This window comes from Trachurus japonicus, chromosome 18 (assembly GCF_045865225.1).
Source record: "Trachurus japonicus isolate A0001 chromosome 18, Traja_1.0".
Lineage (NCBI taxonomy): Eukaryota > Metazoa > Chordata > Actinopteri > Carangiformes > Carangidae > Trachurus > Trachurus japonicus.
In genome coordinates, this window is record NC_140924.1 from 6,030,379 (window position 1) to 6,102,467 (window position 72,089).

The following is a 72,089-nucleotide window of genomic DNA, read 5'->3' on the forward strand; positions in this document are numbered from 1 at the left end:
ATGCTTAGCCTGGCGGGGGGGCAAGTAAGGCCTGGCGGCCCGCCAGGCTTATAATACACTGGGGGAAACCCTGGAAACAGGCCTAAGGTTTATTCTGAAAAGGCAAGTTTATGCATTCTCCTAGTTTTATCAGTCTCCCGGTCCGACTTAAGATGAGCCGTGGCACCGCACATGAAATAACAACGCTGTGAGCAAAACAAAAACTTATGCCCCTTTCCCCCTGGCCAAAAAACACGTTTAAACCTGCTAACAATCGGCTTTCGGTGGCAGTGGGAAAGGCGCACCGACCCACGTTGACCCGCGTCAAACGGCTCAGCTCGGCTCCTATCGGCATGCAGTGGGAACGCCAGACCCGGGTCAACCCGCTAATTTACATGACGACGTTGAGGTCTCGTCTCATATCACGTACCAAAACAAAGCTCTGCTCTGCTCTCAATGGCAACTTGAATATTCCAGTTGCCATTGCTCATCAAAAAAGCACAACAAGTTATATAAAGTTTTTCATTTAGGCCTATATCGGCCCATTGTGAGTGCTGAAAGATCTATGCAAGTACAAATAAAATATTTTATATAAAATATTTTTTTAAACTTAATTTTCAAAGAAAGTAAATGTCTATTGACTATTCTGACAGTTTTTGAATATTCCAGTTGCCATTGCTCATCAAAAAAGCACAACAAGTTATGTAAAGTTTTTCATTTAGGCCTATATCAGCCCATTGTGAGTGCTGAAAGATCTATGCAAGTACAAATAAAATATTTTATATAAAATATCAAATATTTTTTTTAACTTAATTTTCAAAGAAAGTAAATGTCTATTGACTATTCTGACAGTTTTTGAATATTCCAGTTGCCATTGCTCATCAAAAAAGCACAACAAGTTATATAAAGTTTTTCATTTACATGTTTCTTGTATGCCATTCCGCATGTCTTTGTCAATTTATTCTGCTAATTCTGCTAATAATAGTCACAGGTCACAAAAAAGTCCTCTTCTTACTTGGTGTGGCTAATTTATACTCATTTCTTTTTATTTTAAGCATCATTGAAAAATCTCACATTCATCAAAGTCTCAACCTCTCCTATCCACAACTCTACTCTAGTGTAGTGGTTAGGGTGGCTGCTTGCCAACCCCAAGGTCACTGGTTCAAATCCAGGTTGAGCACACTTGTTACATTATGTTGAATTCTGCTCCCCTCCATCACCCTCAATTGGTTACAGGTGGTCGTTAAGAGACGCATTAATTGCTAATGCCACAGTTTGCAGCACATCATCACATTACAATCAATGACAACATGCTTATGTGTGTGCTCTCTGTAGTAACTTTCCTTACTTTTTCTTTAAAGCAGAAGCCAGTGATCCTCTTATTAAAGGTTTTCTTTGCCCCTCACATACTGTCTCTGTCTGTAGCCTAGTGGTTAGCTTGCTGGTCAGAAGACCTGAAGGTTGCTAGTTCAAATCTTGCCTCAACAACAATTATAGTGAATTATTTTCCCAGTCGTCCTCTGTTGACTTCTGATAACTTGCTTCATGTTGAAACTGCTGCTCTCAGCCTGAAATTCACAGAAATTTTCATTGTAAGTCATTCAAGCTTGACTCTCAAGCTTTCTTGGTGTTGACACAGTGTGTTTCCAACAGGTGCAGCTTTGGGCTCTGTGGCGAAGTGGCAGAGTAAAGGTTTATTGATCATGAGGTCATGGGTTCGATTCCTGCCTCCAGTCCAGCTCCAGTCTCCCTGAAACTGCCAGTTTGCGTCTGCCATTGGTTCACAGCAATTTGAAGGCAGAAAAACTCAGCGTGTCATACTTTCTGCTAGAGACTTCATTCAAATTCTGATCTGTAGACAAACTTCTAACTTTATACTCTTTTCTTTCTTTTTTTTTAAGCATCATTGAAAAATCTCACATTCATCAAAGTCTCAACCTCTCTTCAGAAGTCAGTGAGCCTCTTATACAGGGATTTCTTTTACTCTTCTCTCATTGAATGTAACTATGGTGAAGTGGTTAGATCAGTGGGCTGATGTACTGAAGGTTGTGGGTTCATTTCCTTCCTTGGACATGTTTCTTGTATGCCATTCCGCATGTCTTTGTCAATTTATTCTGCTAATTCAGCATGGTTCAGCAATGGCTTTCAGCATTCACACCATTTCCATTTTTGGAAATGCTTTTTCCAGTTTGTTCATTAATGTGCATTGTCCTCAACAAATAAACAATAAATGAAATGAAATGAAATAGTGACATATTGAGTGATTTTTAATGATTATTTGCTGTACATTTCTTACACAGTTCCTTTAAATCAATGAACCTCAAAGTTGTGGTTTGTAGAGAAAGAGGAGCAGCAGATTTTATGATTGGAGTTTTGCAGATTAGTTTCTAGTTCAGGATTAAACCACCATGTAATAACAGGACTCAGCAAGTTCTACAATGAATAACAATCGTATAATGATAGTAGTACTCTTTTTTTTTTCTCATTCTGTACATTTTCTATCTCAATGAAAGCTTTGATGGGGCTCAGCGTTGTCAGGCCATTGGTAAGATTCTAATAGTCTACAATACTTTATTACTACTAGTTATTATTGGAGGTGTACTTTGATGGTGGTAACTGGAGGGTTCTGTTTGATCAGGGCGACTTTATGGATTACTGGTTGATGAATGGATGCACATGGCTGCAGGAGATGCTGTTGGTGTCCACTGAGAAGATAATTTTGGTTCATAGACCAGTTATATGAGTGGCAGTATGAAGACACTGTTGTTTATGATGTGTTTCATTGTTTCTGCAGGTGATCAGAACCTGTTGATGGTTAAAGTAGAGGATCCTCCTGAGTTGACCACTAGTCTGGACCAGGAGAACCCAGAGAGTCTACATGTTAAAGAAGAAGAGGAAGAACTATTGACCACTCCAGAGTTCCCCATCACTTCTGTTCATGTGAAGAGTGAGGATGAGGAGGAGGAACCTCAGTCCCTACAACCTCATCAAAGACAAACTGAGGCAGAGCCTCCATCCAGCAGCTCAGCTGAACAGATGGAGGCTGATGGAGACGACTGTGGAGGATCTGAACCAGCCAGGAACTCAGATCAACCTGAAGATCTTCAACCAGATATAGATGATGAGGTCTCAGAGTCGTTACCTGAAGCTGAAGACAGTGATGATGACTGGAGACCACCAGAGTCACATTTGAACAGTGAAGCTGTTCATGTGAGTAATGAAAAATGTAAGACTGGTAAGAAGTCTCACCGCTGCTCAGAGTGTGGGAAAACATTTAGCCTCAAGGGGAATTTGAACGAACACATGAGAATCCATACAGGAGAGAAACCATTTGAATGTACAATCTGTGGTAAAAAATTTATAAGACGACAGCAACTTAATGTACATATGAGAATCCATACAGGAGAGAAACCATTTCAATGTGCAATCTGTGGTAAAAAATTTACACAACGAAGTAGTCTTACTGACCATATGAGAGTCCATACAGGAGAGAGACCATTTGACTGTGCTATCTGTGGTAAAATATTTAGAAAACGATGGAATCTTAATGAACATATGAGAACCCATACAGGAGAGAAACCATTTGAATGTGGTAAAACATTTAGCCATGCAAAGAGTCTTGGCATCCATATGAGAGTCCATACAGGGGAGAAACCATTTGGTTGTGCTATTTGTGGCGAAACATTTACCCAGCAGATACATTGTTTAAATCACACACTGGCCCATTTAAAAGCGAAACCATTGAATTGTAGTGTGTGTGGGAGTACATATGCAACAGTATCGAATCTCACGAGACACATGAAATCCCATACAGGAGAGAAACCACATGTATGCAGTATCTGCGGGAAAAGATTCCTTCGAAAAGAATATCTTAAGTGTCACTCAAGAAACCATACAGGAGAGAAACCATTTGACTGTGCTACATGTGGTAAAAAATTTAGTCGACGTGGGAGGCTTAGAGAACACATCAGAATCCATTCAGGAGAAAAAAACATTTAGTTGTAGTTTTTGTAGCCATCAGTTCTCAGATTTGTCCAGCAAGAAGAGACATATGAGTGTATGTAAATTCAGGAATGTTACTGAAGCCAGCAGCAGTGTGTGAGGCTGCAGTTATTGAACTGTAACAGTTCATCACAATGTAGTGATAATGAATTTCACATGTCAAATATTTAAAGTTCGTATGAGTTATGAAATTGTTTCTATAAAACGCCTTGTTCATGAAATGACTACCTCAAATTCATTGATGGTGTGTTCCAGGTGTTCTCGGGGGCAGGAATTCCTAACATCCTATGTCATAAGTATATTAACGTTGGACTTTTGTTTCATTTAGTTTTCTTTTTTGTTTTGTTTTGTAACTACATTTGCATCATGAGTTGGTATATTGAAATTGCCATGTGTTCTTACTGATATGTTTGATCTATTATGATGTATTTAAATGGATGTGTGCAAGGTAGCGGCTTGGCGCCCAACACAAGTTTCCCTTCACGGGACAATAAAGCATACTTTACTTTTACCTTCATTTTATGAATCATCCATTTTTCTGACAACTGGAAAGCGCTCAACGTTGTTCCAAGCTCCAAGTTTCAACACCATTACATACCGCGATACTGTGATCGACATGTTCGATTGCTCATGCCTGTGTTATGGCTGTGGCCAACATGTTGATATTGACTCAAAAATGTTATTTTAGGGGCGGTGCGTGGCGCAGTGGGTAGAGCGGCCGCCCCATGTAGAGGCTACAGTCCTCGCCGCAGGCGTCCCCGGTTCGAATCCCGCGTCGGGCAGACCTTTCCTGCGTGTCATTCCCCCTCTCTCTGCCTCCCCATTTCCTGTCTATCTCTACTGTCATCACTATCAAATAAAAAGGCAAAAAGCCGAAAAATATACTTTAAAAAAAAAAAAAAATGTTATTTTATTCTAAGAAACCAAATGAACTATATACATAGTACTACCACACCACCAGCCATAGTGGCAGTGTATCTCAGCAGCAGCAGCAGTTGTGAGGTGATCTTCAGAGTCTACAGAAGTGAGATAGAAGCTGGGTGTTGGTATTTTACAATGTTGTTAATCGTAGTAGTGCTGCATTGTGCAGAAAATTGGGGAACACGCCTTAGAATGGGCCCTAAAATAATAAAATAGTCAAGTTTTATTTTGAAGTTTGGTTTAGTCCTTTCTGGAGAAAGCTACACCAGTCACCACTGGGCTGCAGAGATGTTGATTTAACTAAACTTTTAACAGGTTATAACAACATGATAAATATGGACTGCACAACGTGTTACATTTTTATTGTTTTTTATAAAAGTATAACAATTTCTGGTATACTTGTACTTGGTGGAAACATCTTTTTGAGGTTTTATTCATTTTAAATTGGAAAATCTTTTTCTATGAACTTTTGGGCTTAATGATTAAAATGTGTTAGATAGAAAATTACATTTTAAAAGGTCTTTGTCTCTTTGTTTTTGAATCCTCCACTGCTGCTTCTTTATCAAATTAAAGCTTCAAATCTACCAAGAATCATCACAGAGACTTTCATTATAGTTTCCAATGATATCAGAGTTTTTCTTCTTAGCATTTTTGTTGTTCTTCCAAGATATTACCCTACCGCCATGTTGTGTGTCTGAATCATTCCTTCAATTACTGTAAGTCTTTGTAAAAGGGGAACTATGCAAGTCCAGTCGCTTTTCCGCTGTTTTGCAAACCCACCTCCTGGCCATGTGCATTTGTTTTCAGTGAAGCTGGTGAGAGATCAATCCATGGAGCGGTGGATAACGTTACATTTCATATACGATGTTATGACGCGTATAGTTGTGTAGTCTTATCTGTCATTAACATTATGAGTTACAGGTTGCGTTTGTGTTGCTGTGCCGCCAAGACCCGATCAGGGACACCAGAGGCGTTGACCTTTATCAACCAAGAGAGGCTAGGTGGAAGGCAGAGAGCCTCCATTCTCCCTTAGTCAAGTCAGTGACTTGAAGTTATTTATTTGTATGATTATTTAAGTTAATATAGAGGACTTTAGGTGATACAATCCAAATGAAATTAATTTATAAACTTGGGATTGTTCCATCACAACACGTCTTGTTGGAAATGACAATCTGTCACATTTAAATATATATATCATGCTGTATTGGCATGATGATCTCAGCCATAAAGCCAACATTAAATGTACACGAAATACACAACATTTAGCTTGATTTTCTCTAGTTTAAATTGCTTCCAGGGAACCAACTCTGCTCTCCAGCCATGTGCTCTCCTAACAATGACTATTACCATAATTACAAGTAGCCTTTAAAAAACATCCCTAAATTTACGTTTTGTGGTGTGTGGTGGTGGAAATGACTGAGACCCTAAGAGACAGTGTTCTTTTTATCAAAAAGACATAAAACACAATATATCTTACAACACATGATACATTTCATTAAAATAGGGATGTATGTACCACTTGTCTATAAAGTTACTATTAGATCACAATTTAATTCAATATTAAGAGGGATTGAATGTCACAAATCTGGCCCAGGGACAAAGGAAATAGCCTACAACAAAAATCATACATGAAAAAAAAAACAAAAAAACAATCACAGATCTATACTTTAATTTTTCAAAGTTCCTCTTGATGTCAAGTCAGTGTGCCAAAAATAAAAAACAAGAAATGTGTTTTCATTTTTATTACATCTGCCAGGAACACAAATTCTACATAGTTGAAGAATCACCCATATGCAAATGTGCCTTCCACCAGCAAAACTCAGCCAAGTGTGGAGAAATGGGACAGGGCCAATCACACTAACCTGAGTCTGTGGTTGACTAGACACTGGAATAAGAGAGTAACGACACTTCCATTGACTCCCGTGGTAAGCAGTTGCAAAAGAGCCCAGAAAACCCATTCACTCCAATGTATGTGTATTGCCCACTTGCTTGTAAATTGATGAAAACAGCCGTGTTTTTGTTTTTAGGTGTCTTGGTCATATCAAATTACACTCATAATTTGTTTATTATAAAATGTAGATTGAAACATTCATGTAGAAAACTGTTTTGTTTTGTTTTTTTACTTGCCTAGAAATGAAATGTCCTTAAATTATTGAAAATACCACACTTGCTCATTCACCAACAATGCAGAGTTGTCAGTTCTTGGGCACTTTTGCAAAACCCATATTCCGCCATTAGGAGGCGCTTCATTGGACCATGCGTGTCGTTACTCTCTTATTCCAGTGCGCTAGTTTCTACCCGGATGATATTTGTGCACGTACCCAAAACCGGAAGAGAGAGTCCTGGTTGGGGGAAACAATAGAGTCGTTCGGCGGGATCAACCGAGAGTTTGAGTAACATGTCTCCGGTGGAGTTTCTGAGAGGATTCGTCACCGAGAGACTCACCGCCGCCTCCCAGGAAATCTTCGCGGCCGTGGACAGAGTCGTAGCCGGCTACGAGGCGGAGGCTTCGGGCTTCAGACAGGAGATCGAGCGGCAGAGGAACCTGCTGGATGTTCTCCTGCAGCCTCGAGTCGCTCTCAGCAAAACAGGTTGGTGATTCAGTTTTAAAGGAGCTGTAAAACTGTGGCCAAAAACTGTTGCGGTCAAAGTCAAAACATCCCAGACACGAGGTTGCCAGACTCTGCTCACTCACAGTAGTCCAGGCAAAATAGCGTTTTCCGACAGACTAATTGTAACAGAATGTTTTTCACCATACATCATTTTCTTTGAGGTGTCCAAAAAAACATACTAAAAGTCCTAAGAAATCCTAGTTGGGGAAATATGTTTAATTCTCATCAATCCAAGATTGATTATGGTGCCAATAAGGCCAGACAGCCATACACCCCCAATGGGGCTATTTTTTCTTCCTTTACTGCTATCACAATGAAACTTTACACAATGAAAGTATTCATGAAATGTAACATTTTTTGTATTACAAGTTTCTTTGAAAATAAATTTGAATATGCAAATGAGCCATACACTAATCAAATATGCCCAAAATACACCGGAATAGGCTTGTTTTTTTCCCCCTTACTCCTACCACAATGAAACTTTACACAATGAAAGTATAGGCCTACATGAAAAGTAAAATTTCTGTATTTCAAGTTTCCCAGAAAATGTATTTCAAATATGCTAATGAGCTCAACACTAATTGACTTATGGTCAAGAAGCCATAAAGCCGCAAGCAGCAAAAACAGGGGCCAAATAACTAACACATTCATGTCCATTCAGTAAGTTAACCTATGCATACAATCTGAAGTCACTTGCCACACTTGACCTATGCATACACACAATTTGATGTCACTTGCCACACTTACCTGGGTCACTGGTTGCCACAAAAAGACTTATATTGACCTTAAGAATTGATTGCACAGTCTTGTCTCCAGTTGTTTTCTAAATCCACTTTTTATAAGCGAACAACCCTTACCTAATGACTTTCCCCCCAATTTGCAGAGAACATCAGAAGAAAGTCAGAATACATTAAAGTCGTTTCAACGACTGTGTGTGATGTTATGTTAAATATGCTGTTATGTTCAACAACATATGAGCGGGACTAAGAACTTAGTTATTTGGCCCCTGTTTTTGCTGCTTGCGGCTTTATGGCTTCTTGACCATAACTCAATTAATGTTGAGCTCATTTGCATATTCAAATTAATTTTCCAAGAAACTTGTAATACAAAAAATGTTACTTTTCATGTATACTTCCATTGTGTGAAGTTTAATTGTGGTAGGAGTAAAGGGGGGAAAAAACAAGCCTATTCGGGTGTATTTTGGGCATATTCCATTACTGTATGGCTCATTTGCATATTCAAATTTATTTTCAAAGAAACTTGTAATACAAAAAATGTTACATTTTATGAATACTTTCATTGTGTAAAGTTTCATTGTGATAGCAGTAAAGGAAAAAAATAGCCCCATTGGGGTGTATGGCTGTCTGGCCTTATTGGCACCATAGACTTTATAGTAAATCAATCTTTAATTGATGAGAATTAAACATATTTCCCCAACTAGGATTTCTTAGGACTTTTAGTATGTTGTTCTGGACACCTCAAAGAAATGATGTATGGTGAAAAACATTCTGTTACAATTAGTTCTATTTTTGGGTCCAAAATTAGCTAGATTGCCTGGACTACAGTGTCAGTCTCAAAGTAAAGATGCTCATGCCTCTCTAATACGTGTTAAACTGCATTAGTTGCAGTAGAAAGATGATAAAAGCGCCGTTAAAAGTAATTAAGGCATCAGCATCTGATAAAGCATTGTGGACGTCAGCCTATCATAGTGATTCTGTGTCATCTTGCCATTCACATGTGCACAAGCGAGGTGTTTTTGATTTATATCTAAACTCACCATCTTAGGCTACATAGACACGATTGGGGTCCCCAGAGGTGTGCTGATGAATACAAGTTAGTAAACCAAGTTGCAGCAGGATCCCGGACAGTAAAATTAAATTGAATCAACGTTGAAGTATGGTCAGGCAGATCCATTGAATCAGCATTGATTCCCGGCATTTATTCAACATTGAAAGCGCTCGTTATGATACTGATACTGAATCAACACTGATTCAATGTTCACCTAAAAGCAGTCTGCTGCTATAATTTTAGTTGATTTCACATTTTAAAAAAATGTTACTGAATCAATACTAAATCGGCTGTTATCTAAATGGAAGTCTCCGTGTTAATTGTAGGCAGATATAAATGTTATTTTAGTCCAAAATTCATTCTGCATGCTGCTTAAAAAATATGGAATCATACTCAAACATATTTGAATAACTGAAAAGAGTGACAGAAACACAGGGTTTCCCCCAGAAAACTTGTTAAGCCCGGTGGTAGGGTGGCACCGGCGGCCCATCCGCGGCCCATCGCCGGGCCACCGGTGCCCAAGCATGTTTTTTTGTGACGGGCCTGACCCTGACCATTGACTGATGGCAGGGCCCTGTAGGTAACAGATTCATTAATGGAGCAGTAGCATTTATAAGGTGTGATTCCATAAGGCCTTATGATCAATGTTAAAAGTTGACTGGAAATTTGAAAATATTATCATAAACATCTGTTATTATAAGACATTTATGTAACATATTAAACACCAGCTATAGCAGAGTCTTACAGAAAGGCACTCTTGAAATGCTGTTCAATAACCACAAAAATAAATTAATAATAATAATTATAATTATAAAATAATATTTAAATAAATAGCATCAACTGTTTGCATTAAAAACTAAAAAGAACAACTGCCTGGTGTCTCCTTTAGCTTTATTTCTCAGATTTTATTTTTTTTATTCTCCGAGATTTTTTACATCTGGAGCATAGACTGTAAAAATTTGGAGTCACGTAATGACGTACCACGCTCTTTTTCCAGTCAGTCGTCATGGAAACGTGGCACTCGCGGATTTACTGTTTGGACCAGAGAAAACAAACGTGTGTGATCGCGAACTTTACGAGCTGAAAAATGAAACAATGGATCATTTTCATCAGGTCAGAGCCCCGCGGCTCACAGGAGTCCGGAGCTCTGACGCTGCAGGGGACGACGTGCTAACAGCTAACAACTACCAGCTAACAGCTACAGCAGCTGACTGCCTCTTGGAGCCGTGGCTCGGCTCACGTTAACGTGGACTCGGTGCGTTCCTCTCGGTCAGCTGGTGAAGCAGCAGGCTGATCATAGATGCGGTCTGATGAGCATGATGTCCGTGACGTGTCCCGTTATGCGCGACAAAGTTGTGACGTTGTCAGGTGATGAAAAAGACACCTGATCACGTGTTTATGGAGTATAAATAAAACTGATTAAAAATTTTTTATAAACGATGCTTAGCCTGGCGGGGGGGCAAGTAAGGCCTGGTGGCCCGCCAGGCTTATAATACACTGGGGGAAACCCTGGAAACAGGCCTAAGGTTTATTCTGAAAAGGCAAGTTTATGCATTCTCCTAGTTTTATCAGTGTCCCGGTCCGACTTAAGATGAGCCGTGGCACCGCACATGAAATAACAACGCTGTGAGCAAAACAAAAACTTATGCCCCTTTCCCCCTGGCCAAAAAACACGTTTAAACCTGCTAACAATCGGCTTTCGGTGGCAGTGGGAAAGGCGCACCGACCCACGTTGACCCGTGTCAAACGGCTCGGCTCGGCTCCTATCGGCATGCAGTGGGAACGCCAGACCCGGGTCAACCCGCTAATTTACATGACGACGTTGAGGTCTCGTCTCATATCACGTACCAAAACAAAGCTCTGCTCTCGTTCGAGACTGGGATCAAAAGATCGAACAACACTGACCAAAAACGATTGAAAAAAAAAAGAAGCGACAGTCTGTTTAACTGATGTGTTGTGCCGCGGACGTCCGTCATACCGTTCAGCTGCATCGTCATCTGCTTTCTTTTCTTCCATTATTATTATTAGGGGTGCACCGAATGGCACTTTTTGGCCGAAGCCGAATACCGAATAAAATCAAAACGCTTGGCCGAATAACCGAATAATACAGAATACCGAAAGTGGTTTTAAAGTTTTTAAATAAAATATTTTTTTAAACTTAATTTTCAAAGAAAGTAAATGTCTATTGACTATTCTGACAGTTTTTGAATATTCCAGTTGCCATTGCTCATCAAAAAAGCACAAGAAGTTATATAAAGTTTTTCATTTAGGCCAAATCGGCCCATTGTGAGTGCTGAAAGATCTATGCAAGTACATTCCAAAAAAACCCAAGTGTCTTGTGGTTCCTAACCTTTCTTGGTCAGATTTTCTTTAATTCATCAATTAGGCTACTAGACATTTCAGGTGACCTCATTTGAATTTCAGGCGACCCCACGTGGGGTCCTGACCCCAAGGTTGGGAAACACTGTTTTAAAAGCTGTCGGTCACGGACGGAGTGGGCGACATGCTGGGACGAGGAACTTTCGTTTTAACTGCTGCAGCCGTCTCTCCCTCTCGTAGCCTACAGCATGCTGTTCAGGGTGTTTGGTTGTTAAATGATTCATTAAAAGGCGCGTTGCTACGGGAACGGTCCCCTCACTCAGTCCTCTCAGTGGCCGTGTCTCCGCTGCAGACAGGACGCACCGGGCTCTTGGAGCGACGTGCAACGGTGCGCGCGGTCGCTGTGCAGCTTCCCCCCCACTGCTCTTGTTGCTGTTGTTTTTCCAGCAGTAGTCACTTACTAATAAAGCTGGGGTTTAAGCTGCCGTTTCGATCGTCGCGCAATCGCATATTTATCAGACTTTAAAAAGTTTTTTTAAATTCGGCCTTGCTTTTCGCTCATTCCACCGAAGGCCGAATGTTGCTTTTTTTGAAATATTCGGCCGAATATATTCGGTTACCGAATATTCGGTGCATCCCTAATTATTATATTACCTGTGCTCTGTGGTATGTCTTGTCTGTTTTTTAATGTGAGGACTGCAGATGGAAACTAGCTCTGAGCCAAATCCGGCACACTTACATGACGCCACGGCGTTAGTTTGTTCATTAATGTGCATTGTCCTCAACAAATAAACAATAAATGAAATGAAATGAAATAGTGACATATTGAGTGATTTTTAATGATTATTTGCTGTACATTTCTTACACAGTTCCTTTAAATCAATGAACCTCAAAGTTGTGGTTTGTAGAGAAAGAGGAGCAGCAGATTTTATGATTGGAGTTTTGCAGATTAGTTTCTAGTTCAGGATTAAACCACCATGTAATAACAGGACATTTTGGACGCACTCAGCAAGTTCTACAATGAATAACAATCGTATAATGATAGTAGTACTCTTTTTTTTTTTTCTCATTCTGTACATTTTCTATCTCAATGAAAGCTTTGATGGGGCTCAGCGTTGTCAGGCCATTGGTTAGATTCTAATAGTCTACAATACTTTATTACTACTAGTTATTATTGGAGGTGTACTTTGATGGTGGTAACTGGAGGGTTCTGTTTGATCAGGGCGACTTTATGGATTACTGGTTGATGAATGGATGCACATGGCTGCAGGAGATGCTGTTGGTGTCCACTGAGAAGATAATTTTGGTTCATAGACCAGTTATATGAGTGGCAGTATGAAGACACTGTTGTTTATGATGTGTTTCATTGTTTCTGCAGGTGATCAGAACCTGTTGATGGTTAAAGTAGAGGATCCTCCTGAGTTGACCACTAGTCTGGATCAGGAGAACCCAGAGAGTCTACATGTTAAAGAAGAAGAGGAAGAACTACTGACCACTCCAGAGTTCCCCATCACTTCTGTTCATGTGAAGAGTGAGGATGAGGAGGAGGAACCTCAGTCCCTACAACCTCATCAAAGACAAACTGAGGCAGAGCCTCCATCCAGCAGCTCAGCTGAACAGATGGAGGCTGATGGAGACGACTGTGGAGGATCTGAACCAGCCAGGAACTCAGATCAACCTGAAGATCTTCAACCAGATATAGATGATGAGGTCTCAGAGTCGTTACCTGAAGCTGAAGACAGTGATGATGACTGGAGACCACCAGAGTCACATTTGAACAGTGAAGCTGTTCATGTGAGTAATGAAAAATGTAAGACTGGTAAGAAGTCTCACCGCTGCTCAGAGTGTGGGAAAACATTTAGCCTCAAGGGGAATTTGAACAAACACATGAGAATCCATACAGGAGAGAAACCATTTGAATGTACAATCTGTGGTAAAAAATTTATAAGACGACAGCATCTTAATGGACATATGAGAATCCATACAGGAGAGAAACCATTTCTATGTGCAATCTGTGGTAAAAAATTTACACAACAAAGTAGTCTTACTGACCATATGAGAGTCCATACAGGAGAGAGACCATTTGACTGTGCTATCTGTGGTAAAATATTTAGAAAACGATGGAATCTTAATGAACATATGAGAACCCATACAGGAGAGAAACCATTTGAATGTGGTAAAACATTTAGCCATGCAAAGAGTCTTGGCATCCATATGAGAGTCCATACAGGAGAGAAACCATTTGGTTGTGCTATTTGTGGCGAAACATTTACCCAGCAGATACATTGTTTAAATCACACACTGGCCCATTTAAAAGCGAAACCATTGAATTGTAGTGTGTGTGGGAGTACATATGCAACAGTATCGAATCTCACGAGACACATGAAATCCCATACAGGAGAGAAACCACATGTATGCAGTATCTGCGGGAAAAGATTCCTTCGAAAAGAATATCTTAAGTGTCACTCAAGAAACCATACAGGAGAGAAACCATTTGACTGTGCTACATGTGGTAAAAAATTTAGTCGACGTGGGAGGCTTAGAGAACACATCAGAATCCATTCAGGAGAAAAAAACATTTAGTTGTAGTTTTTGTAGCCATCAGTTCTCAGATTTGTCCAGCAAGAAGAGACATATGAGTGTATGTAAATTCAGGAATGTTACTGAAGCCAGCAGCAGTGTGTGAGGCTGCAGTTATTGAACTGTAACAGTTCATCACAATGTAGTGATAATGAATTTCACATGTAAAATATTTAAAGTTCGTATGAGTTATGAAATTGTTTCTATAAAACGCCTTGTTCATTAAATGACTACCTCAAATTCATTGATGGTGTGTTCCAGGTGTTCTCGGGGGCAGGAATTCCTAACATCCTATGTCATAAGTATATTAACGTTGGACTTTTGTTTCATTTAGTTTTCTTTTTTGTTTTGTTTTGTAACTACATTTGCATCATGAGTTGGTATATTGAAATTGCCATGTGTTCTTACTGATATGTTTGATCTATTATGATGTATTTAAATGGATGTGTGCAATGTAGCGGCTTGGCGCCCAAGACAAGTTTCCCTTCACGGGACAATAAAGCATACTTTACTTTTACCTTCATTTTATGAATCATCCATTTTTCTGACAACTGGAAAGCGCTCAACGTTGTTCCAAGCTCCAAGTTTCAACACCATTACATACCGCGATACTGTGATCGACATGTTCGATTGCTCATGCCTGTGTTATGGCTGTGGCCAACATGTTGATATTGACTCAAAAATGTTATTTTATTCTAAGAAACCAAATGAACTATACACATAGTACTACCACACCACCAGCCATAGTGGCAGTGTATCTCAGCAGCAGCAGCAGCAGCAGCTGTGAGGGCCCAGGTGATCTTCAGAGTCTTCAGAAGTGAGATAGAAGATGGGTGTTGGTATTTTACAATGTTGTTAGTAGTTCGTAGTAGTGCTGCAGTGTGCAGAAAATTGGGGAACACGCCTTAGAATGGGCCCTAAAATAATAAAATAGTCAAGTTTTATTTCGAAGTTTGGTTTAGTCCTTTCTGGAGAAAGCTACACCAGTCACCACTGGGCTGCAGAGATGTTGCTTTAACTAAACTTTAACAGGTTATAACAACATGATAAATATGGACTGCACAACGTGTTACATTTTTATTGTATTTTTTATAAAAGTATAACAATTACTGGTATACTTGTACTTGGTGGAAACATCTTTTTGAGGTTTTATTCATTTTAAATTGGAAAATCTTTTTCTATGAACTTTTGGGCTTAATGATTAAAATTTGTTAGATAGAAAATTACATTTTAAAAGGTCTTTGTCTCTTTGTTTTTGAATCCTCCACTGCTGCTTCTTTATCAAGTTAAAGCTTCAAATCTACCAAGAATCATCACAGAGTAAACAAACTTTCATTATAGTTTCCAATGATATCAGAGTTTTTCTCATATTACTCTACCGCCATGTTGTGTGTCTGAATCATTCCTTCAATTACTGTAAGCCTTTGTAAAAGGGGAACTATGCAAGTCCAGTCGCTTTTCCGCTGTTTTGCTAACCCACCTCCTGGCCATGTGCATTTGTTTTCAGTGAAGCTGGTGAGAGATCAATCCATGGAGTGGTGGATAACGTTACATTTCATATACGATGTTATGACATGTATTTGTGTAGTATTATCTGTCATAAACAAAACATTATGAGTTACGGGTTTGTGTTGCTGTGGCGCCAAGACCCGATCAGGGACACCAGAGGCGTTGACCTTTATCAACCAAGAGAGGCTAGGTGGAAGGCAGAGAGCCTCCATTCTCCCTTTAGTAAGTTACAAGTCAGTGACTTGAAGTCATTTATTTGTATGATTATTTAAGTTAATATAGAGGACTTTAGGTGATACAATCCAAATGAAATTCATTTATAAACTTGGGATTGTTCCATTACAACACGTCTTGTTGGAAATGACAATCTGTCACATTTAAAAACATATATATCATGCTGTATTGGCATGATGATCTCAGCCATAAAGCTAACATTAAATGTACACTAAATACACAATATATATATATATATTGCAGCCATGTGCTCTCCTAACAATGACTATTACCATAATTACAAGTAGCCTTTAAAAAACATTCCTAAATTTACGTTTTGTGGTGTGGTGGAAATGACTGAGACCCCAAGAGACAGTGTTCTTTTTATCAAAAAGACATAAAACACAATATATCTTCAGGGGTGCAAACTTGTCACCTTTCGGCGAAATTCGCCGTTTTGGATCCCAAATTGGTCATTTGTGTGATTCGTGTAAATCCGCAATAAAAAAAAAATTGAGAGAGGGGGGGGGGGGGGTCCGGCGAGGCGAGGCGAGCCGAGCCGAGCCAATGCACCTGTCTCTTTAAGGCGCATGCACCTTATCTGGATGACAACGAGTGGTGGCAGCGCTCCTCTTCTGTCCAGCAATACACACCTGAAGCTTCACTTTTAATACAGACTAACTAACGCGACTTTTTGAGCATGGCGAGTGAAAGAGTCGGAGCTAGAAGATGCGCCAGCAGTGTTGTATAGGTGCTGTATGGGACCGCGTGTGTGTGATGATCGCGATCGCGGCCAATTAGCGATTAGCGCGTTTAGCATAATTAGCTCCAGTGTCTCCTTCTCTGGAGGAGGGTCTGGCGAGCGAGACTAGCTCCAGCGACCTGTGCATGGATGTATTATATTAACGGACCTGTGCAGCAGCAGCAGGAGGAAGAGGAGGAGGAGGTGGACTGACTGTGGCAGGACACCTCTGCCTCTGTTTAACTTTATGTTGCTGGTAAATAATGTGGTTGTAAGAGTAGTAGGCTAAAGTTAAATTATTTTGTATGCACTAATTAAAGGGGCAGAGCTTTAAGAGACATTTTAGCTTTTATATTTTATAAGATAGCCTATATTTTTTGTAAGAAGTTCCACAATTAATAAATATAGGTTATATATTTCAATGAATATCTAATTGTTCTTAGCATTTGTTAGATAACTTTCTTTGCCCAATAAATTAAAACATGTTGGAACTATCAATGTCTCCTCTCTTGCAGCCATTATCTCACTACTTTGAACCTCAGACTGTCACAATGATGTATCAGATGTCAGACTGCCTCATTCTTTAAGTTTTAACCTGAATATACGAGACATGATTGATTTTCCCAAGGATCAAAGTATACGAAACCGAACCGAAAACCATGACCACAAAACCGTGAACCGAACTGTTTGCTTGAACATCTTTTAAATACATATTGCCGCTTAATATGTTTTACGTAGCCTATGGCATTTTTAAGCTTCATGTGTGTTATTGGACAGAAAGAGCAGCGCTGCCTCGGAGCATAGCCTACGTACAGAAAACACATTTACATCAATAAATAAATGTTTCACAATGAACCAATCCGTCTGTATGAAATTGTATTTAGTTTGAAGGCAAGGTTTGCAAGGTTCATCTGATGGACATCGAGGGACAGATTCTCTAAGTTTTGCACAGCTTTTGCTCATGCTAAACCTGCATAGGCTGAAGACCCCCTTCACATGTTTCAAAACCAAACACAGAGAGACAGATTGTGCAGGTTTAACAGGAGCAAAAGCTGTGCAAACCTGAGTAAATCTGGACCCTAGTCTCATGCTAAAATTGACTGTAAATTCACCTTTAAAGTTGGTTTTTAAAAAAAATTGCCCGGGGGAGCATGCCCCCGGACCCCCCTAGGGGGTCGGTATCTTGTCACCTTTTTTACCCCTGATGAGTTTGCACCCCTGTATCTTACAACACGTGATACATTTCATTAAAATAGGGATGTATGTACCACTTGTCTATAAAGTTACTATTAGATCACAATTTAATTCAATATTAAGAGGGATTGAATGTCACAAATCTGGCCCAGGGACAAAGGAAATAGCCTACAACAAAAGTCATACATGAAAATCAGTGTTTATATAGCAAAAAAAAACAAAAACAAAACAATCACAGTTCTATACTTTAATTTTTCAAAGTTCCTCTTGATGTCAAGTCAGTGTGCCAAAAATAAAAAACAAGAAATGTGTTTTCATTTTTATTACATCTGCCAGGAACACAAATTCTACATACAGTAGTTGAAAAATCACCCATGCAAATGTGCCTTCCACCAGCAAAACTCAGCCAAGTGTGGAGAAATGGGACAGGGCCAATCACACTAACCTGAGTCTGTGGTTGACTAGACACTGGAATAAGAGAGTAACGACACTTCCATTGACTCCCGTGGTAAGCAGTTGCAAAAGAGCCCAGAAAACCCATTCACTCCAGTGTATGTGTGTTGCCCACTTGCTTGTAAATTGATTAAAACTGCCGTGTTTTTGTTTTTAGGTGTCTTGGTCATATCCGATTACACTCATAATTTGTTATTTGTCTTGTTTTTTTTACTTGCCTAGAAATGTCCTTAAACTATTGAAAATACCACACTTGCTCATTCACCAACAATGCAGAGTTGTCAGTTCTTGGGCACTTTTGCAATACCCATATTCCTCCATCAGGAGGCGCTTCATTGGACCATGCGTGTCGTTACTCTCTTATTCCAGTGCGCTAGTTTCTACCCGGATGATATTTGTGCACGTACCCAAAACCGGAAGAGAGAGTCCTGGTTGGGGGAAACAATAGAGTCGTTCGGCGGGATCAACCGAGAGTTTGAGTAAAATGTCTCAGGTGGAGTTTCTGAGAGGATTCGTTACCGAGAGACTCACCGCCGCCTCCCAGGAAATCTTAGCGGCCGTGGACAAAGTCGTAGCCGGCTACGAGGCGGAGGCTTCGGGCTTCAGACAGGAGATCGAGCGGCAGAGGAACCTGCTGGATGTTCTCCTGCAGCCTCGAGTCGCTCTCAACAAAACAGGTTAGTGATTCAGTTTTAAAGGAGCTGTAAAACTGTGGCCAAAAACTGTTGCGGTCAAAGTCAAAACATCCCAGACACGAGGTTGCCAGACTCTGCTCACTCACAGTAGTCCAGGCAAAATAGCGTTTTCCGACAGACTAATTGTAACAGAATGTTTTTCACCATACATAATTTCTTTGAGGTGTCCAGAAAAACATACTAAAAGTCCTAAGAAATCCTAGTTGGGGAAATATATTTAATTCTCATCAATCCAAGATTGATTATAAAGTCTATGGTGCCAATAAGGCCAGACAGCCATACACCCCAATGGGGCTATTTTTTCTTCCTTTACTGCTATCACAATGAAACTTTACACAATGAAAGTATTCATGAAATGTAACATTTTTTGTATTACAAGTTTCTTTGAAAATAAATTTGAATATGCAAATGAGCCATACACTAATCAAATATGCCCAAAATGCACCCGAATAGGCTTGTTTTTTCCCCCCTTACTCCTACCACAATGAAACTTTACATAATGAAAGTGTACATGAAAAGTAAATTTTCTGTATTTCAAGTTTCTCGGAAAATTTATTTTAAATATGCTAATGAGCTCAACACTAATTGAGTTATGGTCAAGAAGCCATAAAGCCGCACAATTTGATGTCACTTGCCACACTTACCTGGGTCACTGGTTGCCACAAAAAGACTATTGACCTTAAGAATACATAATACAGAATACATTAAAGTCGTTTCAACGACTGTGTGTGATGTTATGTTAAATATGCTGTTATGTTCAACAACATATGAGCGGGACTAAGAACATAGTGATTTGGCCCCTGTTTTTGCTGCTTGCGGCTTTATGGCTTCTTGACCATAACTCAATTAATGTTGAGCTCATTTGCATATTCAAATACATTTTCCAAGAAACTTGTAATACAAAAAATGTTACTTTTCATGTATACTTTTATTGTGTGAAGTTTAATTGTGGTAGGAGTAAAGGGGGAAAAAAACAAGCCTATTCGGGTGTATTTTGAGCATATTCCATTAGTATATTGCTAATTTGCATATTCAAATTCATTTTTCAAAGAAACTTCTAGTACAAAAAATGTTACATTTCATGAATACTTTCATTGTGTAAAGTTTCATTGTGATAGCAGTAAAGGAAAAAAATAGCCCCATTGGGGTGTATGGCTGTCTGGCCTTATTGGCACCATATAGACTTTATATACAGTAAATCAATCTTGGATTGATGAGAATTAAACATATTTCCCCAACTAGGATTTCTTAGGACTTTTAGTATGTTTTTTTGGACACCTCAAAGAAATGATGTATGGTGAAAAACATTCTGTTACAATTAGTTCTATTTTTGGGTCAAAATGAGCTAGATTGCCTGGACTACAGTGTCAGTCTCAAAGTAAAGATGCTCATGCCTCTCTAATACATGTTAAACTGCATTAGTTGCAGTAGAAAGATGATAAAAGCGCCGTTAAGGGGCGGCGTTTAGCTCACTGGGTAGAGCTGCCGCCCCATGTTGAGGCTCAGTCCTCAGTGCAGGCGGCCCCGGTTCGAGTCCCGCGTCGGACGGCCCTTTCCTGCGTGTCATTCCCCCACTCTTTGCCTCCCATTTCCTGTCTCTGTCTCGACTGCACTATCAATTAAAGGCAATAAAAGCCCAAAAAATATATTAAAAAAAAAAAAAATCTTATAAAAAAAAAAAAAAAAAGCCCCGTTAAAAGTAATTAAGGCATCAGCATCTGAAATAGCATTGTGGCCGTCAGCCTATCATAGTGATTCCGTGTCATCTTCCCATTCACATGTGCACAAGCGAGGTGTTTTTGATTTAGGCCTATATCTAAACTCACCATCTTAGGCTACATAGACACGATTGGGGTCCCCAGAGGTGTGCCTGATGAATACAACTTAGTAAACCAAGTTGCAGCAGGATCCCGGATAGCAAAATTAAATTGAATCAACGTTGAAGTATGGTCAGGCAGATCCATTGAATCAGCATTGATTCCCGACATTTATTCAACATTGAAAGCGCTCGTTATGATACTGATACTGAATCAACACTGATTCAATGTTCACCTAAAAGCAGTCTGCTGCTATAATTTTAGTTGATTTCACTTTTTTTTTTTAAATGTTACTGAATCAATACTAAATCGGCTGTTATCTAAATGGAAGTCTCCATGTTAATTGTAGGCAGATATAAATGTTATTTTAGTCCAAAATTCATCCTGCATGCTGCATCAAAAATATGGAATCATACTCAATCATATTTGAATAACTGAAAAGAGTGACAGAAACAGGCCTGTAACCTAATATTCAAGGTTTATTCTGAAAAGGCAAGTTTATGCATTCTCCTAGTTTTATCAGTCTCCCGGTCGGACTTAAGATGAGCCGTGGCACCGCACATGAAATAACAACGCTGTGAGCAAAACAAAAACTTATGCCCCTTTCCCCCTGGCCAAAAAACACGTTTAAACCCGCTAACAATCGGCTTTCGGTGGCAGTGGGAAAGGCGCACCGACCCACGTTGACCCGCGTCAAACGGCTCGGCTCGGCGCAGATCGGCATGCAGTGGGAACGCCAGACCCGGGTCAACCCGCTAATTTACATGACGACGTTGAGGTCTCGTCTCATATCACGTACCAAAACAAAGCTCTGCTCTCGTTCGAGACTGGGATCAAAAGATCGAACAACACTGACCAAAAACGATTGAAAAAAAAAAGAAGCGACAGTCTGTTTAACTGACGTGTTGTGCCGTGGACGCCGTCATACCGTTCAGCTGCATCGTCATCTGCTTTCTTTTCTTCCATTATTATTATATTACCTGTGCTCTGTGGTATGTCTGTCTGTTTTTTAATGTGAGGACTGCGGATGGAAACTAGCTCTGAGCCAAATCCGGCACACTTACATGATGCCACGGCGTTAATTTGTTCATTAATATGCATTGTCCTCACCAAATAAACAATAAATGAAATGAAATGAAATAGTGACATATTGAGTGATTTTTAATGATTATTTGCTGTACATTTCTTACACAGCTCCTTTAAATAAATGAACCTCAAAGTTGTGGTTTGTAGACAAAGAGGAGCAGCAGATTTTATGATTGGAGTTTTGCAGATTAGTTCACACTCAGCAAGTTCTACAATGAATAACAATCATATAATGATAGTACTCATAGTTTTTTTTCTCATTCTGTACATTTTCTATCTCAATGAAAGCTTTGATGGGGCTCAGCGTTGTCAGGCCATTGGTTAGATTCTAATAGTCTACAATACTTTATTACTACTAGTTATTATTGGAGGTGTACTTTGATGGTGGTAACTGGAGGGTTCTGTTTGATCAGTTTGACTTTATGGATTACTGATTGATGAATGGATGCACATGGCTGCAGGAGATGCTGTTGGTGTCCACTGAGAAGATAATTTTGGTTCACAGCAGTTATATGAGTGACATTATGAAGACACTGTTGTTCATGATGTGTTTCATTGTTTCTGCAGGTGATCAGAACCTGTTGATGGTTAAAGTAGAGGATCCTCCTGAGTTGACCACTAGTCTGGACCAGGAGAACCCAGAGAGTCTACATATTAAAGAAGAAGAGGAAGAACTATTGACCACTCCAGAGTTCCCCATCACTTCTGTTCATGTGAAGAGTGAGGATGAGGAGGAGGAACCTCAGTCCCTACAACCTCATCAAAGACAAACTGAGGCAGAGCCTCCATCCAGCAGCTCAGCTGAACAGATGGAGGCTGATGGAGACGACTGTGGAGGATCTGAACCAGCCAGGAACTCAGATCAACCTGAAGATCTTCAACTAGATATAGATGATGAGGTCTCAGAGTCGTTACCTGAAGCTGAAGACAGTGATGATGACTGGAGACCACCAGAGTCACGTTTGAACAGTGAAGCTGTTCATGTAAGTGATGAAAAATGTAAGACTGGTAAGAAGTCTCACCGCTGCTCAGAGTGTGGGAGAACATTTAGCCTCAAGGCGAATTTGAACAAACACATGAGAATCCATACAGGAGAGAAACCATTTGACTGTGCCACCTGTGGTAAAAAATATAGAAAACAACACCTGCTTAATGGACATATGAGAACCCATACAGGAGAGAAACCCTTTGAATGTGCAATCTGTGGTAAAAGATTTGCACAACGAAGTAGTCTTACTGAACATATGAGAACCCATACAGATGAGAGACCATTTGACTGTGCTACATGTGGTAAAAAATTTAGAAAACGACACCATCTTAATGATCATATGAGAATCCATACAGGAGAGAAACCATTTGAATGTACTATCTGTGGTAGAAGATTTACACAACGAAGTAGTCTTCCTCAACATATGAGAACCCATACAGGAGAGAAACGGTTTGAATGTGCTACATGTGGTCAAAAATTTCGCTATGCGAAGAGTCTTGACGTCCATATGGAAGGCCATACAGGGGAGAAACCATTTGGTTGTGGTATTTGTGGAGAAACATTTACCCAGCAGATACATTGTTTAAATCACACAATGGCCCATTCGAAAGCGATTGATTGATTGTAGTGTGGGTGGGAGTACATATGCAACAGTATCGAATCTCACGAGACACATGAAATCCCATAAATGGTAAATGGTCTTGTATTTATATAGCGCTTTTCCATCTCAACGATACCCAAAGTGCTTTACAGTACATCACATTCACCCATTCACACACATTCACACACTGATGGCGGAAGCTGCCATGCAAGGTGCTAACCACGACCCATCAGGAGCAAGGTGGGTAAGGTGTCTTGCCCAAGGACACTACGGCAGCAACCGGGACAGAGCGGGATTCGAACCGCCAACCCTCTGATCATTGGACGAGCCACTCTACCACCTGAGCCACTGCCGCCATACAGGAGAGAAACCACATGTATGCAGTGTCTGCGGAAAAAGATTCATTCGAAAGGAATATCTTAAGTTACACTCAAGAAACCACACAGGAGGGAAACCATTTGACTGTGCTACCTGTGGTAAAAAAAATTAGTCGAAGTGGGGGCCTAAGAGAACACATCAGAATTCATTTAGGAGAAAAAAACATTTAGTCGTAGTTTTTGTAGCCATCAGTTCTCAGATTTGTCCAGCAAGAAGAGACATATAAGTGTATGTAAACTCAGGAGGGGGGCAGGCAATCATAGCGGAAATAATGAAAGTAATGGCAAACAAACACTGCATATCAGTTCTTACTGATATGTTTTATCTATTATGATGTATTCTTTCAATGGATGTGTGCAATGCAGCGGCTTGGCGCCCAAGACAAGTTTCCCTTCACGGGACAATAAAGCATACTTTACTTTTACCTTCATTTTATGAATCGTCCATTTTTCTGACAACTGGAAAGCGCTCAACGTTGTTCCAAGCTCCAAGTTCCAACACCATTACATACCGCAATACTGTGATCGACATGTTCGATTGCTCATGCCTGTGTTATCTCTTCACCTGACAAAGTTAGGTTGTGGCCAACATGTTGATATTGACTCAAATGTTATTTTATTCTAAGAAACCAAATTAGCTATACACATAGTACTACCACACCACCAGCCATAGTGGCAGTATATCGCAGCAGCAGCAGCAGCAGCAGTTGTGAGGGCCCAGGTGATCTTCAGAGTGTACAGAAGTGAGATAGAATAGATATGTGACTGACTGGAAATTTCGTTGTATATGTTTTTTATGCAATGACAACAATAAACTTAAACTTCCCCTTTCTTCTTCTTAGTATTTTTTGTTGTTCTTCCAAGATATTACTCTACCGCCATGTTGTGTGCCTCCTGAATCATTCCTTCAGTGTCTTTAAGCCGTTGGTAAAGGGGAACTATGCAAGTCTGGTCGCTTTTCCTCCTCTCACCCATGTGTGTTTTGTTTTCAATAGTCTGACCTGACGAAAGTGTGTTGCTGCGATTAGCCTCTGATTTTCCGGAACGAGCCACTTAGCGGAAGTCCTGCCTCCGTGCATCCAGTTTTCAACCGCCAATATTTTGCAAGCACACCTTTGCTATGGCATTGACCACAACGATTGAATTCCAAATGGCCGGAGTGTTTTTTCTCCCAACGCAGAATCATAGGCTTGTGTTCTTCTCTGGAGGAGGGTCAGGCAAGCGAGACTAGTTTTCAATGAAGCTGGTGAGAAAGCAATCCATGGAGCGGTGGATGATGTTATATCATATACGATGTTACGACGTGTATTTGTGTAATGTTATCTGTCATGAAGAGATTACCGGTTATGGGTTGCGTTTGTGTTGCTATGCCACCAAGACCAGATCAGGGTCACCAGGTCAGAAGAGCGGATCTTTTTCGGCCAAGAGAGGCTAGGTGGAAGGCAGAGAGCCTCCGCTCTCCCGGTAACAAGTTACAAGTAATTCTTTTAACCATTACAATTACTTTGAAGCTTTTTAATCAATGTAGGCTAGAAATGGAGGGAGGCAACCGCCATTCCGACAGGTCTTTAATTGTCTAAATGGCAACACTTAATTTTCTATCAAGTGTCCCATCATTCCGACAATTCTTGCCTCCTATGGTCGGAATGACGGTATTTTTTTCTCTTTTTAAACATCCTGCCTTTCTGACAATTCCTTTAATAGAGTATTGTTTCCCCCAAAAGATTTTTCACTGGTTGGGCTTAGGTAATGATGAAAGGAGTTGGTTAAGTTTAGTAAAAAGACCAGGTAGAAGCTAGACAGGACAGATAGATAGTCCAGAAGTAGAGAGTCCAGATAAGTAGGAGGGAGTCACCTGTTGAGTAACGCATATTTCCCTATATTGAAAGCCTTGTCGGAATGACAGCATGTTACCAAAATGGAGCAGAGTTAATCTAAAGATCTTGCATTGTTCCTCTTTAAACCTCACAGAAGAGTAAAGAAAGCCCTGTAGAACTGCCCAGTAGAGGGCAGTAACACGCCTGGACGCGTAGACCTACACTCCGGAAACATAAAGAAGAAGCAGAAGGAGGAAGAGGAGGAGCGATAAGCGGGGGTCTCGTTGGAGGAGATGAGAGATACCATGGCGTCCTGAACAGAGAAGTTGTGGTTGAAGTTCTCGCGGTTTCTACCCGGATGATATTCGTGCACGTATCTAAACCAGAAGAGGGAGAAACAATAGAGTCATTTGGCGGGAACAACCGAGAGTTTGAGTAAAATGTCTCCGGTGGAGGATCTGAGAGGATTCGTTACCGAGAGACTCGCCGCCGCCTCCCAGGAAATCTTAGCGGCCGTGGACAGAGTCGTAGCCGGCTACGAGGCGGAGGCTTCGGGCTTCAGACAGGAGATCGAGCGGCAGAGGAACCTGCTGGATGTTTTCATGCAGACTCAGTCCGTTCACAACAAAACAGGTTGGTGATTCAGTTTTTCAACCCATGAACCTCAAAGTCCTTGTTTATAGAGGAAGAGGACATGTTGGGCTACATCTTTTAATCACGTGTGTGTTCTATTATTATCAAGGCGATAATTAGCTTAGTGTTATAATCGACCAGCGAGTTAATAATTCATCATTTTCTTTTGAATCGATATGTCTGTTCAGGTTTTCTGAGATTGAAACAGGTTGTGGATTATTCACCAAAACCTACAGATTAATGGATTAATGGTTATTTTTCCCAACATGGCTTTCTGCTCTGTGGTTCATATCAAGGCCAAATTTACAGTCAGACAGTTTTAGGTTTTGATGTTAAATTGTGTCTTCATTACACACAGACTTAAAGTTAATAAAAGGGACTGGGAGCTTTGCAGATATGTTTCTAGGTCAGGTTTTTAACCACTAGTTGCATCATAGCAGGACATGTTGAACACAATCAACAAGTTATACTAAAGCGTAACAATGGTATTAATAGTGCTTGTACATTTTCTATCAAAGTCTGAACACTTGTAGCGTGTAGCTCAGGGCTCTCGGGGCATTGGTTAGAGTCCAATAGTCGACTCGACAATACTTTATAGATTCAGATTCAGCTTTAATTGTCCCTTGCAGGAAACTTGTTTTTCACCAACAACTCAATGATCTGTTTAGCTCTGTTATAGCTGAGGGGACGAAGCTCCTGCTGAATTTGACCCTTTCCAGGTCAGTGACCAGATAGGAGCAGCACAAGTATGGGTTTAGGGGGTGACTGGGGTCCTGAGTCATGGTGAGTGCTGTTGAGGTCTGAGAGGATGGGGGTGGGGAGGCCAATGATTTTGGCAGCCCTGTGTGTGATCTGTATCAGTCTTTTCATGTTGGGGGATGACAGCATATTAAAACCCTCCTGTTGTCCTCCTGGGTCATGGAAGGAAGGAAGGGGAAAACGAAGGAAAGATAGAAGGAGGGAAGGAACAGATTGGGTCAGATGGGTCAAAAAGGAAGGAAGAAGGGAAAGAAGGAAGGACAAAGGGAAAGATGGGAGGAAAGAAGGAAGGGGAAAAGGAAGGAAAGATAGAAGGAGAGAGGGAACAGATTGGGTTAATTGGGTCAAAAAGGATGGAAGGGAGGGAACAGATTCGTTCAAGGAAGGAAGAAGAAGGAAGGAAGGGAGGGGAAAAGGACTGTGGAAAGAAGGAGGGAGGGAGGGAACCATAGATATATATAAGAAGACTGGATGACTCACCCACCGCTGCTGCCCAATGATACGGCGTAGCCAGTACGGCGGCCATCGTGGGACGGGCAACTCTCTCCCTCAGAGCATTAAGCCTATGGTGCATGTTCTGCTATAATGACCACAATTTGCTCAGTTTTTGTCCGATTTCCAAACGGTTTGATTTTTTATGAACGTTTATGCAGTTATGATGCAGCATACTTAAAATCACGGATAATTCTAATCATGTACTTTTTTTGTAAAAGTAACATTATGCAGATAGTTAAAGTAATAGCTACATACTGATGTATTTTTCAGAGTTATGAATAGTTTTTTTTAGTGTAGAGGATAGGATCACCCACCTGAACTAATGCAAGTGTCTGTGCGGGTTGCCCGTTCCAATATGGCCGACTGTGAGCTATGCCTGTGCGTAGTCCGATCCACCCCCTTGAAGGGAACAGATTTGTTCAAGGAAGGAAGGAAGGGGAAGGAAAGAAAGATGGAGGGAGATGGAACAGATCAGGTCAATTGGATCAAAAGAGGAAGGGAGAAGAAGAAGGAAGTAAGGAATGAAGGGAGGATGGAGGAAGGGAACATATTGGGTCATTTTGACCCAGAAGGACAACAGGAAGCAGGGGGAGCAGTAGAGGAGTATGGGCTGGATTATGCTCCTGCAGAGTAGCAGTAGAAGATGGGGGGCCACTGAGAGTGCTCTCGGTTTCCTGGTGGCCTGGAGTCTTTGCTGGCTGCATTGTGAATGTTGATGATGTGTGGTTCAAAGGTGAGTTCATTATTTATGGTGAGTCCAAGGTATTTAAAGTTATGGTATTCTGTAGGTGAGTTGTCTAATAGTGCAAATACGACTACCCTCGTAAACCAGTCTGTCCCGGAAATGTATTTCGTTTCATTTCTGAGGGAGTCTGGCCTCATTCCCCCTGTAAGTGTTTGGGGTGGGCGGGAGCTGGGCGGGAGTAGTAGTGTTGACAGACAACCCCATTCAGCCAGTCAGCAAGTTGGTATATCAAACTTTTGCCGAATCCAGTTGGAAGAACAGCGAAAACGTCTTTTCCTTCAAGAAACTCAACAAGCGCTTGTTTGATTGATGTAATGGATGGTATTTCAGTAAGAACTTCCCTTGTTGCTGTTTTTAGGCTGCTGCTGCTAGATAGCTCTGCCATATTCGTTGTGGTAAGAGTCGCGCAGTGTAGTGATGGGGCTTTGCACCAGTCGGTCCCTGATTGGCCAATGTGCTGTGTCAATCACAGAAATCTGAGCGGCGACGCTGATTGGCTCGGCCTTCTGAGGGTTTCAGGCCATGGATGAGGCCAGACTCTCCCTCAGAAATGAAATGAAATGCATTTCCAGGAGAGGCTGGTTTACGAGGCTAAACTACGACGGTGTCGTCTGACTATTTGAGATATGTATTAGTGGGGAAGGGGCTGGTACAGTAGTTGGTGTAGAGGGTAAAAAGGAACGGGCTCAGTCATTTTCTATGGAGGTGTACTTTGATGGTGGTAACTCGGAGGGTTCTGTTAGATCAGGGTGACTTTATGGATTACTGATTGATGAATGGGTGAACATGGCTGGAGGAGATGCTTTTTAAACTGGGGCTGGCTGCAGAGAAGACAATAGGCTCTGCACATGGGGCACCTGCTCTACCCACTGAGCTAAACGGCACCCCTATGATAACACGGTTGTACATGATGTGTATTTCATTGTTTCTGCAGGTGATCAGCACTTATGGATTATTAAAGCTGAGGATTCTCCTGAGTTGACCACTAGTCTGGATCAGGGGAACCCAGAGAGTCTACATGTTAAAGAAGAAAGGGAGGAACCATTGACCACTCCAGAGTTCCCCATCACTTCTGTTCATGTGAAGAGTGAGGATGAGGAGGAGAAACCTCAGTCCCTACAACCTCAAAGACAAACTAAGGCAGAGCCTCCATCCAGCAGCTCAGCTGAACATAAAGAGGCTGTTACCAAGAGACTCACCGCCGCCTCCCAGGAAATCTTAGCGGCCGTGGACAAAGTCGTAGCCGGCTACGAGGCGGAGGCTTCGGGCTTCAGACAGGAGATCGAGCATCAGAGGAACATGCTGGATGTTTTCCTGCAGCCCCTGGTCGGTCTCAACGAAACCGGTATGTGATTCAGTTTTAAATCCATGAACCTCAAAGTCCCGGTTTGTAGAGAAACAGGAGAAGCAAATTTTCTGATTGGAGTTTTGCAGATATGTTTCTACTTCAGGATTAATTATTCATTACAACAGGACAGTTTTTCTCATTCTGTACATTTTCTATCTCAGTCTGAAAGCTTTGATGTAGCTCGGGCTCTCAGGGCATTGTTAGAGTCCAATAGTCTACAATACTTTATTACTACTAGTCATTTTCTATGGAGGTACTTTGATGGTGGTAACTGGAGGGTTCTGTTTGATCATGGTGACCTTACTGATTGATGAATGTGTGCACATGGCTGCAGGAGATGCTGTTGGTGTCCACTGAGAAGATAATTGGGGTTCATACAGACACCAGTTAAATGAGTGACTGATTGAAGACACTGTTGTTCATGATGTGTGTTTCATTGTTTCTGCAGGTGATCAGCAGCTGTTGATTATTAAAACAGAGGATCCTCCTGAGTTGACCACTAGTCTGGATCAGGAGAACCCAGAGAGTCTACATATTAAAGAAGAAGAGGAAGAACTATTGACCACTCCAGAGTTCCCCATCACTTCTGTTCATGTGAAGAGTGAGGATGAGGAGGAGAAACCTCAGTCCCTACAACCTCATCAAAGACAAACTGAGGCAGAGCCTCCATCCAGCAGCTCAGCTGAACAGATGGAGGCTGATGGAGACGACTGTGGAGGATCTGAACCAGCCAGGAACTCAGATCAACCTGAAGATCTTCAACCAGATACATATGATGAGGCCTCTGAGTCGTCCTCTGAGTCGTCCTCTGAGTCGTCCTCTGAGTCGTCCACTGAGTCGTCTTCTGAGTCGTCCTCTGAGTCGTCCACTGAGTCGTCCACTGAGTCGTCCACTGAGTCGTCCACTGAGTCGTCCTCTGAGTCGTCCTCTGACGCTGAAGACAGTGATGATGACGGGAGAGAAACCAGAGCACCTGAGTCAGGTTTGAACAGTGAAGCTGTTCATGTGAGTAATGAAGAATGTAACACTGGTAAGAAGTCTCACCGCTGCTCAGAGTGTGGGAAAACATTTAAAACACTTTCCGAGTTTAAGAGACACATGAGAATCCATACAGGAGAGAGACCATTTGACTGTGCTACCTGTGGTAAAACATTTAAACAACAAGGGCATCTTAATGGACATATGATGACTCACACAAAGGAGAAACCATTTGACTGTGCTACCTGTGGTAAAAAATATAGACAACGAGGGGCTCTTAATGAACATATGATAGTCCATACAGGGGGGAAACAATTTGAATGTGCTACATGTGGTAAAAAATTTGGCTATAAAAGGACTCTCGCAGAACATATGACACTCCATACAGAGGAGAAAAGATTTGGTTGTACTATCTGTGGGATTAAATTTAGTTATAAAAGGACTCTGAAACAGCATATGAGAGTCCATACAAGAGAAAAACCATTTGACTGTGCCACCTGTGGTAAAAAATTTAGTCTTAAAAGGAGTCTTACAAAACATGTAAGACGCCATACAGAGGAAAATCCATTTGACTGTTCTACCTGTGGTAAAACATTTAGGTCTGAACAGACTTTTAGAGTCCATATTAAACGCCATGCAGGGGAGAAACCATTTAGTTGTGCTATTTGTGGAAAAACATTTACCCAGCCAACAAGTCGTTTAATGCACACAAGTGTCCATTCAAAAGCGAAGCCATTTGGTTGCAGTGTGTGTGGGAAAACTTTTATGGAGCCAGTGATATTTGTGTTGCACATGAAATCCCATAGAGGAGCTAAACCTTTCGGTTGTGATGATTGTGGGAAAATATATTATGATCATGATGCTTTTAAGACTCACATAAAACTCCACACAGACGTTAAATATGATTGTAGTTTGTGTGGGAGGACATGTGGAACAGAAAAGCGTCTTGAGAGACACATGAAATCCCATGCTGTAAAGAAACCACATGTATGCGGTGTCTGCGGGAAAAAATTCCTTAAAAAGGCATATCTTCAGTCACACATATCAACCCATTCCGGAGAGAGACCACATGTATGTAGTGTCTGTGGGAAAACATTTATTCGAAAGGAATATCTTAATTTACATACAAAAATCCATACAGGAGTGAAACCACATGTATGCGGCGTCTGTGGAAAAGGGTTTGTTCGAAGGGAATGTCTCAAGTTACACACAAGAAACCACACAGGAGAGAAACCATTTGACTGTGCTACCTGTGGCAAAAAATTTAGTCGAAAAGGGAGTCTTAGAGAACACATCAAAATCCATACAGGAGAGAAACCATTTAGTTGCAGTTTTTGTAGCCGTCAATACTCAGATTTGTCTTGCAAGAAGAGACATGAGAGTGTATGTAAACTCAGGAATGTTACTGAAGCCAGCAGCAGTGTGTGAGGCTGCAGTTATTGAACCGTAACAGCTCATCACAATGTAGTGAAAACCAATTTCACATGTAAAATATTTAAAGTTCGTATGAGTTATGAAATTGTTTCTATACAACGGCTTGTTCATGAAATTACTACCTCAAATTCATGTTACAGTATACATTACATTATACGTGTAAGTGAGGCTGCAGCAGTGGTAGCTGGTCAATATATTGTTGATTGCTAGGGTAATGGTTCTCAAAGAAGGGTCCTTGAGAGGGTTCAAAGGGATCCCTAACTTTTTCTTGAAATTTTACCACTTTTTTTCTACAATTTTTAAACTTTTGTTTTTGGGACGAGGGGAGAAGTTTTTACCAATTTTTAAAATTATTATTCTTTTACCTTTTAATTTGAACGTATACATTGGCTAAAAGTAAAATAATTTTCTAGTCTCATAACAAATATTTGTGTTTGCTTAAATATTTTGTCCATGGGGGTCTGTGGTCTAATTTTTTGTCAATTTAGGGCTCCTCCATCTCCACCATATACATTTCCCAACATTTACATATACTCACACATCTGCCATCAATTATGTATGCATAGACTAACACATAGTACCACCACCTGCCACAGTGGCAGTGTATGTATCTCAGCAGCAGCAGCAGCAGCAGCAGCAGCTGTGAGGGCCTAGGTGATCTTCAGAGTGTACAGAAGCTGGCCCTAAATATGTGGTGTTGGTCTTTTACAATGTTATTAACCGTAGTAGTGCTGCATTGTGCAGAAAAGTGGGGAACACGCCTTAGAATGGGCCCTAATATAATAAAATTGTCAAGTTTTATTTTGAAGTTTGGTTTAGCCCCCCCTGGAGAAACTACACCAGCCACCACTGGGCTGCAGAGTTGTTGATTCAACTGAACTGTAACAGGTCATGCCCAACATGCTAAAAATGGACTGCATGTGTTACATTTGTATTGTTTTTTCAGTATAACCAATTCTATAAAATCTCTTTCTGCTATGTTTGTACTTGGTGGAAACATCTTTTTGAGGGTTCATTCATTTTAAATTGGAATATCTTTTTCTATGAAGTTTTGGTCTTAATGTTTAAAATTTGTCAGATAAAAAATTACATTTAAAAAACATTTTGTTTTTGAATCCTTTACTGCTGCTTCTTTATCAAATTAAAGCTCCTTCAACCGTTCGCTTTATTCATCATACACTATGTTACTACATGTGTATTTGTGTAGTCTTATCTGTCATAAACAATAGATTTATGGATTATGGATTGCGTTCAAGTGTTGCTGTGCCACCGAGACCAGATCAGGGACACCCGGGTCAAAGGCGCCTTTTTCGGCCAAGAGATGCAAGGTGGAAGGCAGATAGCCTCTATTCTCCCTGTAACAAGTTACAAGTCTTTTTTTTTTAACCATCACTATTACTTTGAAGCTTTTTAATTGAGGTCAAATGGAGCATGGAGTTAAGCTAAAAATCTTGTATTGTTCCAGGTAGGTGGTCTAAGCGGTGGACCCATTAAGTGTGGGTAACGTAGATTCATCCACATTAATATGAGACTTTTTTATTGTTGCGGAATTTTTTATTCTGCCGCTGGAGAAACTCCTCGTTGTCCCTTTAAGGTTTTATAATACAAACTTGACATGTGACAGACAGTAGGCTCACCTTTACATCCTCCGCAGAGCTACGTTTTGCTGAAATTAGTGCAGTTCAAATGTGAGATTAATTTGCTGGTTTAATGGAACATATTTGGTATGAATTTTAACAGCAACATGAACACCACCATCACACACTGCTGTAATCAATAACACATTTAGGAAAAACTTCCAGGACTATTTCTGTTTGCTTTAATTACCTACAAGAGGGTTAGGGTCCTCGATAATGACAATAAAGCATCCAGAGATACAGTACTTGGAGGTTGTGCTTTCCTGATGTTTCTTGTCAACTAATCAATTTTCATGTCACTTAGAAATAGAACAGCAGTTCATCAAAGTGTCCCTGAGGTTATGGCAAATCTGCAAAAGAAATACTACAATTTAATCATAATACCTTATGGTTTTGAATAAAACTTGTGTATCAACTACAAAGCAAATGAACAGTCGCTCTCATCAGGCTGAACTGGAGGTGGTTTCCTGGTTCCGTCATCATCACCACAGCTCCATACTCGATGTCCTTCCTCTGTTGGCACTGGTCACTCAGTTTTCACAGTGTGGATCCTTAGAGTCACAGTAAAACAGAACAGTTTTTATACAGTGAGCCCGAGGCAATTTTCCACCACGGTAGATAGCCTACTAAAGATGGAGGAGACATCACTATCTGCTTCAATTGAGGATTGTTGTGTATAAATTAACAGTATCTATAGTAATACTAACACACCAAACACATATTGTATGACCATGACACGTATATGTCGGTGCAGGAAATAAATTGTTTACTCTGTAAGTTTGAGTTTCAGCAACAATACGGTTGTAATAAAATAAAATAAGAGAATTTAACTGAATGTGACAACAAGTGTTGAGATGTCAACTTGATTGACACTGGGGAGAAGATTTTTCCACACAGTTCCTAGACCAGTGGTTCCCAAACGGTGTGCCGTGAGGCAAGTCCAGGTGTGCCGTGGGATTTTGTGACAACCATACATTATTATTGCAATATACAACTAAACAAAAAAGAATCATTTTTAATTTACTATCAGTACTTTGTATGCGCTCATTTCATAATACAGAGGCAAACTCTATACCTAAAAACAATTCTTTAAAAAAAATCCTCAAAGAGAACCCCATATTTCGCACAATATGTTTCAATGCTGATCAATCTGTAGGACCATGGACGGTTATTGTGACCTGTCTGGTTTAAATGGTTGTATTGCTGCTTTGATGAAGCCTAATTTGATAAAGTTTCAAATTAATCTTTGAAATATCTCGTTAATAAATATGATTTTGTGAGTAATGTAGACTAGTTGTCTTTGTCACATTTTATTTGGCATTATTAAATAATTATGCACATTTACAGATATTTTACATGATATAAGTGATAACACGTGTTATGAAGGCTATTTTGAAAAATAGGTGTGCCTTGAGATTTTTACTTGTCCTTTGGTGTGCCTTGGCCACAAAAGGTTTGGGAACCACTGTCCTAGACAGTGAGTGTCAAACAGATGTTAACTTGACTAGAGAGCCATTTTTAAATCCTCCTTTAACTGTCCTGGAAACGGTCAGTGTTCCATTTACACCGTTGCCCAGGACAACGACTACTGCTGCTACGATACTGTATGTCGCGCGCTTCCCGCCAGTGTAGTAGGCCTATTTTAATCTACGGCCGTTGTAACGTTAACCGTTAGTTCTCTGGCTGGGTGACTGACTACAATGCCTTTGTTTAAATACAAAAATTAAGGAAACTGACAACAATACTTGGTCGTCAACAGGATTTACACCAGGGAGAAGATTTTTTTTCTTCTAAATCCCAAATACAGTTCCTGGACGGTGAGTGTCTAGAATAGATCACAGTTAAAAGACGTTACGTTAGTTACGTCAGTTATCTAACGGTTAACGGTGACTGTCGTGCTAGCTAACGAGCCATTTAACTTGCTAATTGTGGGCAGATGTTTACAATTATTTCGTAGCGACTCTTTTCCTCAACGACAGACAGAGCTTCTCAGTCAGCATATTACATGACACTGTATAAGCAGGTTCATGTGTATACGGACTGTTCCGGTGTTTATTTTAGGTCGCTGAGAGTTAAACGAAGCAGTTGAGGAGGAGCGGAGAACGGAGAACGGGTCCGGATGAGGCAGGGGGAGCCGAGCTGTGCAGTGTCAGTCTCCGATCATGAAGACGCCCAGGTTAAAAAAACAAAACAAAAAAAACCTTGTTGAAACACTGTTAGCAGAAATGATTGATACTAATACTAATCTAGTAATGAATGGAACGTAAGATCCAGTGTTGATTTACGTTCGGTTGAATAATGAAAACTACATTCCCAAGTGACAATGCGGTAACACCCAATCACAGCCAACATCATGTCACATGCGCCACAGGCGAACGGAAGGTGAATTTCATTCAGAAAAAAAATCCACAGTAATCGCCAACACACACACACACACACACACACACACACACACACACACACACACACACACACACACACACACACACACACACACACACACAGAGAGAGAGAGAGAGAGACTCAAAACACAGAGAAAACAAAGAAAACCAGCAGTTCATCAGAGATAATAATAATAAACATTACTCAAGGCCAAAGACCCTCAAAAGGAAGTGCAGCTAAACGCAGATTCCTATTTGATACTCATGTCTGTGTGTCTTACACACACATCAACATAACATAATAAAACACAACATATATCCCTATTTGATACTCATATCTGTGTGTCTTACACACACAACAACATAACATAATAAAACACAATAAACAGCATGGGATGCTGGGGACCAGCAGCAAAACACATCACGTAACAGCCCTTGGCATCAAGAAGTAGACTTGAAGCTCAACTGGTATAAAATTATTTATTCTTCACAAAAAAAACAAAACGTTTTGCTCATATCACCTAAACAGTACATCTTCATAATCTCAAATAATATTAACAGATTAGGTTATTGACATATTTAATATTGACACAATTCTATAGCGCCTTTCTTTAAAAAACACATCTTTTTTATATTAATATTATAATAATTATAATAAAACATGCCAGACATTTTAGACCGCTCAAACTCAAGCTGTAAACAAACACTTAAATGGATATCATAAATGAACCATAAATCCATGACAAACAATTTAGTCTACCTACCATATTTCTTTTCTCTTAATTTGCAACCTACTCTTGGTGTGTGTGGCAGACTTGGCATGAGGGCTGATAGTGCTAGTATGACCTGGTAAGCAGGTTTTCTAGCAGGGTAGGGAGTTCAGCCAAGCCAAGGCACCTTGAAATTCATCTGCTGCTGTCGTCCTGTTGTTGGGCCTGAGGAAGCATTGTTCGTAAGTAGGAGTTTGTTCATGAGCCGTTTCCAGTAGACATGTTTAGCCGTTCCAGTTGAGATGTAACTTTGACAAGATGGCCCATTAAAAACTGCGCCAATAATATGAAATTACGGTATATACACTTCCTGTCTCCTAAGTAGGCCAGTCACTCCGTGTGTGGATGGATAAATGTTGCACGTCACATGATTTTATCGGTCGATGTACGTGAGCTATTTATATTGTCTTCTGCTACCAATAGATATTGACACAGCTAACAGTCATATTGAGCATAATGAAAATTAGGTAGCAAGGGAGTTTGTAAAAGTTAGTTGATGTTAGCTTAAAATATTAACACAGTTTGTGTTAACATTAACGCTAGACAAAGTTAATGTTTGGTTTTGAACATAATAATAATAATGTGCCGGAAATAAATAACGTTAGTTAGAAAAAACGGAAGCACACTTTCAGTTTGGTTTTAGCAATGCTATTTTATTGTATGGAAAACAACTAATGAATTAACCAAACAACAATCGATACATTTTATTTTCAAGTATATTTTTGGGGCTTTTTCGCCTTTAATCGGATATTAATGCCTCCAAAATGCACAGCTAGCTTGTGAAACATATCGGTTTTCTCCTGGCTCTTCTGTGTTTTGTGGTTGCCCTGCCTTGATTTTACTCCTGTCCTGCATATGAGATATGTTTCTGTTATTTTGTCTTGCAGAGCAAGCTTCTGTGAGGTTGGAGTAAGTGTCTTCCACCTCCTGATACGGAGACTGCTCTCTCTGCCCATTGCACTTTCAGTGATTCTGTTAACTTGTCCTCCATCTTCATGATTGTTTTTTTTTTTTTTTGTAAGAATTAGTATCATGTGTGTATCTTCTCCTCTTTAGGAAAATATTTGAGTTGCAGCATCACTGTGGTCCATTTGATTGACATGAACCAGCAGTTCCTCACATCTGCATTAGGAGGAGAGGAGTGGGTCCACCTTCATCTCTCTGATCAGCCAGCCAGATATGTATAGCAAGACTTCATCTTGGATGGAGTCACACTCTCCTCAGTCATCACTTACATGTTTTGGGGGAATTCTTCACACTCTGTGACACACTTCATGTAACATAAGCAAAGATTAGACCAATTTATAACTTAATGTATTGACTAAATACATTCTTGTATGTAGCAAAAAGGGTTAGGTGTTTTTTTAAATACCTTTATTTAACCAGGAAAGACATGGAGATTTGGCTAATATATCTCTAATATATCTAATCTAATATCTAGTATCAGTGGCATAACAGCAATCTACCCAGGTGTAAACAGTGTAGTCAGTGCACTCATATACTTATCGTTCAACCACATGAACAATAAATAGAAAACACTACTAATGCCCGAGCACAGTCAAAAACTATTTGCTTCTTCCACTGCAAGCATTTTCCTGTACAAAATGATGGAAACCTAAAATAACCTGCCTGACCCTCCAGCCATCGTCAGCCTTATATATGAAATGAAATACAGCTTCCTAGTGGCTTGGAGGTACTTTGTCAAAAACACAAATAAAAATGAAACATGGCTCCTACAAGGAGTGTATATTTTCAGAGGATTGTATATTTTCAGAGGTAGGCCTTTCCAGGCCAACTTGGCAGCCGTGCAACCACAGCACCACCTAGTGGTGGTTATAAAAAATAGGCTTCTCCTTCCCTCTACAGTCTTTCATTCAAGTTTAGCATTTTCTTTGTTTTCCTGCCTGGCAGCTCAGTAGATTGCTGCTACATAGAACAGCAGCGTGTGCAATGCCTTTTGGTGGGTATACTAATGTTAAACGGAGCCACAAAAAGTCCAAACAAAGGAAAGACTCAGTAGCAGAAACGCTGCGCCAGCCCAGAGGAGAACAAAAGATGAGGTGATGGAGATCTGATGCGCACAGGTGAACACACACACACACAAGAGCTTACAGGGCTCAATAGTCTCCTCCCTTTTATACCTTGCTGCAACAACAAAAAGACTGGCCACTAGATGGCAGTCAGAAGTCATTCACTCATTTAACAGGCACTTCAGTGAATGGAAAGGGAGGCTCAAAAGACAGGACACAGACGAAGGCTGAGGTGGCAGCCTACAACAATTTACTGTTATTTACATACGGTATAAGGTAAAATGTATAAAAAGGTAAAAGAAATAATCTAGGGGCAGAGTGTAGCTCAGTTGTTAGAGAACCTGCCCCATGAGTTGACCCCGGTTTGAATCCCGCGCCGAGCGGCCCTATCCTGTGTGTCATTCCTCCGTTCTCTGCCTCCCATTCCCTGTCTCTCTCTCAACTGTACTGTACATTAAAGGCCAAAAAGCCCCAAAAAATACTTTAAAAAAAAGAAATAATAATATAATATAATATAATATAATAATATAAAAACAGAGAGGTAAATGGCAAGTTAAAGTTAAACCATGTAAATGAAATAACAAGACAGATTAAGTCTGATAAAAATAAATTAAATTAAAGGAGTCAGTTAAAGGCGTGAGTAAAAAGGTGAGTCTTGAGGCACGATCATCTTTACTCAGAGACTGACTGTGTGAGTGAGTCTCGGGTATCATAGCCACAAAGGTGGAGCAGAGCAGAGGTTAGTGTGTGGCTATAATAATTTAATAATAATAATAATAATAATAACTTTATTTATATAGCATTTTATACAAAAGTACAAACATACAAAAGTGCATCTAAAGGTACTCTAAACAAAACCACATATAACAATTAAAAACAATATTAATAAAAAAGACAATTAAAAGGTAATACAGACACAGTGATGAACAATAAAACAATAGGAATCATACAAATGAAGTTCACCTGTGTTAAAATCAAGTTAAAACAAATCAATTTAGACATCAAGAAATGATGCCATTCTCAGATCCCTATACTTTATGAAAAAGGAAGGTTTCAAATTTATTCTTGAAAATTGAGAGGGAGTCTGCCTGACGGATTTTGGATTATTTTCCCCTCCCCTACCCCCCAGCTATCTGGCTACCTCGAGTCTGGGGGGCAGAGGAGGGGAAACAACGTGCTTCTATGTATTGAATTTGACTGCAGCAACAGTTTTGGCCACAGTCTTACATACAGCTCCTTTAAGTTTAAACGTAAAAAGAATTCTTGTGTTATCTTTCTAAAGTTCTCTGAGAAACACAATCAAAAACCTTATGTCTTCATCTTACTTTTGTGTATTTTATTATTTATTTGACAATCTACAATCTAGTCACTCGACACAGATTCTGATGTAACTACAATCCTACTTAAAGGCACTGAAACAGACATTTTGATGTTCCAGACCTTCACTGGATTGGATTATGATTGGACCTTAGTGAATTTTAATTGAACACCCCCTCAGTGATGATTTTTTTTTTGTATAGATTTGCAGCTTTAATTGAGGATTCATAAGCAAAGTCTTAAAATGTAAATTCGGATCCTCAACCAGTTTTAAACATTAAACCCAAAACTATTGAAAAAATGGTATTTGAAATGAAAATGAATGATCATTCAGTTTGTTTCGTAACAAAACAAAAGATGTTTCCACCAAGTGCAAATACACCAGAAATAGATTTTACAGAATGTAACACAAAAAATTGACACACAATTAATTTTTATCAACTCGTAATGAGCCGTTAACAGTTCAGTTCAACCAACAACTCTGCAGCCTCACTTACTGCTGCCTTCAATACATGTGTTTCCATGTATTTGTAGCATTCATTTCATGAACATGCCATTTCATGCAATTTTAAAATCATAAACTTCGACAAAATATTTTACATGTAAGATTCCAATATGTTGTGATGAGCTGTTACAGCTTAATACAACCTCACACACTGCTGTAACATTCCTGAGGTGAAATACACCCATATGTCTCCTCTTGCCAGAAATATCTGAGAATTGACGGCCACAATAACTTCAACTGTACTGCTCTCACAAAAACTGCAACTAAACGATTTAAGGGGTCTTTTAACTCTATCTACTGCCTCACTCCACACACACTTCAAGCAAATGGTTTAACTTCTGTATGGATATTCATGTTCCTCTCAAGACAACAACTTAAGTTTCCCTCCTTTATGGGATTTCATGTGCGTCGCAAAATTCTCCATCTCCGTGAAGGTTTTTCCACAAACACTGCAACCAAATGGCTTCTCTTTTGAATGGACACTTGTGTGCATTAAACGACGTGACTTCTGGGAAAAATTTTTTCCACAAATAGCACAGTCAAACGGTTTCTCCTGTGTGTGGACTCTCAAATGCACTTTAACACTCCCGCGATGTCTAAATGTTTTACCACAGGTAGGACAGCTAAAAGGTTTCTCCTGTGTATGAATTCTTATATGGTCTTTAAGATGACAATGAAATCTAAATGTTTTACCACAGGTAGCACAGTCAAATGGTCTCTCCTCTGAATGGACTCTCATATGTTCATAAACATGCCCTCGTTGTCTAAATTTCTTACCACAGACAGAACAGGGAAATGTTTTCTCTCCTGTGTGAACTCTCATATGTTCTCTAAGATTCGCTTGATATGAAAATGTTTTCCCACACGTAGTACAGCCAAATGGTTTTTCTCCTGTATGCATTACAATGTGTCTCCTATATGAACCGATTGTGCTAAATGTTTTCCCACACTTTGAGCAGCTGCGAGACTTCTTTCCAGTGTCACTTTCTTCATCACTTGTATGAATAGCTCCACTGTTCAAACCTGACTCAGATGCTCTGGTTTCTCTCCAGTCATCATCACCGTCTTCAGCTTCAGAGCACGTCTCTGTGACCTCATCATCTGTATCTGGTTGAAGATCTTCAGGTTGATCTGAGTTCCTGGCTGGTTCAGATCCTCCACAGTCGTCTCCATCAGCCTCCATCTGTTCAGCTGAGCTGCTGGATGGAGGCTCTGCCTCAGTTTGTCTTTGATGAAGTTGTAGGGACTGAGGTTCCTCCTCCTCATCCTCACTCTTCACATGAACAGAAGTGATGGAGAACTCTGGAGTGGTCAATAGTTCTTCCTCTTCTTCTTTAACATGTAGACTCTCTGGGTTCTCCTGATCCAGACTCGTGGTCAACTCAGGAGGATCCTCTGCTTTAATCATCAACAGGTGCTCATCACCTGCAGAAACAATGAAATACACATCATGAACAACAGTGTCTTCAATCAGTCACTCATATGACTGGTGTCTGTATGAACTAGTAGGGATGCACATGATCAACTGTTTGACCGACTAATACTATCGGTTAATTTGTTTTAATTAGCTCCTTGTGTCGTCAACTCATGGTTGTGTGTCAACACGTGCCTAACAGCCATATTTTGGAGCAAAAAGTTACACAAGGGGACTGACAGTATGTGCGAGTTATGCAGCGCAGTCCCTGTGAAGGAAGGTCAGACAACAAATGTGGCAGTGCATGCGTGTGTTTTTATAACAGAAAAAAGGAAAAAAAAAACTTTTTCTAGTCCTTCATACTTTGTGCTATTTCAACAATTTATATCAAAATGTGCAGCTTTTTTTGGGACATTATAGCTATTACTTTTCTACGAAGGAGTATTAGGGCCAGCCAAAAAAAAAAAAATCTGGCGCAAGGGGAAAAAAAAAGTCAGGTAAAAAAAAAAAAAAAGTCAGGTAAAAAAAAAAAAAAATCCAGCACAAGAAAAAATGACAGCAGCAGAGTGACAGACAGGCTCTTGTAGTAGTATTTGTAAATACTACAAATACTACAGGAGAGGAGGAGAGGAGATAGGCCTATCCTAGACGGGTTGGCGACTGTCCCAGTTGGAGACTGTCCCAGTCGATCTTGATAATACCGGAAAAATGAGTTCAGAAACACATTATGCCCGATTGATGTTCGGCTTGCTTTTTTTTTTTTTTTAAGCGCTGCATTAAATTAACCAATGAGATAAGAAAACAGAGGAACACACAGTCGATCAGTACTGCACAGAGAGTGGTTGTTACGTTGAGGGTTCTCGTCACCGGCTGCTCCGAGTCCGAGCAAAGTGTGGCCTATGGCCGGCGCCCGGCAGTTATCAATTGGGCATATCAACGTTTGTGCGGCACCGGTGCGGTAGTAAAAAGCTTTGCACGGACATGTCCGAGGAGGTGCGCTATGGGTCCGCGCAGACGACTGACAGACACCTGGCTGTGTGTTATGAGCAAAACTACAAGACACTCCCAGTGCTCAGTCACAGCCATACTGACACAACTGCAACAGTTTTGCCTTTTGATGGCGTTGATGCTGCATGAGGACACGCAGCTGCAGCTGCACTGGCTGAGAATTTTGTCAGCACATTACAGTTCTTTCTGATACTGATAATGTTGTAACTTGCATGAAGCTTCACTTGATAAACGTAACACTTAATAATGTTAGTGGTTACCAAACTGGGGGGCGCGGTAAACCGGCTGCGGAATCGCTGCGAAGCTCCGAGTAACGGAAATCATGGACGAGCCGGAGCCCTCCCGTTCACATCATTACATTTATCAATTGTGTTTTATTTTGGAAAATTAACCGGATTCTCTCGCTGTTTCTTTGTGCGACTTCCTGCCCAGCTTGACAGGATTGCTTGCGCGCCGCGGTGCTGCTGTGAACTGATGTGAACGACACAATCGTTAACATCAAAGGGCTCCGATCCTCGGTGCTTCGCGGCGATTCTGTGTGTTTATCTTGTGCGCGCTGTTTAGATACTGACATAAACACACACACAACCTGGAAAGTTGGCTCATCTGACAGCTGTCATTTGGGAGGTGAAGGCAGGGTTTTCCCTTAATTGTCCTGACGTTGATGGAATCACTACGAACTGTAGGAATATTGCTACACAAAAAAGTGGAAATTTTCTTATCAGCTAAAGGGGGGCCCAGCAGAGAAAATTTGGGAACCACTGAGTTAGTATGATCTGTTTTTTTTTTCCCTTTATTGTTTACTATTAACAAATTTCCTCATAGTGATGGGAAATAAGCCACATGCCTTTATTAGTGTGAATGCTGGAAGCATTCACACTATTGTTATTCGGTTCGGCCATTTTCTGCCTTTCTTCGTCATTTAACTAGTCCTTCATACTTTGTGCTATTTCAACAATTCAAATATCAAAATGTTCCCCATAGAGAATGCATTGGAACAGTCTTGAAACTCTTCAAATCTTCTTACTTCTTTCAGCCTTTAAAGTGTCCACATACTTTCAGCTAGAGACTTCATTCAAATTCCACATCATTTCATGTCTCCACTAAGTTCACTTTCCTCCTCCTCCTCTTTTTCTCCCTCCTTCCTCCCTCCTCCTCTCCCTCCTCTTCTTCTCCATCCTTCTGCCTTCTTTCTCTCCCTCTTCCTCCTCCTCTTCTTCTCCCTCCTTCCGCCTTCTTTCTCTCCCTCTCCCTCCTCTTCTTCTCCCTCCTCTCTCCTCCTCTTCTTCTCCCTCCTCCTCTTCTTCACCCTCCTTCCTCCCTCTTCCTCCTCCTCCTCTTCTCCCCTTTCCTCCCTCGTTCTCCTCCTCTCCCTCCTCCTCCTCTTCTTCTCCCTCCTTCCGCCTTCTTTCTCTCCCTCTTCCTCCTCTTCTTCTCCTTCCTTCCTCCCTCCTCCTCCTCTCCCTCCTCTTCTTCTCCTTCCTTCCTCCCTCCTCCTCTTCTCCCTCCTCCCCCTCTTCTTCTCCCTCCTCCTCTCTCTCTGCCATTCAGCCCAATGCAATTTATTTCACAGCAGAGTAGCAGGAGCTCAACTTTTTAATTCGCTGGAATGGGCATTATACTTTGTTTGATTTCATCAAAAAAATAGTCACAAGTCACAAAAAAGGTCCTCTACTTACTTGTTGTGGCTCATTTCTTTTTTTTTTTAAGAATCATTGAAAAATCTCACATTCATCAAAGTCTCAACCTCCCTTCTCCACAGCTCTATCTGTAGTCCAATGGGTAAGGTGGCTGCTTGCCAACCTCAAGGTCACTGGTTCAAATCCAAGAGGGGCACTCTTGTTATGTTATGTTGAATTCTGCTCCCCTCCCCCACCTTCAATTGGTTACAGGTGTTCGTTAAGCGCCACAGTTTGCAGCACATCATCACAATCAATGACAACATGTTTAGGTGTGTGCTCTCTGTGGTGAAATGGCAGAGTAAAGGTTTATTGATCATGGGCCATGGGTTCGATTCCTGCCTCATTTATGTGGTACTTTCTGATAGAGACTTCATTCAAATTCTCATCTGTAGACAAACTTCTAATGGCTCATTTATACTCTTTTCTTTCTTTCTTTTAAGCATCATTGAAAAATCTCACATTCATCAAAGTCTCAACCTCTCTTCAGAAGTCAGTGACCTCTTATACATGGATTTCTTTTACTCTTCTCTCATTGAATCTAACTATGGTGAAGTGGTTAGGTCAGTGGGTTGATGTACTGAAGGTTGTGGGTTCAATTCCCTCCTTGGACATGTTTCTTGTATGCCATTCCGCATGTCTTTGTCAATTTATTCTGCTAATTCAGCATGGTTCAGCAATGGCTTTCAGCATTCACACCATTTCCATTTTTGGAAATGCTTTTTCTAGTTTTTTGTGATGGACTGAAATTAAGTTATTATGAATTAAGTATAATGTGAATTATTATCAAGACAGGGATTGCCTTACAGTTACAGCAATTCTTGGTGGCATCAATTTGAAAGCTCGACCTTAGTGTTTGATGTAATTCAATTACAGTTAGGCTTGATAAAATGCCTCAAATTATAAATACAATCTGCAGCCGTCGTTTACTCTCAACGTTTCAATAGGTAGATCTTGCCTGTCACCAAGGTTGAGGTCAAGGATCTCGGGCCTAAAAAGGTTGGTGACCACTGCTGTATAGTATTTGTTTTTGTATACTACAGGAGGAGGCAGAGACCTGGATCGCGGTGGTCTAGTCACGGAGGTGTCTCCAGTCACGTTTAGTCACGCTAAACGTTAGCTCATATAACGTCTCTATGTAACTTATAAATGATTGTGTGTGTGTGTTTGTGTGTGTGTGGGGGGCAGCCATAGAAATGGGGGACAGCAATGAAGAACATGTATTGCTGATTGCTGTACGTCAGCAGCAGGGGTTGGACACGGAAGTGATTCATGTGCTGATTCTGAAGTCACATCAATGTGCTCAGGAAGGTCTCCTTGCCCCAGTAGTCATGGCCACATTCTGATAAGAGGTACGGTTCTCTTTTTATGGGCTGTTTTTGGAAGCTGCACAGAGCTCAAATCTCTCTGCTCTGCTCTGCTCTGTGTGCAGTTGGCCAGCTGTTGGGGCCAGCTCGTTATCAAAGTCTATAAATAGAACAGTGCAGGTGCAGCCTGGCCGCTCGTTAATTTGTTTTTAAACACAGCCCCACACACACACACATGATAAACCAGACTGACAGAGGATGTCCATGCACAAACACAGGCATCACACTCACACAGACAGACACACACAGACACTCACACACAGTCACACATGCACGCATACACAAACAAACACACAAACACAACACTGTTCCACACAGTAAAATGTAAGCAGTTAGTTGAGTCGCCATGGTAACTTCTGAGGGCAGGCTGCCACGCAGGTCTAATCAATCAGATCATTAGAGAGAGAGGAGTTCTGTGGCGCTTAACAGTTTTACTTTCTGCACATGTACACACAGACAGAGAGACCGTCAGACTCACACACCCAGACACACACACAGGTTTTCAGCTCACATTCATCAGCCTCTCAATGATTTTATACTTTTGATGTAAACATCTGTTTATTTGTTAGCCACTGAAATTTGTCTTGTTGTAATTTGTTATAGGGGTGGAGCCTATGTACAAGCCAACCGGCTTCGTTCCCTCCTTGCACCATTGAAATTTGTGTGCTAAATAAATAAACTCTCTAAACTCTAAACTCTCCAACAATTTATATTTTTCTCATGAATTTAATTTCAGACGTTTAGTCTTTCCAACTCTATTAATAGTAGTACAATTACAGGTGGAGCCAGGACATAGGATGCAGCTTTTAACATGTGTCCTATCCATCTATCCATCTATCCATCTATCTATCTATCTATCTATTTTCAAACCCTTTGTCTCTTTTTTCTCTCTTTCTTTTACTCCTTCATTTGTATTTTACATAACTTCTTTCTATCTTTCCCTCTCTATCCATCCATCCATCTACCTCTTTCTATCTATCATCCCCCTCTCTTTTTCTTCTTTCTTTCTTTTACCCCATTTCTTTTTACTTCTTTGTTTCTTTCTTTTGTTCTGTCTTTCTTTCTACTCCTTTTCTCTTTCTTTGTTTCTACCCCCTTTCTTTCTTTCTTTCTTTCTACCGCTCTCTGTATATCTCTCTCTTTCATTTATCCACCCCAATTTCTTTCCTTCTTTCTTACTACCCCTCTGTCTCTTTCATTCATTCTCTATTCTCTTTATCTTCTATTATTCTGTTTTTCTTACCTTTTTCTTTCTCTATCTACCCTTCCCATTTTCTTTCTTTCCTTCTGTCCTTTTCTTCTTTCTTTCTTTCTTTCTTTCTTCAGCTCATTCAGCATTGTTTCAACAATTTCTTCAGCTCATTCAGCATTGCTTTCAGCATTCACACCATTTCCATTCTTGGAAATGTTTTTTCTAGTATTCACACTATTGTTCTTCTGTTCGGCCATTTTCTTTATACTTTTGACTAGGGGTGTCACGATTCTCCAAATCCTCGATTCGATTTGATTTTCGATTTTAGGGTCACGATTCGATTCGATTCTCGATTTTTTTTCTTTTTCTTACAGCACAGACGCCTATGCTATTTTCAGACTAGTCTAGTCTACGATCATTGGTTTTACTCATCATATTTTGTACAGTAAATCTTATCTCAAAAGATGGGATACATATAAGTGATGCAATTTCCATAATGTATCACATTAGGCACTAATGGTCACATTTAAATAATTTCTTTACAATATAAAGGTAACAAGCCCCCAAAAATCATGATCCAGGGGCCAAAATTGCCCCCAAGGTTTTGAAACAAATATATTTATATCTGTACATTATCATAATTTTATTTTCATTAATTTACCGTCGTGTCTCATTATTCTCCTGATGTCGGCTTAATGTAATGTAAACGAGATTGCGCTGATACGGAGAATCATGTGACAGCGGGGCAGAGCTGCAGCTGCTGCAGCTGCTGCGCTGCGCTGGACCTCAGATCCTGATCAGACTGGTGGTGGTTCACAGTGCATCAGTCCCGGATCCTCCACCGTCACAGATCCCCAGAAAGCCCCCGCAAATAATACATCGACAAAAAGTGGCAAGTTGCACCTTTTCGTCGGCTTATTATTTGCGGGTTGTTGTTGTTTTGTTTTGTTTTTTAATCTTATAACGTCTCTGCAACATGTGGCTCTCAGTGCTTGTCCGGTGCTGTGTAGTTAGAGCTGTGTCTCCCTCCTGTTTCCCAGGTAGAAGGGACAGTAGCCCACCAGGGCTGGGTGATAAAACGCTATAAATTGTGAAATAACTTTTCTTCGATAGAAATATGAGACGTGGTCGATAGGTTTCATTCATCCATGTTTTGGCAAATAGCCAATGATATTGAGAGTTGCGCCGTGCCGAACCAATCATGTGGCTGGAATAGAGCCAGTCAACATGTGCATTTGTTTGGGTTGCTGCAGACGGGCACATCAGCTGACACCGCCGGTAAAATAAAAAAAAGAGAGAGAGAGAGAGAGAGAGAGAGCGAGGGAGAGAGAGAGAATGAGTGAGTGTTGTCTCGAAATAAAAAGTAAAGGAGAACTCGGACCAGTGACTGACAAGACGCTTGGTGCGCAATGGGGACAACAGGCAGTTGTAGCTTTGCTGGGGGGCGGGGATCGTCGATCCTCTCTTTGACTTCGATGCTCGAGATCGTGACGTAATTTCGATCGATTTCGATAAAAAATCGAAATCGTGACACCCCTACTTTTGACACTTAACTAGTCCTTCATACTTTGTGCTATTTCAACAATTCTCACATCAAAATGTTCAGCCTTTTCGGGACAGGTGTGCTATGTCTTTTCTCTTTTCAACTATTCATACTTTTTGCAATATTCAACTATTTCTGATTTTTTTTCCCCATAGAGAATGCATTGGAACAGTCTTGAAACTCTTCAAATCTTCTTACTTCTTTCAGCCTTTAAAGCATCCACATACTTTCAGCTAGAGACTTCATTCAAATTCTGAGCTGTAGACAAACTTCTAATGTATTCATCCTGTATGTACAACTTTTTCATAGCTTGTACCATTTTTGAGATAAATCCTTTAAAAGCACATGAGGATTTCTGACAAATTTCACACTTTTCAATGAGTGTGTATGGGGTTGGGTCAGAGAGGGTGACGTCATCGTAGAGTGCAGGAGATCCAAAAAAGCGACTGGAACTTTTCTTCTGAAACTGCCAGCAAAGCTACAAATGACACTCTACACTCATTTTGGAAACAGTTTGTAGCCACGCTTGTCTTCTTTCTCACAATGCCGTCAAAAATGCAAAGAGACTTAGATAATAATTTAAAATATTTTTTAAATGCAGCCAAAACTGCGCAAAATTTTGCATTGAAGTCAATGGGACGGGCGAAAAAAAAAGAGCGAAAAAGACCAATCATTGGAGTTTAACAAACGTCTACTGCTCAGGCATACTTTCACCTAGAGACTTCATTTAAACTTTAAACAGTAGACACAAGTCTTGTGTATTGTCGTATTACTCCACGTTTTGATAGGTCATATAGTTTTTGATCAATCCATGATCAATGACCATGATCATTTTTGGAGAAATTATGAGATTATAATGGTTGTGTATTGCACTGAATGTTCGTGTCAGAGCGCGTGACATCATCGGTTAGAGTGGGAGAGATGCCAGAAAAACTCCAGATTTTTTCTCTTTCCAAACGGCCACAATTTACACTCTACACACAAAATTTCCACCACGTTTGTAGACGAGCTCATCCTCGATCTCATCATCTGCTCAAAATATCAGAGAGACTTACAGAATTTAAACTCTGAGCCTCTGAGTGCGGCCACGTCTGTCCCTGCTCCTCATTGACTCCAATACAAATATTTTCTGAGAGAAGCAGAACGGACTGATGTTTTAAAACTGCCATCCTCTCCAAAATATTTACTGTAGAAACACCAAATCGTACCAAAATTTTCAGGAAGTCCTTAGAGCAACGTGTTCTGTGTTTTGTTCTGATAGGAGTTACCGTTTTGTCACGCGAAGCCTAAATGTGAGACCGGTGCAGAGGCAGAAAATGGCTCTTTTTCTCCACGTTTCTGTCTGTCTCAGCCTGGGGGGTCCCTATTGCCGTGGTAACCTCTGATCCTCAGGCCAGAGCTCGTTAACTTCATAAACAATCCACCTGGCGCTCGTTTAAATGTTTATAAACAATCCACCTGGCGCTCGTTTAAATGTTTTTAAACAGAGACACAGCTAAATCAGACTGACACAGGATGCAGCTACTAACTAACTATGTGTCAAGTCAGTGTCACACACACACACACACACACACAGACTCTAGAGCCAGCTTCATGTGATTACAGTCACACACACAGACTCTAGAGCCAGCTTCATGTGATTACAGTTACAGTTACACACTGTCTGTCTGCCTGATCAGCTCTGTCTTGACCTTAAGATCGTGGGTTTGATTCCCATGTTGACAGAGATGGCATAACCCGCAGTAGCTCCCGTGGCCCATTCAAAATTTCCCGAGAGGAAATTTTCTAGTTTTCATTGTCATACTCCGGCATTGAGTCAAAGTTAATCGGCTTTATTGTTCACTTTTATGGCGCTGCAGAGTGTGGCAGCCGTCAGTCGCTGGTCGCTTTGTTGTGGTACATGGTCAAGCCTCTGCAGTTTTATTTTTTTTGTCTGGCTTTTTTTTTTTTCTTGTGCCGGATTTCTTTTTTTTTTTGGGCTGATTTTTTTTTTTTTTGGCTGGCCCTAATACTCCTTCGTACTTTTCTCATTCATACTTTATACTTTTTAAAATATTTAACTTTTTCTGATTTTTTGTCCCATAGGAAATGCATTGGAACAGCAGAAAGCAGAAATGGCTCCCGTTTCTAATTCGCACTTGCAAGAAAAGTTTTTGACCTACAAACACCTCTTGTCTTCTGACCTGCTCTGTATGTTTCATTTGGACACAGCAGCTGCAGCTCGTTAACATTTATAAACACAGCCAGATGGCTTGTTACCATGTTTATAAACAGCCCACACACACGCTAAATCAGACTGACACAGGATGTAGCTCACAACATGTGCAATAATCAACTATCTAACACCGTTGAATTTGTCTTGCTCCTACTTGTGTATGTTCCTATCATTTTAGGTCTAAAAGAAGGAATCTGAAGATTTTCAGTTTAATTGCTCCTGTTTTGCGGTAGTTGCGTCTGTCCCCGCGTCGCCACGGCAGCAATGAATGGGAGTGGATGTAAGTTCCGCTGTTTAGGCTGTTTACATCCCTCAAAGCCGCAATTTTTTTCCACAGAGCCGCAATTTTTTTCCACAGACAGCGTCAGATGGCGACTCAAACATGCACCGAGAAGTTTATTTACTTCAAGCAAGCCGACCGTTTGTAAAACTAGATCTAATTCAAAGTCTCCCGGAGTCTCGCGCTAGACCCAGTTGTCGTGCTCGGTGTGTTCAGGTGCAGTTGGAAAGCTCCCGTTTGTGTCATAAACACAGGAATATCAACTCTTGACTTGCTTCAAGTAAAAAAAAACTTCTCGGTGCATGTTTGAGTCGCCACCTGACGCTGTCTGTGGAAAAAAATGTTTACTTCAACATGTCATGTCGGCTTGATTGAAGTAAATAAACTTCTCGGTGCATGTTTGAGTCGCCATCTGACGCTGTCTTGCGTCTTTGAGGGATATAAACAGTCTAAGCAGCGGAACTTGCATCCACTCCCATTCATTGCTGCCGTGGCGACGTGGGGACAGACACAACTACCGCAAAACAGGAGCAATTAAACTGAAAATCTTCAGATTCCTTCTTTTAGACCTAAAATGATAGGAACATACACCCCCGAGTTGAATTCGCCTGGAATTGTCCTTTAAGTTAAGTTAATTGTTACTCCTCAGATATTGCTTAGTTGTGAGACTTCAACAATGATCTGCTGTTACTTTCTAATATCTGCCTAACACTAGCCACATTAATTAGATCCTGATAAGTTTAAAAAATAGATAGATAGATAGATAGATAGATAGATAGATAGATAGATAGATAGATAGATAGATAGATAGAATAAGCCCGAATGTGAGACCAGCGCAGAGGGAAAAAACACTCTTTTTCCTCGATGTTTCTGTCTGCCTCAGCCTGGGGCGCTTCTGTCGTAATTGGCAACCACCTCAAGTTGCCATGGCAACCTCTGAGCCCCAGGCCAGAGCTTGTTAATGTTTATAAACAGTCCACAAGGTGCAGCCTGGCGCTCGTTAACACTGCCCCACACCCACACAGACAGACACTAAATCAGTCTGACACAGGATGCAGCTCATAACATGTGTGTCAAGTCCAGGGTTTCCCGCAGCGCTTTCCTGTTAAGGCCTTAACAACAAAGAGCTGCCGCCTAAACTAACGTCTTTAAAAAAAAAAATTGTAGCGATATTCGCCGCTGCCGCCCCCCCCCCCCCCGTCGGACGATAGCCGCATCCTCTCACACACATACACACTCCTCCCCCCCCACCCCGACAATCGATCGATCCGCTCGCACCCCCCCCCCCCCACCCCCCTCCCCCGTCGACAGGACAGACACCACCTTAACTAACACATTTTCTGGGGGAAACACTGAAGTCAGTAACACTAACACACACAGACTTTAGAAGCAGCTCTTGAAGCTGTTCTCAGATCAGATTGTTCCACATTTACACAAACACGTTTCATACAGTTCTCAGATCAGACTTTATTATGTACTTCTGTAGCTCGCTGTTGTACAGCTACTTGTACTCTCTCTCAAAGCTCTGTGCTTAATATGGGCTGCTTTTTTTTTCTCCTTTCTTTTTTAACATTGCTTCAGGCGCCTTCATCGGGTTTGGCAGTATTTGTTGCTGTTAAAGGGATAGTAGCATTTTTTTAAAAGTGGGTTGTATGATCTACAAATAGCCCCTAAGTACTTTAATTGCAGTAGAAGACTCTCTGCACTCTTCCCGTTAGCAACGCCAGCCCATAATAGCCCTGCCCAGAGATTTAGAACATACATTGTTGTGAATGGACCCAAAGAAACGGCCTATTTTTGTGGCCTAAAAGAGGTTTTACCTGAAAAAAAATACACAGTTCCATTGTTCACTATAATATAATTTTTTCCAGCTCCTCAAAGTGCAGGAAAAACACAGTTTTTATTTAAAAACCAACTGCTGATCGGCGGGCGCTAACCCTGGGCGGAGGGATACGCGAGTTGGTTAGGTCCAAATAAAAACTGCGTTTTTCTTGCACTTTGAAGGGCTGGAAAAAATTATACTATAGCGAACAATGGAACTGTGTATTTTTTTTCACGTAAAACCTCTTTTATGCCCTCTACACACTGTGCGATTTTAGCAGTCTTATAAGACTGTTGCGTGACACACTATGCGACGTGGAATTTACAATTTTTGCTACGACGTCAAGTTTGACGTGTGCAGACTATACGATGATCGTTCTACTGAATCGCAGGTCGCATCTGGCTCAAAAGTGAAAGGCCAGATAGTCACCTCAATGTTGTGTACGGTTTTCTGATTAAGGGAGGTGGGCCAAGCTCAAATATGAATCTGCTTTAGTCCTGCTCTGTATGTTTCATTTGGACACAGCAGCTGCAGCTCATTAACATGTATAAACACAGCCAGATGCAGCCTGGGGCTTGTTACTATGCTTATAAACACAGCCCCACACTCACACACGCCACACGGTTTTCTGGCTGTAGTTCGGGAGGTGCAACCCATCTCACTCTGCTTTGCTCCTGCTCATACATAGCCTACATCTTTAATACAGTTCTCAGGTCAGACTTTGCACCTATGTATCTCCCTGTTGTAGTTAATGAACTTCTTCTCTTCACTCTTCCAGTTTAATCAAAGCTCTGTGCTTAATACAAGCTGCTTTTGGAACCATTTTAACATTTGACAGAACATAAGTTGCTGGTAAATTTGTTCTTTAGCCATTTAGACTTAAAAATACACATTCCCATTTTCTTCATGTTGAACACATTGTTTTACACTTATCCTAAACTACTGAGGCACTTCTCAACCATTTCACACCATTAAACCTGCTGCGTAATTATGAGTTCTTACAATAAATTCGGTTTCAAAATTAACCATTGAGCAAAAGAACATATAAGGAAATTAACCGATCTGTAGATTCATGCGATGACAAAAAAAAAAACATAACTATGGAAATAAAACTGAAATTTTTAACTTGCCAGCTTGTTGTTTTACGGAGTAACTCGCCTCAACAAAAAGACCTTCTTTGTTTTTGTAACTTTTGTTGATAGCCACATAAAAGTTAAAAGATAAATGTAGTAGGCCTACAATATGTCCTCTTTCTCTACGCACAATGACCTTGAGGTTCATGGATTTAAAACTGAATCACCAACCAGTTTTGTTGAGAACAACCCGAGGCTGTAGTAGAATATCCAGCAGGTTCCTCTGCCGCTCGAACTCCTGTCTGAAGCCCGAAGCCTCCGCCTCGTAGCCGGCTAAGACTCTGTCCACGGCCGCTATGATTTCCTGGAAGACGGCGGTGAGTCTCTCGGTGACGAATCCTCTCAGCTCCTCGAACTGAGACATTTTTACTCCTAAACCTTTTATTGTTTTACTGCCAAGGCGACCCGAACCGTGTTTCTCGTTTCTTTATGCGCCGTTCGTGGGTTGCAGCAATTCCGTCATGCTATGTATGATGACAATAAAGGAGTCGACTCTAATTTAATCCAGCGAAAACCTCTTCCGGTTGGTTTGGGTACGTGCATCAATATCATTCGAGTAGAAAACAGCGACAAGTTCAGCTTAACGCTTCGTCAAAGAAAACCATAAAATTCTCTTTGAACCTCCCTCGATCCGTGGATTGTTACCACCAGACGATAGGCTACTATTGCTTTCCTGACGAAATATTGAGGCTTGCTAGATTTTGTCTGAGCGTTTAACGGGCGCAGCTTCTGCATCTGTTACGGTATAAAAATGGAGCGTCCCTCGGGATACTCGCAGATCGCCACAGCGAATCACGTGACTCTAATCAGCCAATCACATCCATGCATTAAATCACTAGAGGCTCTGCCAAGGGGGTGGATCTGACTACACGCAGGCGTAGCTCACAGTCGGCCATATGAGGACGGGCAACTTGCTCTGACTCTGGCTGCAGTTACAGTGCAGTAGATAGGTGATCCAGTCATCTGCACTAAAAAAACGATTCATGTGAAAAATAAATCAGTATGTAGCTATTACTTTAACTATTTGCATAATGTCACTATAATGTTACTTTTACAAAAAAAAATACATTATTAAAATTATCCGTGATTCTAAATATGCTGCATCATAACTGCATAAACGTTAATAAAAATCAAACCGTTTTGAAATCGGACAAAAACTGAGCAAGTTATGGTCATTATAGCAGAACATGCACCATAGGCTTAAAGCAGAAGTAAGTGGTCCGGTCGTTTTCGCTAATGCTGCGTTCCAGGCAGGCTTTTGAAATCGTAAATTACAGCTTCAAGTCACAACTTACGACTTTGTAGCGTTCCAGGCAACCCACTCGTGTTTTTCCGACCTGTTTTACCGGTGAAAGTCACTATAACGGCCACTCGTAACTTCCGACCGGTGAACTCGTACCAGATCGAACTGGTACGACTTCACGGTCGGAAAAATACGAGTTTCCTTGAACGCACCATAACAGTCCTCGTCCCTACGTCACCACATTCACGGCGTCCCTTGGCTGCACACACAGCCCTGCATGCCGTTCTCTCTCCTCATTGGATAAAAACTGTAGGATACGATAAATGTTTTCTCCTCGGCTCAGAGCGGAGCAGAGTGACTGACAGACCCGTGTTTCAGACCAAACACTCTATGTAAGTGATTGCTGTCGGAAGATATAACTATTTAAGACTTATATTAACACAAATATATCACTTACTTCTGCTTTAAAAAGCATTAGTTATCAGATGTGTAATTAGGTGCATGAACTCTTCATAGCAGTGCAGCTGATACTGTAACACTGTGGCTGTATTCAAAACCACATAGCAACTAGTATTTGGGCAAAATGTAGTATACAGTATGTAAACAAAAGCAAAGTCAATTTTTTCACGTTCTAATAGGCCTACTGTGTGCCTGCATGGATGGGATGGGATTATTATTGTTGTAAAGCCTGGTTCAGGTTAAAACCTTTGTAATACAGCAATAGAAAGACATTTAACTTTATTTTATCGTCTAGTTTGACAGTCAGACACAACTAAAAAATAACAAATCTAAATCTAGGAATAAATAATTGATTAAAAACTGCTTAAGTGCAGCCACAGTGAGTGTTTTCACACACACTGGTGGTAAACAGTTTTTTTTCTCTCGTTTGTTTTCACTCTGGTCCAAATGCCAAATATCGTAAGCCCAAGACTATAAAAGACTGATATGAAACGCAGATTACCACTACCACCTTATATTTAATGATCGAGATGACGGGAGCGCGCTGTGACTCCAGTAAAACTCCTCAGATTCACTAAAGACTTCAGTTTTCAGTCTGGGACTGTGAAAATAGTTTGATATAAGCCCAGCATTAAAGATACACTAGCTACATTAAATCCTAGATCCTGATATAGTTTAAAAATAAAGATAGATAGATAGATAGATAGATAGATAGATAGATAGATAGATAGATAGATAGATCGTTTTGTCAGAGAGTGTGTGTGTGAGAGAGCAGTGCAGAGGCAAAAAAAAAAAAGAGCTCTTTTCCTCCATGTTTCTGTCTGCCTCAGCCTGGGGGGCCTCTGTTGTCATTGGCAACCCCCTCACGTTGCCACGGCAACCTCTGAGCCCCATGCCAGAGCTTGTTAAGGTTTATAAACAATCCACAAGGTACAGCCTGGCGCTCGTTAACACGGCCCACACACACACACACACACACACACACACACACACACACACACACACACACACACACATACGCACACACACACGCTAAATCAGACAGACAGGATGCAGCTCATAACATGTGTAAATTTAAAAATAAGATAGATAGATAGAAGATAAAGAGAATAGAGAATGAATGAAAGAGACAGAGGGGTAGTAAGAAAGAAGGAAAGAAATTGGGGTGGATAAATGAAAGAGAGATATACAGAGAGCGGTAGAAAGAAAGAAAGAAAGAAAGAAAGAAAGAAAGAAAGAAAGAAAGAAAGGGGGTAGAAACAAAGAAAGAGAAAAGGAGTAGAAAGAAAGACAGAACGAAAGAAAGAAACAAAGAAGTAAAAAGAAATGGGGTAAAAGAAAGAAAGAAAGAAAGAAGAAAAAGAGAGGGGGATGATAGATAGAAAGAGGTAGATGGATGGATGGATAGAGAGGGAAAGATAGAAAGAACTTATGTAAAATACAAATGAAGGAGTAAAAGAAAGAAAGAAAAAGAGAGAAAAAAGGGACAAAGGGTTTGAAAATAGATAGATAGATAGATAGATAGATAGATAGATAGATAGATAGATAGATAGATAGATAGATAGATAGATAGATAGATAGATAGATAGATAGATAGATAGATAGATAGATGGATGGATAGGACACATGTTAAAAGCTGCATCCTATGTCCTGGCTCCACCTGTAATTGTACTACTATTAATAGAGTTGGAAAGACTAAACGTCTGAACTTAAATTCATGAGAAAAATATAAATTGTTGGAGAGTTTAGAGTTTAGAGAGTTTATTTATTTAGCACACAAATTTCAATGGTGCAAGGAGGGAACGAAGCCGGTTGGCTTGTACATAGGTTCCACCCCTATAACAAATTACAACAAGACAAATTTCAATGGCTAACAAATAAACAGATGTTTACATCAAAAGTATAAAATCATTGAGAGGCTGATGAATGTGAGCTGAAAACCTGTGTGTGTGTCTGGGTGTGTGAGTCTGACGGTCTCTCTGTCTGTGTGTACATGTGCAGAAAGTAAAACTGTTAAGCGCCACAGAACTCCTCTCTCTCTAATGATCTGATTGATTAGACCTGCGTGGCAGCCTGCCCTCAGAAGTTACCATGGCGACTCAACTAACTGCTTACATTTTACTGTGTGGAACAGTGTTGTGTTTGTGTGTTTGTTTGTTTGTGTATGTGTGCATGTGTGACTGTGTGTGAGTGTCTGTGTGTGTCTGTCTGTGTGAGTGTGATGCCTGTGTTTGTGCGTGGACATCCTCTGTCAGTCTGGTTTATCATGTGTGTGTGTGGGGCTGTGTTTAAAAACAGGCTGCACCTGCACTGTTCTATTTATAGACATGATAACGAGCTGGCCCCAACAGCTGGCCAACTGCACACGGAGCAGAGCAGAGCAGAGAGATTTGAGCTCTGTGCAGCTTCCGAAAACAGCCCAGAAAAAGAGAACCGTTATCAGAATGTGACCATGACTACTGGGGCAAGGAGACCTTCCTGAGCACACTGATGTGCATTAAATGTTTGTAGGGCAAAAACTAAGAAAGAAGGAAATAAATTGCGGTGGATAAATGAAAGAGAGAGATATACAGAGACATTACACACACACATTATAATCTCATAATTTCTCCAAAAATGATCATGGTCATTGATCGGGGATTGATCAAAAACTATATGACCTATCAAAACGTGGAGTAATACACCAATACACAAGACTTGTGTCTACTGTTTAAAGTTTAAATGGAGTCTCTAGGTGAAAGTATGCCTGAGCAGTAGACGTTTGTTAAACTCCAATGATTGGTCTTTTTTTTCCCGCCCGTCCCATTAACTTCAATGCAAAATTTTGCGCATTGAAACAATGCTGAATGAGCTAAAGAAAGAAAGAAAGAAAGAAAGAAAGGACAGAAAGGACAGAAAGAAAGAAAAAGACACAGAGAGAAGGGTAGATAGGGGGGTAGTAAGAAAGAAGGAAATAAATTGCGGATTGTGGATAAATGAAAGAGAGAGATATACAGAGAGCGGTACAAAGAAAGAAAGAAAGAAAGAAAGAAATGGGGTAGAAACAAAGAAAGAGAAAATGAGTAGAAAGAAAGACAGAAACAAACAAACAAACAAACAAAGAAGTTAAAAGAAATGGGGTAGAAGAAAGAAAGAAAGAAAGAAGAAAGAGAGAGAGGGGGATGATAGATAGAAAGAGGTAGATGGATGGATAGAGAGGGAAATATAGAAAGAAGTTTTGTAAAATACAAATAAAGGAGTAAAAGAAAGAAAGAAAAAGAGAGAAAGGGTTTGAAAAAAGAGATAGATAGATAGATAGATAGATAGATAGATAGATAGATAGATAGATAGATAGATAGATAGATAGATAGATAGATAGATAGATAGATAGATAGATAGATAGATAGATAGATAGATAGATAGGACACACGTTAAAAGCTGCATCCTATATCCCAGGCTCCACCTGTAATTGTACTACTATTAATAGAGGTGGAAAGACTAAACGTCTGAACTGAAATTCATGAGAAAAATATAAATTGCTGGAGATGTTTACATCAAAAGTATAAAATAATTGAGAGGCTGATGAATGTGAGCTGAAAACCTGTGTGTGTGTGTCTGGGTGTGTGAGTCTGACGGTCTCTCTGTCTGTGTGTACATGTGCAGAAAGTAAAACTGTTAAGCGCCACAGAACTCCTCCCTCCCTAATGATCTGATTGATTAGACCTGCGTGGCAGCCTGCCCTCAGAAGTTACCATGGTGACTACCATGCTTACATTTTACTATGTGGAACAGTGGTGTGTTGTGTCTGTTTGTCTGTTTGTCTGTTTGTGTATGTGTGCATGTGTGACTGTGTGTGAGTGTCTGTGTGTGTCTGTCTGTGTGAGTGTGATGCCTGTGTTTGTGCGTGGACATCCTCTGTCAGTCTGGTTTCATCTTAACGAGCGGCCAGGCTGCACCTGCACTGTTCTTTTTATAGACATGATAACGAGCTGGCTGCTATAGCTGGACCAACTGCACACAGAGCAGAGCAGAGCAGAGAGATTTGAGCTCGGAGCAGCTTCTGAAAACAGCCCATAAAAAGAGAACCGTACCTCTTATCAGAATGTGGTCCTGACCATCTGGGCAAGGAGACCTTCCTGAGCTGATGTGCATTAAATGTTTGTAGGGCAAAAACACATCAAATGAGACACGACAAGTGTGGCTACAAACCGGTGAGGAAATCATGTGTCTAGAGTTTAATTTGTGGCCGTACTGGCAATTTATCCAGATTTCCAATTTATCCTGAATGTTTTTTCGATCCCTCTCACTCTAACGATGACATCACCCACTCTGACCCAACCCCATACACACTCATTGAAAAGTGTGAAATTTGTCAGAAATCCTCATGTGCTTTTAAAGGATTTATCTCAAAAACGGTACAAGCTATGAAAAAGTTGTACATACAGGATGAATACATTAGAAGTTTGTCTACAGCTCAGAATTTGAATGAAGTCTCTAGCTGAAAGTAGACGCTTTAAAGGCTGAAAGAAGTAAGAAGATTTGAAGAGTTTCAAGACTGTTCCAATGCATTCTCTATGGGGGAAAAAAAATCAGAAATAGTTGAATATTGCAAAAAGTATGAATAGTTGAAAAGAGAAAAGACATAGCACACCTGTCCCGAAAAGGCTGAACATTTTGATGTGAGAATTGTTGAAACAGCACAAAGTATGAAGGAGTGTCAAAAGTATAAAGAAAATGGCCGAACAGAAGAACAATAGTGTGAATGCTTCCAGCATAGTGTGAATGCTTCCAGCATTCACACTAATAATAAGAAAAAATTCACACAATAACAGTAGTGCCCGGGCTTCGCCTGTTATTGCTGACCATAACATTACATCCAGTCAGGTATATTTCCCCCTCCCTACCCTGCTCTGCGAATGGATTTTACTGACAGCGCGCTGCAAACGCCACGGTTTCGGGTCTTGTCCTACTCACCAACATGCTTCGGTGCCCATAGGTTCCGACTCTCAAGTGGTTAAAATCCAGAAGTAACGGCGCATCGACCAGGTACTGACGTACCGGCCCACTTAGCACGGACTGTGTTGTCTTGTTAAATTAATATAACTTATAAATAACGTGACACACGGGCAGGACTGATAAGCTTTGCTGTTTAGCTTCCGTGAGTCGTTCTATTTTTAGCCGTAGCCACTAGTTTAATGATAACTTTCTCAGTGACTTTTCTCTAGCGCATTTTCCATTTCCCATGAGGCTTTGCGCCATTCTACAATTTAAGAACGAACAAACATTGCTGGTTATTTTATATGTTTGGTCATGAAAGTTCAGTTATATCTGAACAAAAATAATTAGATAAAGACAGGAGGCTAAACAAAAATCATTTAGTAGTCTGGATTGATGAGAGTCTGCGTCACTATCGCAACCATGAGTGAGATGTAAAAAGACAAGAAGTGGTATAAATATTGGTTGGACTGCTAACATCAATTAATTCAAGGAAACCTTGAAGATCATGAGAACATGATTGACTTACATTAGCTTTAATTCACTGAGGCTGGTCATAAAAACCGCATAACCGCGCAGGGCGACCTGCTCACTGGTTGGCTGGAGCATATTGGCTGGGCCGCCGACCGGGAGATCTCCTGGTCGTCCTGATAGCCATTCCGCAGCTCGTATGTATATATATTTATTTTGCCAAATAAAGTTGGTAAACAATTTTCTAATTCTAGTAAACAAGGAAGAGGGAGGGGGCAGAGGAATATTTTGGAATAAATAAAGGAATTTAGGCAGAATGTTCATTTTTAGGATATTTATCCTGCCAATCATTGAAATTGGTAATGATGTCCAGCGCTCTAAAGACGAAGTTGTAATTTCCTGCAGTGATTCATAGTTCATTTGAGAAATTTTGTTTACCTCAGGAAGGATTTTTATACCCAAATAAGTGAAATTATCTGTGGAGTTAAAAGGAGAGACATGAACATTATCATTTACCCTATCTGATGCATTAAGTAACATTATAGAAGATTTTGAGTAATTTATTTTGTATCCAGACATTTTCCCAAAGTTATCAATAAGACCTACAAGCGCTGGAATGGAACTATTCAAATTTTTAAGGAACAAAATAACGTCGTCGGCAAAAAGTGCTATCTTATGTTCCACCTGACCCTCTAAAATTCCATAAATATCTGTTCGCGTCCTAATTGCTATGGCAAGTGGTTCTATTGCAAGAATAAACAGTAATGGGGATAGAGGGCTTCCCTGTGGGCAGCTTCTATAAATATTCAAGGGTTTAGAGACCACATTATTAGTTAAGACTTCTGCAGTGAGTTCTGTACAAAGCAACCTGACCCATTTGCAAAATCTATCTCCAAATCCAAAGCGAGTAAGCACTTCGAACAGATAAGGCCATTCGACCCGGTCAAAGGCCTTCTCCGCGTCAAGTGAAAGCAAGGCTGTGTTCTTCGCCGCTCTTTGGCTATGTAGAATATTCAGTACCCGCCTGACATTGTGAAACCCTTGTCTGCCTTGGATAAATCAATTTTGATCTCCTCCCACCAGCCCCGGAAGCTGGCCTTCTAATCTTTTTGCAAGAATTTTGCATAGTATTTTTGTATCTGAATTTAGGAGGCTAATTGGCCGCATATTTTCACACTTTGTATTTGGTTTTCCGGGTTTGGGGAGCAATGTAATTAGGGCAACCCTCATGGATGTGGGGAGGAGACCATTCCTGAAGGATTCCTGAAACATCTCCAATAAGGGTGTCAGTAATTTGGACTGAAATGTTTTGTATAGATCTATGGGAATACCGTCAAGGCCTGCGGCTTTTCCAGCCTGCATAGAGCCTATTGCATCTGCTATCTCCTGTTTTGTTATTTCTTCATCTAATATTTTGCTCTCTTCTTCAGAAAGTTTCGGGATATTAGGGTCATTCAAAAATTTTGTCTGCTCATCCAAGTCGGAAGAGCATTCAGAGCTATACAGTCTCTGGTAGAAGACCCTGAAAGTCTCACTAATTTCTTCAGGATTCACAATATTTTTTCCATTTGGAGCTTCTATATAATTAATTGACTTGAATTGGTATGAGTGTTATCAAAGCCTGAAGATCTATCTATTGACGGCTCTAGTGTGCAGTTGAAGTCTCCAGCAACTATATAGTGTCCAGAGAGATTTGAAATAGTCAGAAATAAATTATTATAGAATTTGGGATCATCTTCGTTTGGTCCATAAACATTTATCAGATTTATATTTTCATATAACAAAGTACCTTGGACCATGATGTATCTGCCAGCAGGATCCGCTATAACATTATGAGTTTGAAAGGGTACTGACTTATGGATTAATATCATGACTCCTCTAGCATGAGTAGTATAAGGAGCAGAGAGCACTTGACCCTGCCACCTTTTTTTTTATTTTAGAGGTATCCCCACTTAGCAGATGAGTTTCTTGCAAAAAGATTATTTTTGATTGCAAAAATTTTATCCTGCTCATTACTTGCTTTATCTTTGCAATTTTATTCAAACCTCTACAGTTCCATGAGGCACCGTGTTGCCATGGAAATTTCTCCTCTCCTCTCTTTCTTCTTAAACAACCGCTTATGAAAAGTTGGCCCAAGATTAAGACCACTTATATCTCTCTAACTTTTTTTTTTTTAAACTCTAACTGCTTTTAGCTTTAATACTACACTAACCACTTGAACTCTAGTTCTTAGTTTGGAACAATGCAACTGACAAAGCGTGAACATCAGTGGCCACCTGTTATTCAGTGAGGATGGGCAAGTTTCACAAGTTACTAAAACTTAGCTGTTGTTGGTCTTTTCTTTTCTTTTTTCCCCCCTTAGTCTTTTCATACAGTTCGTTTTAAGTCCAGTCTTTCACGGTGGGGATAAACAAATAATCAGCCATATAAGAAATTAAATAAACAAACCATCCCATCCTCTGGTCCATTCTAATTCTTCAGAGACTGGAGAAAGTTGTCCGCTTCAGCCGGAGTTTGGAAAAGGTGAGATCTGTCCTCATGCGTCACCAGGAGCCGTGCTGGGAAGATGATTCTGTGTTTGTTGATCCCTTTGTCGCGCAGCTTCCTCCGCACCTCATCATAGCTGCGCTGCATTTTGTGCACTCCAGCAGAAAGATCCGGGTGAAAGCGAACTTGCTCGTTGTCATAAAGGATTTTCCCTTTAAGTCGTGCTGCCTTCAGCACTCGCTCCTTGTCTCGGAAATTCAAGAATTTCATTTGAGAGTCCTTGGACGTCCCGTGCTTGAGTTGAAGGAGATGGTGCCAATCCTGTGCGCCCGTTCGATTACCGGAGCCCCCCGCGGCTCCAGCCCCAGGGCTCCCGGCAACCACCTCTCCAGAAATCCTGCGGCATCTTGGCCCTCTGCTTTCTCCGGTAAACCCACCAGTCTCACATTGTTGTGTCTGCTTCTACATTCCAGGTCGTCAACTTTATCGGTGAGAGTTTTCACAGTGTTCTCCAGTGTGCTGACTTTGGTTAATAGCTCATTAACGTTATCTTCCGCATCTGAAATACGCTGCTCAGCATGTGTAATGCGGACCGTGCATTCCTGAACCTGCTTTTTCACATCAGTAATTGTTAGTTGCACAACGTCGATTTTCTTGTAAAGACCATTTTTCAATGAAACTATGGCTTTCATGATATCTTCGTTGGTTTTCTCGTCTGATTTGGATGCTTCGTCGGCATCTTCTTCTTCGACGTCATCCTCCATGAGTGACATGGCGTCGCTCATTTCTTCTCCCTCGGAGTTTTCGTCTCCTTGTTGAGGCATTTGTTTGTCTTTTTTCTTGTCCTTTCGTGGCATTTTTGCGTCCAAGTGCTCTGATATCAGGGGTGGATTGGCCATAGGGAGTACCGGGAGTTTTCCCGGTGGGCCGGTCACTAATGGGCCGATAGACGGCCGTTTTTTATTTTATTTTTATTTATTTAACTTTTTTTTTCGCCATGCCTCGCTTACTGTAACTCTCCCGGCCCAGGGAGAGAGACATGCATCGGCTCGGCCCACAGTGCTCAGCTGCAGTCACAGCAGAGAGGTGACGATTGGCCCAGTGGCTTGTCTACCTGGCCCAATGGCCCTATGAGAGGCTACAGAGGCCCAGGAGTCCCACCCACGCATGTTCTAGACCCCCCCTCATCCAATCACTTTTAATGATGAGGAGTCATGATGAGAGAGAGAGCGAGAGAGAGAAAAAAACAAAAACAACACACCAGCGTACGAAAACGGAAAAGAAAAGTAAAAAAACGCAAAGGCGGCGCGGAAAAATGGAGGAAAGTAACAGAAAAAGAAAAGCTCTAGCAGCACAGACTGCTAAAAGTAGCCTACAACAATTACGCAGATCAGGGGCTGCCCTGCCTGGCCAGGGCTAGAACCACCGATGCTGCAGCTTCAGCAGCAGGTCCTTCACGTGAGTCTGAAGGGAGTGAGGCTCCCATTACCACTGCCCTTATGGTGCAGGAGGAGGCTGAAAAAATAAGTGTTGAGGAAGACTCTCCACCATGTGAAGGAGGTTAATGATACCGTGTTAAGCAGGTATGTGCTTTCCAGAATGGTGTGGATAAACATTCGTTAAAATACTGTAAATGGTCCAGAACGGTTGCTATGAACTTTACTTGACATAATAAATAGCTATAGCTAATAACTCTGATGGTGTGGTGTGTTACAGCTAAATCTAGTTATCTAAAGTATTGGAAAACAATAACTGTATTCATATACTATCCTCATTAATTGATCAGTTGCTTTTATTAAAGTGACCTCACTCAAATTTGGTCATGAAGGACATTGAGCTAACAAATATGTATGCTTTCCATATTTTTTTCAGTCAGTGTTTATGGTTTAGATAGATAGATAGATAGATAGATAGATAGATAGATAGATAGATAGATAGAGAATACTTTATTCATCCCTAGCAGGGAAATTCAATTTCAAAGTTTATTGTCCTTTCAACAGTTTAACATTATATAGTTAAAATTAATAAAACACAGATTAACTACTGTTACAGTAAAACATCATTCTGCATACATATTACTCATGATGCAGTACACAAATTACAAGTATTTCTTGTCATGCTTCATTGTCTATACATTATGTTGAGCTGTACTGTCTTTCTAAGATAAAATTAGTGATTGTCCATTTTTTCAGATCATTGTACTATTGTTTTCCATACTTTAGCCAACTAGCCAAAGTTCTGATTGCATGCAGACTCGTGTGCATGTAATCTTGTCCAAACTTAACTTATTCCACACTATTCCTCTACTTTGTTGTATATTGTATATTGTTTAGTAGTGGTGTTATTAAGAGCTTGTGTGTTTGTATGTACATCAACGGTGCTAGTTGGCAAAATATCCATGCGCAGATAGTGGGCCGGTCTGGACCAAAAAGTCCAGGGCCAAATTTTTGTCCCAGCCCACCCCTGTCTGATATTCGCGTTGCTGAAGTTTAAGTCAGGTTCTGGTTAGTTTTGCAGGATTTATTACAAGCTAGCAGCAGAGCTCAAAAAATCGTGACTACCTAGCTCCTCACCATAACCGGAAGTCTGGGAAACAGTTTGATAAAATAACAGGAATAATGATGATAATCAAGATAATATGATGCCATTAAGGTTCTGTATGCTGGTCTGCAACATTACTCACATTCAGTTCATACTTCCAGTCAGAGATATTAAAGTCATCAACAATGTTTATTTTAGTGTAACTTTACCATATTTCATTGACAACATTAGTGTATTCATTCAACAAAATGACAGTTACCCAAACACGAGTTTGGGTCCACTGTGCTCGTCTTCTTTCGTATCCAAATCGAATGCTGTCGAGGACATGCATTCAGCGTCATCCGACGTCACATCTGCAGGACTGTGTGGAAAATTCAGACGACGAATTGCAATACATTATGCAGCACACAGCCTGTTCAAGGCAATGGAGAGATATGTTGGTTTTGAACGTTTCATCACCCATTAGCATTAAAACACTTAAAATGCGTGTGTATTTCTTCAGAAATCCTGCCCCAAGTTCCATTAACTGTCAAACAAGAGATTGCGGGTTAAGGAGTGTACTGTGTTTGTGTCGCAGTGCACCGAGACAAGAGCTGGGACACATACATTTCATTTTTATTGTGTTGAATTGAGGCAGTTCAGCTCAACCAGCAACAACTCTGCAGCCTCACCTACTGCTGCCTTCGATACAGGTGTTTCAATGTACTACAGATTTGTAACATGCATTGGTAGCATTATTTCATGAACAAGCCGTTTCATGCGATTTAAAATCATGAACTTGCTGTTACTTGTTGTCACAGTTCAGTAACTGCAGCCTCACACACTGCTGCTGCCTTCAGTAACATTCCTGAGTTTACATACACTTACGGCTCTTCCTGGCAGAAATATCTGCAGATAGCCACAAAAATAACCGTATACGTTTACTCTCCTTCATTGAATCTTCCTGTTGACAAAATGTCTTGTCACAAAAATGGCAACTAAATGATTTAAGGTATCTTTTCAGACTCCCTACTAACTACTACTCCCACATACATTACAAGCAAATGGTATCACTTGTATATGGACTTTAATGTGCCTCTCAAGACAACAACTGAACTTTCCCTCCTTTTAAGTGCATCGCATAATTCTCCAGCCCCATAAATGTTTTCCCACAAACACTGCCACCAAATGGCTTCAATTTTGAATGGACACTTGTGTGCAATAAACGATGTGTCAACTGAGAAAATCTTTTTCCACAATTAGCACAACTAAATGGTTTCTCCTGCGTGTGGACTCTAAAATGTTTACCGCAGTTCAAATGGTTTCTCTCCTGTATGGATTCTGATGTGTTCTTTAAGCCTCATTCTTCGACTAAATTTTTTACCACAGAAAGCACAGTCAAATGGTTTCTCTCTTGTATGGACTCTGATGTGGTCTCTAAGAGTCCCTCTATGACTAAATGTTTTACCACAGGTAGCACAGTCAAATGGTTTCTCTCCTGTATGGACTCTAATGTGTTCTCTAAGATTCCCACTTCGACTAAATGTTTTACCACACACAGCACAGTCAAATGGTTTCTCTCCTGTATGGACTCTCATGTGTGTCTTCAAAATCCCTTTTGTGCTAAATGTTTTACCACAGGTAGCACAGTCAAATGGTTTCTCTCCTGTATGGACTCTCATGTGTTCTTTAAGATAACTTTTAAGTTTAAATTGTTTACCACAGGTAGCACAGTCAAATGGTTTCTCTCCTGTATGAACACTCATGTGGTATTTAAGATCACTTTTAAGTTTAAATGTTTTACCACAGACAGCACAGTCAAATGGTTTCTCTCCTGTATGGACTCTCATGTGTATCTTCAAAATCCATTTTGTGCTAAATGTTTTACCACAGGTAGCACAGTCAAATGGTTTCTCTCCTGTATGGATTCTCATGTGTTCTTTAAGATGCTGTCGTTGTCTAAATGTTTTACCACAGGTAGCACAGTCAAATGGTTTCTCTCCTGTATGAACACTCATGTGGTATTTAAGATGACTTTTATGTTTACATTTTTTACCACAGATACCACAGTCAAATGGTTTCTCTCCTGTATGGGTTCTAATGTGTCTCCTCAAATCCAAGGATGTTTTAAATGTTTTCTCACACTCTGGACAGCGGTAAGACCCTTTACCAGAGTCATATTCTTCATCACTCACATGGATAGCTTCACTGTTCAAACCTGACTCAGGTGCTCTGGTTTCTCTCCAGTCATCATCACTGTCTTCAGCTTCAGAGAACGACTCTGAGACCTCATCATCTGTAACTGGTTGAAGATCTTCAGGTTGATCTGAGTTCCTGGCTGGTTCAGATCCTCCACAGTCGTCTCCATCAGCCTCTATCTCTACTTCTATCTGTTCAGCTGAGCTGCTGGATGGAGGCTCTGCCTCAGTTTGTCTTTGATGAGGTTGTAGGGACTGAGGTTCCTCCTCCTCATCCTCACTCTTCACATGAACAGAAGTGAGGGGGAACTCTGGAGTGGTCAATGGTTCTTCCCTTTCTTCTTCAATATGTGGACTCTCTGGGTTCTCCTGATCCAGGCTCGTGGTCAACTCAGGAGGATCCTCTGCTTTTATCAACAACAGGTGCTGATCACCTGCAGAAACAATGAAATACACATCATGAACAACAGTGTTTTCATACTGTCACTCATATATCTGGTGTCTGGATGAACTCCAATTATCTTCTCAGTGGACATTAGTCTGAGCTGAAGGAAGTTTGCTGCTGCAAATAGCCTCTGATTGGCCGGAACAAACCACCTGACGTAGTCCCACCTTCCTGTTGCAGTTTTCACAGTGGGGAAAGGAATAGGCCTGTAACGATACACCAAAGTCACGATTCGATTCTGACCCATGGTTCGATACACAATTCGATTCAATTAGAATTTTTTAAGGTTAAAAAAGAATTAAGAATTAATTATAACAATAATAAATTAAAAACAAAGAAACTATTCTCTCTTCTCAAACAAAATACTGTAAAAAAAAACTGTAATCACATGAAGCTGGCTCTAGAGTCTGTGTGTGTGTCTGTGTGACTGACATGACACATGTTATGAGCTGCATCCTGTGTCAGTCTGATTTAGCTGTGTCTCTGTTTATAAACATTTAAACGAGCGCCAGGTGGAGTGCGTATCAAAGAGACGGGGACCCCTTGCTCTTGTAACACAGTGAACAGCTTGCTGTGGTTGATATGGTCGAAAGCTTTAGTTGCATCTAAAAAACACAAACACTGTTGTATCGAATCTTTTCACGTGACTCTAATCAGCCAATCAAATACGTGCAAGTGAAGAAAACAAGTATTGATTTCACATGTGCTTAAAGAAAATAAGATTGGACACTGAAAATAGGACTTTCTCTCCTGTATGGATCCTCATGTGGACACTGTTGAGAAAAGTAATAGCACACCGATCCCGATCAGGACGCACGTTTAGATATATAATTTGTCCTCGAACCGAAATCTGGCCGGAAGATGAAGGAGAAAATAGAACTAGGAAAAAATCCACACAATAACAGTAGTGGTCCACTGGTCCCTGCAGCTATTTCATAGCTGTTGGGACCAGTGCCCAGTGCGATGGCCCGTGGCCCTAATTAATCTGTAGATTTTGATGACTCCAGAAAAATGACTATGGGAATAAATTCAAATTAAAAATATAAATTGTTAACTTGCTAGTCGATAATAGCTAAGTCAATGTACAGAGTAAAACGCCTCAACTAAAATAAATGTCCTGTAGTACAATTGCTGATAGAATTGACGGCCACAAAAACTTCAACTGTACATTTACTCTCCTTCATGGATTCTTTTGTACACTTTAAGATCTTCCTGTTGACAAAATGTCTCATCACAAAAACTGCAACTAAATTATTTAATGCGTCTTTTAAAGGTTCATGAGGCAAGATTTGTGAAGAAATGCACATGCGTTTTAAGTTTTTTACTGCTAATGGGCGATGAAGCGTTCAAAACCAAAAAGAATGAGCCCACTCGCGTATCTCTCTGTTGCCTTGAACAGGCTGTGTGCTGCATAATGCGCTGCAATTCTGGGTCCGAATTTCCCGCGCTGTCCGCGGATGTGACGTCAAATGACGCTGCATGCGCGTCCTCGACAGCTTTGGCTTTCCACCGCTTGCTACCAGCGGCAGCGGTGGTCGGCGGATGTCTTGCAGCCTGAACAGTTATGTGAGCAGCGAGTAGAGAAATAACGTCACTTTCTTAAATTTTAATATTTTTTCATGCGAGAAAGTGACAGCTTAGATTCCCAATCTGTTGTCAGTTTATCCAAATAACGTCTGTAAGTAGATTTGCTCCGACATTTTTCGGAGGAGTGCAGAGCCACACACAAGCGGCAGCAGCGGCTCGTCACAGAGGCTGCAGCCGGGGAGCTGAGCTCATCGGCCAGGCAGCCTCTGTCCTCCTCCCAGGGAAGAAAACGAGCCGAGTAACTTACCCACAGGTTTTTAGAGGTTTTCTGCCGGCTGGTTGAATTGTTTTTAGGAGATAAATGCTGGTCTCATTGATGAAATCTAACAGTGGCAGTCGCATTAGTTCATTTGAATGAAAAGTGAAGCTTCAGGTGTGTGTGAGCAGCGCAGCCTTGGGGCTCTGTACCTACAAAAATCACCATATTTAGGCTACTTCAATAAATAAATAAATAAATAGTTTTACAATGAGCCGATTGATTCATCCGTGGTCAGTTTATCCAAACAACGCCTGTAAAGAAATTCTCCGACGTGTTCGGAGTGCAGAGCCACTAGAGCAGCCGAGCGGCAGCAGCGGCTCAGCGGCGGCGGCCGGTGCTGACCTGATGCCTGGGCGGTCAACCTCCGGGTGTCGCGGTAAATTGAGCACTGTACAATGACGTGCGACTTTTTACAGTCTATGCGTGCGCAGGGCTTAAAGTTAAAAAAAATCCTGAGCCTGAACTTTTTTCCAAGGAGCGGGGGTGCAGTGGATCCGACGCATCGCCTACACATTATAGGCAATTTAGCAAACAACTTTTTGGCATTGTGCTTGGTAATGTACACAGGGTTCATACACATTTTAACCAACAAATTTCCATGACTTTCCCATGACTTGGCAACATGTTTCCATGACATTACAAGACCTCTAAAACATCAATATATGCATGAAATGTATGAAAACTATGTTAAAAAAAAAAAGAAAAAAGAAAAAGTGGAAATGCCAAAAAGTAGATCTAATGACAATGGGCTTTATGCACAGCTCCACTACTTCCTGAGCTCAAGCCAGCTTCATTATTACATACTACAGACAAACTGATTAATCCAGGTGTGTCTGACCTCACAACAATGGTCATTCCCCCCCAGAACATTTTTTTTATGTGATTTTAACACATTGAAGCATTCTGGTGTACTCTGAGAAGAACATGAAGGGAAATTTGTTTCAGATTTTTTTTTAAAAAAGCACATTGAGAATTGACTGAGGTTCCTATAGCTTAATTGTAAGGCAACAAGGCAAGAATGGCTGGAGTGTATGAAACTGAACTCAACTGGTCTAGTGGGGAGCAAAA

The 72,089-nt window shown here is 40.7% G+C and overlaps 5 protein-coding genes across 7 annotated transcripts in view; 3 read left to right on the forward strand and 2 right to left on the reverse strand.

Moving 5' to 3' along the window:
* The first annotated feature begins 332 nt into the window (after positions 1 to 332).
* On the forward strand, positions 333 to 4,091 carry LOC146968502 (uncharacterized). The gene is made up of 3 exons (XM_085759245.1): positions 333 to 405; positions 3,098 to 3,568; positions 3,713 to 4,091. Exons 1-3 carry the CDS (start codon positions 333 to 335, stop codon positions 3,976 to 3,978), a joined length of 810 nt encoding a protein of 269 aa, XP_085615371.1. The 3' UTR covers positions 3,979 to 4,091.
* A 14,663-nt stretch (positions 4,092 to 18,754) lies between these two features.
* Positions 18,755 to 32,273, forward strand: LOC146968503 (uncharacterized). Its single transcript, XM_085806315.1, has 2 exons — positions 18,755 to 18,989; positions 30,122 to 32,273. The coding sequence occupies exons 1-2, from the start codon at positions 18,797 to 18,799 to the stop codon at positions 32,077 to 32,079; spliced, it is 2,151 nt and encodes a 716-aa protein (XP_085662441.1). The 5' UTR covers positions 18,755 to 18,796; the 3' UTR covers positions 32,080 to 32,273.
* On the forward strand, positions 21,547 to 23,520 carry LOC146968504 (uncharacterized). The gene is made up of 2 exons (XM_085760368.1): positions 21,547 to 21,619; positions 22,796 to 23,520. Exons 1-2 carry the CDS (start codon positions 21,547 to 21,549, stop codon positions 23,518 to 23,520), a joined length of 798 nt encoding a protein of 265 aa, XP_085616494.1.
* Positions 32,274 to 39,745: 7,472 nt separating the features above from the next.
* LOC146968505 (uncharacterized) overlaps positions 39,746 to 72,089 on the reverse strand; it is a 36,354-nt gene continuing 4,010 nt past the window's right edge. The window contains exons 1-3 of one of the 3 annotated variants that reach the window (XM_085806325.1): positions 54,550 to 54,841; positions 41,754 to 42,150; positions 39,746 to 41,720 (exon numbers count right to left, since the gene is read on the reverse strand). In XM_085806325.1, the coding sequence (XP_085662451.1) occupies positions 41,087 to 41,720; positions 41,754 to 42,150; positions 54,550 to 54,742 (1,224 nt within the window). In that variant the 5' untranslated portion in view covers positions 54,743 to 54,841 and the 3' untranslated portion in view covers positions 39,746 to 41,086. Of the gene's footprint in view, positions 41,721 to 41,753; positions 42,151 to 54,549; positions 54,842 to 68,755; positions 69,165 to 72,089 lie in introns of those variants that run through there. The other 2 variants (XM_085806326.1, XM_085806324.1) reach the window with 2 other exon arrangements.
* Positions 67,401 to 68,642, reverse strand: LOC146968506 (uncharacterized). Its single transcript, XM_085806330.1, has one exon. It carries the CDS (start codon positions 68,548 to 68,550, stop codon positions 67,837 to 67,839), a length of 714 nt encoding a protein of 237 aa, XP_085662456.1. The 5' UTR covers positions 68,551 to 68,642; the 3' UTR covers positions 67,401 to 67,836.

Coding starts and splice junctions, on each gene's coding strand:
- LOC146968502 (XM_085759245.1), top strand. CDS start 333: ATGCAGTGGGAACGCCAGACCCGGGTCAACCCGCTAATTTACATGACG. Junction 406..3,097: donor GAGGTCTCGTCTCATATCAC/GTACCAAAACAA, acceptor AACCAGATATAG/ATGATGAGGTCTCAGAGTCG. Junction 3,569..3,712: donor AGGAGAGAAACCATTTGAAT/GTGGTAAAACAT, acceptor CCCATTTAAAAG/CGAAACCATTGAATTGTAGT.
- LOC146968503 (XM_085806315.1), top strand. CDS start 18,797: ATGTCTCAGGTGGAGTTTCTGAGAGGATTCGTTACCGAGAGACTCACC. Junction 18,990..30,121: donor AGTCGCTCTCAACAAAACAG/GTTAGTGATTCA, acceptor TTGTTTCTGCAG/GTGATCAGCAGCTGTTGATT.
- LOC146968504 (XM_085760368.1), top strand. CDS start 21,547: ATGCAGTGGGAACGCCAGACCCGGGTCAACCCGCTAATTTACATGACG. Junction 21,620..22,795: donor GAGGTCTCGTCTCATATCAC/GTACCAAAACAA, acceptor ATCTTCAACTAG/ATATAGATGATGAGGTCTCA.
- LOC146968506 (XM_085806330.1), bottom strand. CDS start 68,550: ATGAGTGTTCATACAGGAGAGAAACCATTTGACTGTGCTACCTGTGGT.